At 31.5% G+C, this 72,089-nt stretch overlaps 1 protein-coding gene across 1 annotated transcript; it reads left to right on the top strand.

The window, feature by feature from the left end:
• Window positions 1-21,154: 21,154 nt before the first annotated feature.
• LOC124543711 (toll-like receptor 6) lies at window positions 21,155-26,105 on the top strand. The gene has a single exon (XM_047121984.1). The coding sequence runs from the start codon at window positions 21,346-21,348 to the stop codon at window positions 25,375-25,377; it is 4,032 nt and encodes a 1,343-aa protein (XP_046977940.1). The 5' UTR covers window positions 21,155-21,345; the 3' UTR covers window positions 25,378-26,105.
• Window positions 26,106-72,089: the final 45,984 nt, after the last annotated feature.

Raw genomic sequence — 72,089 nt, 5'->3', positions numbered from 1 at the left:
GTCGTTCGAAATTATTGGTTATGGTTTACATTTCTGCTCATTATTTTTATTATTGAGAACTATGATGTTTACTTGTTGGTAGGGTATTGTGCAAGCTCGTTTAGCTGAGTGCCCGGATTGCTACTAGTTATTCTACTGAAGTGATTATGAAGTAAAAAAAATGGCGTATTCACACCAGAATTATTTCTGACAAATGGAACATATCGTCTAAGATCCTGTATTTGGTAGCAAATAAACTGGTTCTCACAATGCCTCAGATGTTCTCTTGCCATCAACTTTATTATGATAGAGGTAGGCTACTGGTAAGTGGTTACAACCACCTATTGACTGTAAAAATATTAAATATTGTTTAAATTGGAAATCTCTCTTCTGCCTCATACTCTGGCCATTCAGCCTTCAAACTGGAACTTTTGTTTAGAGGAATCCAAAATCTGATGAGTGGGTGGTACTTACGTGATCGATGTCAATAGTTAAATTTATTTGTTCAGCAATTGATATGAAGAAATTTCGAGCAGTGACAATCATATCCATTTTAAACCAATACACTTGCGTAAACCACATGAACACACGAATGAAATTCATTCAGCCAATTAGGCGTAGCCAGTGTTGCAACCAATCATCGTTTGACACAAGTCAAATTGGAGTTTGAGCGATTCGATTTGATTGGTATAAATCGAGGTCATCGATTGATTTATAAGTCTATTCCTTAACTATGATTATCGATTACAATCAGAGTACAGTGATTGTCTCTTTGCGTTGTCGAATAACTGTTGATTGCGTCACATCTACGTCAACTACTGCGTAAACGTGACTCTTTGCTATAGAATAGAATTCTTGTATTTTTGTTTATTGACATGAACCCTGAATATTAGAATATTAGATTCATCTTATCATTAGGAATAATATAACAAAAAAAAGTAAAATAACAGGCTGCTAATATTCCTATGGACTTAACAATTGATATATATATTTAGGGCTCATTCTAAAATTCTGTTCAAATCACCTTTGGTCTATTATGGCATAATTTTAGCACGAAATGAATTCATTTATAATTTCATGACTGTATAATTATACGGTCATGAAATTACGGCCTTCAGCCACGTGACAATAATTACAAGTATACAACAATCATGCTCTTAATTTTTTATCAAACAATATGGATAAATTGAATTAAAAAAAGAAAAAAACTTTTTGCTGTTTCATAAATTTATGGATTTTGAAATTCGGTATTTTTTTAATAAATAAATATATAGAAAATAATTTTATCATGTCTTATCCGATGTTTCTAGCATTGAATTATTATACTAAAGTCAGAAAACACAACGATCAATCATGGTGCCATCTTTTATTATTGTGTACTGCGAAAGCTGGGAGATTATTTACGTAAAATTGATAGTCAGGGGGTAACTTCTGACCTTACTTGGTTGTAATGGTAACTGCCTTTATGAAGCTAATAGGCGAAAAATTGATCAGCTGCATGTAATCTGTTTATTCCATTGTAGAATTTTACGACGCAAAGGAGTCTGCATAACTCACAGTCAGAATGAAGAATTTATTTATAGTGGTTTTTTGGAGCTCAATAACACTTGTATAAGCGAATATTTGTAATAGATTATTTATATAAGGAGTAGGTCATCGTAATTTTGAAGTGACTTTGTGATTTCAATTTTGATACTTTTTAAACGATTTCTTACTTCAACCATATTTATTGTTTACGAATGAATTTTAAGATAAAGTATAGTATACTGTTATAAATTCAGCTTTTGCTGATTTTTTTAACGTTGTTATTTTATAAGCAAACTTTGTACATAAAACAATATCAGAATGAATCACTTTGGAAAAATTCAATGTCCAAATCTAAAGATAGATTATTTTGGCATTTATTTCTGGAAAAGGTTTTGGGCTATTAGAAAGTAATTTTACAACGGAATATTATGGAAATTTTCTATATGAGAAATAATTCCATGAAAAACATTAATGTTTTCGTTCTCACAACTTCATATTACGAAAATATAATAATTAGGTAATATGAGTATTATGATAAACATTCACGGTAAGTCCGTAAAGATATATATCTCTTTCAGATATTACTAATTTCACATACGAAAGAAACAAGCAGCATACTTTTTATCTAATGATCTCTTAAACTGCATTTCACTCATTAAATGTCATCGTCAGCCGTGATTGCTATCGAAAAAGCTTAATAGTTTTTAGGCAAATTAATAAAAAATTTATAACAACATTAATAGTACATTAAAGGAACTATCACACTCTATATTACTTTAAAATACTTAGCATTAGGGAAACAGTTACTTAAGATATCAAGAGAGAATATTAAATGGTAAATATTTAAATAACTGGCCCCGTGAGATACTTCAATATTTTCTTTACGATGCGATTTCACAAGGGAGCGATGTAAAGACAGTAAATGAATTAAGCTCCTGAAATTCAAAGTCACAAATAAGATTACAAAATGCTCTCAAATTTAGAATTTTTATAAGCCCTTTCGTCTTTTTACAATATATATCTTTAAGAAGATGTGACGACATTTTTAAGAATATTTTTATAACAAGCTGTTGTTTTAATTCTTTTATATATAAACTTGGATACTCCAAGTGTTATAAAAAGCACAAGAAAAATTTAGTTACCATGATTGGTGCGATATTTTCGATTTAAGCCTCCTCTTCCATTAAGGAGAGGGTTCTCCGGAGTTCCAAATTTGGAACATATTCCACCACGCTGTTCCAATGCGGGTTGGTGGAATGCACATGTGGCAGAATTTCGACGAAAATAGACACATGCAGGTTTCCTCAGGATGTTTTCCGTCAACATCGAGCACGAAATAAATTATAAACACAAATTAAGCACATATATATGGTGGTGCTTGCCTGGGTTTGAACCCGTAATCATCGGTTAAGATGCAAGAGTTCTATCCACTGAGCCATCAGCTCCTAGATATTAAGAAGTCAATAATAATTTTATAACTTGGGTAAATACCAATAAATTGACATAAATGACATATGAAGACTTTTTTAAATTAACTAATAATAATAATCATTAAATTTTATAACTCATCGATATAAATGACATTCATTTTTAAAATCTATCCGAATAATATCTCGACGAGTTACGTAATCGATTCCATGTACTCGTTCCGATAACAATTAACAAACAACTCGCTCACGATACTTCATGTACGATTATCGACTATTAAATTTAATACAACAAACTGTTTTATGTGGGGCTGAATCTAAAGTCATAAATCAAGAGACAAAACGATTGAGATTACAAACTCGTGGTCGGTACTCGTAATGAATGAAGATAAGGTATTTGCGTCTATTAATATGCCTCGTATTAATGTATGTGTGTCGCGATGAGTCGTAATCAATTTATATCAATATTGCCAATGGACCGCTCTGTACTTGTTAGCAAGCATTAACGTGAATTTTAACAGCAGGGCTGATGATATTTTGTATAAATTAAAATTAATTCATTATTATTAATTTATTATTAATTATTATTTTTATTTTAATAACAAGCGACTATGCCGCCTCGGCTTTGCACTGGTACAATACTGATGCTAAATATACTACAGAATTTTGTTTATTTACAACATCACATTAGAAACTTCTTAAATAATTTTTGTTTCTTTACTATATTGTCCATGTATTATATACAAAAATCTTCCTTTTGAATCACTCTATCTATTAAAAAAAATGGCATCTAAATCTGTTGCGTAATTTTAAAGATCTAGGCATACATAGGGACAGACAGCGGTATGTGAATTTGTTTTATACTATGTAATCATTTACATATGTAATGTCATCTTTTAAGTAAGACGATGTATTTTATTATAGCTGTATATTTCACGGTATTACAAATTAATAAACAAAAGATACTCGTATTGTATTTGTCGTTACACCTCTACATTAACAAGACACACTCACACATATAAAAATCTAGCTTGCTTTTTTAATTTCTGTTAATCAACGAGTTGGTTATATCTTGAGTTTTTAATCAAAATTATATTAGAAAGTCAATGCTACTGTAATTTTTTGTTTCGATTGCATTTAATCTGATAAGAATTGTATCGCTGCATTCATTATCAACTATGAGTCACACTTACGAAACCGTTGTTTTAATCTATGACGCAAGTAACTATATAAAAAGCTTAATTTATAAAGTAATATTTAACTACTAGCTGTGACCGCGACCTTGTACGCGTTTGAATTTAAGAAAAAATTGTAGCCTGAGATAATCCTTATTATATTAGTTATCTGCCAGTGAAAGTCCCTTCAAAATCGGTCCAGCCTTTCTAGAGATTAGCCGGAACAAACAGACAGGCAGATAAAAATTGTAAAAGATGTTATTTTTGTATATGTACCGTGTATACTTACATATGCATTCAGTAAAAAAGGGCTATTTCAATATTACAAACAGACACTCCAATTTTATTACATGTATAGATAAAGTAATTCGGTGAGAACTGAATTCGTATCTCACTAATGAAATGTTGAAAGACGATTTAAGTGATATGCTATTTTGGTGAGTGCATCGTTAAAATATAATGAATACAGAAGTCAATATCGCATATCACTTTCTGGAACTTTACGATCGTTTCCTTCGTTTCGAGTTTGATCTTACAGAATAGCTCTAGTGTCTGCAAATTGAGAATGCAAAGAACAAGCCCCTTTTGTGTCATTTATTTATATCTCTTTGACGGTTACACCAGCTCATACACTTCCTTAGAGAGATAGAGGGCAAGAAAACAGCTGAAAAATAAAACAATGACGTAATAGTTCGCATAAAACACACATTAAAAACTTATTTGCATCGTATTATAGAATTCCGAATTATTTTTTAATTTTTCAAATTAAGAACACTGTCGTAATCTAAAAGAGGATTTTTTTTTAATATCTAAGGTCGTAACATTTATACAGGCTGTACTTATTTAATGAAATATGTTCTGTGTCACGGAATGAAGTTTTTATTATTTATAATGGAATACCAATATTTCTAGGGACAACCCTATATATCATCTATTCGAATTAAGGCTGAACATGTGTGGCATCTGCCTATATGCAGCGGGCGGGCCATCGTAAATACTGGTATCAACTTTAACAGGACATGTGAATATACTAACCCGTTGACAATGTTTAGACAGATTTTTTATTTATTGTATCAGTAAAATACACAATTTTGCAAATATAAAAAAATGATAAACTAAGTCAGAATTATGGTAGCTTGATATTTAGGTCAGTTAGGCGGTCGGACAATTGAGCCACCTAATGGTAAGTGATCACTGTGGACAAGCTGTAGGAAATCTAAACATTGCCAATGCTTCACCAATCTGCTAATTTTTTGTATGACTGTTTAACCTGGTGATGTGTGTCATACAATTAAATCAGTAATATTCTTATAAAATAGTACTTTAAAAATAATCAGGAATTTAAGCTCAATTGACGTTGTATACTTGAAAATTAAGCTTTAGTTTTGATTTACATAGTTTTAGTATTATTATTTATCAAAGGATGCGTACGACGAAATCGAACACATAATTGTACTTGAGGGAACATTAATACAGTAAACGGTAATTTTGATTTGATTATTATAAACTAGAATCTTTATTCATAAATTATCCAAAAACTTCTATAGACAAGTAGACCGAAATATTTAAATAAAATTTTATTTTATTAGATTATCGACTAACTTCGGTTTGAATTAGCAATGTGAGCAATCACGATAAATTAATGGAAAAGTGACCAGACGCATTATCTAATTCTGACCTGGTCCTCTAAGAGTCATTTGTCTGCTGCGTACATTTGAGTTGAGGAAAAACCATTAATTACTATCGAGACAATGGATTCAATAGAACTAAAAATAGGGAGGGTTTCTTCGGTATATTTCAAATTAAAAATGCCGAAGAATTAAAGGTTTCTGTCGTAAATCAAGCCGAGATATCGCCATGGATAAAATAGTTCGATCTTAATCAAAAGTCTCCTCTTTGAATCCGGATGCTGAGTTTTTTATACCAACCCGCAGGGTAACCTCGTGGCATAAACAGCCGAAGAATACTTGACATAACTTAGTAACGATCTGTTAATTTATTGATCGTAAATATTGGATCGATGAGTTATAAATTAAACGATATGATTTATTAAATTTGTCAGGTGGAAACCACGATGAACTCAATACACGTGTACACAAAGTTTGCATAGAAATCATTTTATATTTTGATAGTGCATAAAATTTAACAGAATCGCATACTTAAGGGAAATATTATTAATATAAAAACAAAAGGCAGATAGATCAAATAAATCATTAAATGAGAAGCAACAGAAGCTGATACAAATTCGTTTTTTTTTTTTATACGTAAAATGTGTTATTTTTTAATTATTAATAATTGACATCATACCAAAATGTAAATTACATAGATACAGATAGGCGGACGAGCTTATTAGCCATCGGATGGTAAGTGGTCACTGACGTTTTAAGACAATCCCTAAAGCAATGCGCTACCAACCTTGGGAACTAAGATGTTATGTCCTTCGTGCAGGTAATCCAACTGGCTCACTCACCCTTCAAGCAACAGAACAATACTGAGTACGGCTGCTTGGCGGTAGAATATGTGGTTAGTGGATGGTACCTACCCAGGCTTTCACAAAGTCCTACCCAAGTAAACGTCACATTTGATGCTTTAGTTTTTTTCGCTGTTTCTTTGATATATGTTGTGTGAATTTTTACAAACGATAAATTAGTGTGATCCTCGTTTATGGAAATAAAGATTTTAACTTTTTACCTAATTCAAAATACATTAATACTTTCTCGTTCTCAAATCGTAAACTCAATAAATGATGCATTCGCAAATATTATTGACCGTTAATTATACGAAACGTAATGACTTATAATTGTTTAAACTAACAAGTGCTCTCACGCATCCCGTTTATAAAAAAGAAAGTTAACGAGCGAACATCTGAAATTCTTTGAACTTTCTATAAAATTCATGATTGCTATCAAGTAATAAAGATAAATTGTTCGTTTTAGGCAATAACGACTTCTCTCGAGATTATAAACGAATGTTCTGTTAGTTTGGCAGATTTCGTTTTACTTTCAAGAGACATCGTTTTGCGTTGTTGTTAAATAATGAGAACATATTAAATTGTGTTTCGAAATTAATTACTTCAACACATAATTTATTTTTGAAACGTCAATTTATACTTTATGACATGGTATAGTTAATCAAATCAAAATATACTTTATTCAAGTAGGCTTTTACAAACACTTTTGAAACGTCATTTAACAACTATATTTAAGTAAAGCTACCACCGATTCGGAACATAGATTCAACCGAGAAGAACCGGCAAGAAACTCAATAGCTACTAATTATAGATAATAAATAGTAGCTATTGAGTTAATATATACAGATAAGAATTTTTTTACTTCAATTTCTACTGTCACCGCCCCTAACATGCAGACAAAGACGCGGAATAAACTAGTTATAAATAAAACAAAATGTAAACGGTAACAACTCACTAATGAGTTTATACTTGCCAGGCTTAGAGATGATTGCACCACGCAACTCCGATGCAGATATGTCCTTTATAGTCAAAGAGAACGAGATGAATAATAAACACAAATAACATGAACTTATCTTGAGATCTACCCGGTTTTGAACCTGTAATATTCCGACAAGATTCTTGTTTTAACCAATGAACCATAACGGTTATAATAAAAAACAAATAACCAATTTTATTGCTAAAATTATCTAGTCTTCCATTCCAACCCATTGATTAACATTGATTTATTCAATCATATTAATATCTCAATGTTAGTAAGCAAAAGTAACCTTTATTGCCTAAGTAATAAGGAATAAGCACATTTGTCTAGAGGCATTGAAAGCTATTTTGATTGATCGTAGACGGTATCTGTATAAGGTATGATGAATATTAAACAACGATGACTAAACGGTAATAAACAAGTACCGAAGTAAAAAAACGACTAACGAATCAGTAGAAAAGTCGACCGGTATAATGTAATGGATTGCTGAAGTAATATAGTACTTATGACGATGATAATACGAGTCATGTATACTCAATACCCGTGGTCATCATTGTTAGACAGCGATTTGTAAGATAAATCTACACAATGTCGACATAACATATGCCTGTGTTCTTGTAATTTTGGTTACGCCTCTTTATAATAGTTTGTTTTGCTAATTCATTTTTATTTAAATTGATTTTTTGTTATCATACTAGCCAATGCATAACCTTCCCATGTTGATATTCATAATCTTACTTATATTTAAACTTGACCTACCTAGATGGGCTTGTACAAAGCCCTACGTCATCTATGTTGGTACCACCCACTTATCAGATATACTGGCGCCAAACAGCATTACTTAGTATATAAATATTTTGTTTTGAAGAGGGAAACAATATGTTCATTTTTTTATGCTCGTCCCATATGCTCGTCCGCCAACCTATACCGTTGGCGGACGAGCTTATGGGCCGTAAGAGGTCATCATCACCCATAGATAATGACGCTGTAAGAAATATTAACTATTCCTTACATCGTCAATGTGCTACCAACCTTGGAATTAAAATGTTATGTCCCTAGTGCCTGTAGTTACACTGGCTCATCCTTCAAACTGGAACACAACAATACGGAGTACTGTTATTTGGCGGTAGAATAACTGATGAGTGGAAGGTACCTACCAAGACGGGCTTGCACAAGGCCCTGCCATCCAGCGATTTCATATATGCTCCTAATACAAATCAGTTTATTTTTTATAAATTAGTTTCCATAGAAAAAAATTAATTAATTAGACTATCTTTCAATTCCGTAACAGGCCAATACAGACATTTGAAATTAAGTACTAAGTAAGATGAATCTAAAGAATAACACAGGTATCGTTTTTATTATACTAATTACTAAATCAAAAATAACAAATATTTACAACTACTAATACATTATTTAAAAAAAAAACTCAAGGGAGCGATGTCATTGGTTTCGCTAGTATTAAATATTGTTTATACAAAAACGACCCGACATATTACGATTTAATACAATATTGGGACTGTTTCTGAAAGGACTTCCTACGTGATGTATTCTATCGCTTCTCCATACACTTTATCTTGTGTCAAGCCAGAACTGAGGTATAGATTGACCCCCTAAGAGTACAATATCCTATACTTCACAGGTGTCAAATAAAATTGCCTGAATTTATCATCGTTTTGCACGCAAACGAAAACAAATACCCGATTATCAAAATGTAATCAACGAAATGACTATGAGAATTAAAGGGATGGTAAATAGAGTAATTTAATAAATTACCGTTTTTAGATAATGATGTGCTCGATGGTCAAGGAAAATATTGTGAGGAAACCGGCATGATTTCATAAACTTCTATGACATGTAACTATCATACACACACAGTATACCAGTATGTTATATGTTAATATGGAAATAAAAAATGATAGCTGTAGATTTTTGTCATGAAAGATTAGAGTTCTGTCATGAAATTTTAGTAAGTAACTGTTAGTGCCTCAAAAATCAGATCATTTTTTGTAAGGAAGAAAAGCTTAAGCGCCACAATAGTACCATTGGAATATGATGTTTAAAATAAGGTAAGTAAAGCTAATTTCCCAACGGTACAATTTTGTTTTATATCGTTTCTTCCTTTTTACTGACGACATAAATACGTTTCTTTTGCACCTGATCTCTGTTCGGCTGAATCCCATTGCCGTATATATTTTCCCTTGCTATGCGTGCTAATTTTTATATGCAATTTTTCAGACGTGAGAAAACTGTAAAAAATGACATTCCTTTAGTTCGTTTTATTTTTTTATAAAGTTGTTTCCAGTAAGACTAGAGAAATTCTCATTAATTCTGATGGTATTTAATGGAACTTTTTTGAATGTAATTTTATGTATTATTGGTTTAGTTTAGATTCAGAGAGCCGAGGCAAGCATTGGGCACATGTCAGGAGTTCTTACCATTGACTTGTCATGTGCTTAATTTGTTTGTAATGCATCTCTTGGTGAATTTCGACGATATTCTGCCACATGTGAATCCACATACACGTTATGGAGCAGCGTGGCGGATTATGTTCCTAACCTTTTCCTCAAAGAAAGAGGAGGCCTTAGAAATGAGAAATTAACAGGCTGTACCTGTATGTATTGAATAAATTTTCATTTTTTATAGTTTAATTATAAAAAGTTAATTTAAAACATGATATACTAATTACAAAAACATCAAATATACTAACCAAGTATTTTGATCGTTCCCAATCATTTGTCACTTGTAATCTCATAATATATCTGTTGAACATTCATTCTCAATGTGGTTATTTCAAAAACTAAGGCACTCTCTTTTATATTCCAAATAGAAATCATATAGGTTTCCAAGTCGCTTCTGACTCGAGCAAACGTCTCGTTGTCGTTAGCACAAATCAGTGAGCGCATCTGATCACTAATTTGTCCCAGTGCTCAAGTTGGTCACATCCTTTTTATTCTTTTTTTTTTCAACCCGAGCACCCACGCTTCCAAGATATCAGCTCATCTCTTCGTGTTTGTATAACAAGCGACGTGTCCGAATATTTTGTACGTTTTTATCTCTGGAATATCATGCGTTGTCATATTAAGGATACGCCTTTATATTGTTCTTGCTGATACCAATTAGATGAATTTTTCTTGAGTTTTTAGTCAAATAATCACTTTGATATAACATTTAGAATATAGTAATATTTGATTTATATGTTTTATTTTTCTTTGTTTAATCAAACAATTATGTGGAACCAAAATAAACTATTAAAGCGTGAATTTTCAGAAACACATTTATTACAAAACGTTCAAACTAGATTCGAATAGTATTATCAATGAAATAAGAATAATAACAGTTATTTGAAATCTAAACTATAGTTTTAGTTTAAAATAGCAATTATTTAATCACCTATTAATTGCATTGCAAATTAACTATTTTAGTCGTTATTTAATTTCCAAATTCTAATTGCTGCATTGAAACATTACCTGTTCACTGTACACTTTGATGAGTTTAAATTAAATGACAAATAAATAAATGATTGCGTCAATTTTAGTATCAACAGGGTATTAAATGCAAATTACTGTAATTAATTTATGGGGCATAGATAAATAGATTTAGATGGAATGTCCACACTAAGCTAACAACAATGGAAGGATGATTTTAATAAGATTAAAATAATTGTACGCGTCCCTGAGGATTGACTAGGGCTGGTCAAGTGACGGGAACAAAACATATTATTAGTTTGTTTCTCATAGTTATCCTGTTCATCAGAAGTATAATAGTGTTCTAATTTTAAAAATTTATATATAGTATTACTTAAACAGTTTTTTGAACTCTTGTAACGGTTGCTTACATTACTTGTATATAGTAAAGTAAAGTAACAGCCTATCAATTTCCTACTGCTGGGCTAAGGCCTGCCCTTCAATTAAGGAAAGGGTTTGGAACATATTCCACCACGCTGTTCCAATGCGGGTTGGTGGAATACACATGTGGCAGAATTTCTATTAAATTTGACACATGCAGGTTTCCTCACGATATTTTCCTTCACCGCCGAGAATGAGATAAATTATAAACACAAATTAAGCACATGACTATTCAGTGGCTCTTGCCTTGGTTTGAACACATAATCATCGGTTAAGATGCACGCATTCTAACCGCTGGGCCATCTCGCTTCTTTACTTGTATATATGGAGTGCGACTAAGTAGTCTGATAATCTTATTTCTTAATTTATCGAGTATGTTGCTTATTTGGTTTGTTAATGTGTAATGTAAAAAAATAATGATTTGTAATTAGTTAATTAATTAAATTATTTACTTATTGTTTCTTATTAGTCACAAACTACATGTCGTCCTACGACTACCGTCAGTTTTACATTTAATCAATATTATGATAATAAATGTGATAGCAACTTTGCCTGAATCGAATTTGATGAAATGTGAAGCTTTAAGTTCAAGGAAGGACAAATATTTTTTTATGATTGTAACCTGATGATCAACCACTGAAATAAGATTTCAAATTAACATGGTTATTTTTATTATTAAAGTTATTCATTTCGGGATATTTACCATGTTTTTTTATTTTTGTTCGGTGGAACTTGATATTTCGACATTATCTACGAATGTCTTGTTCAGTCTCGTGACTAACCACTGAAATATTAGCAAAGTGGGTTACAACATTTATGTATGATTAACTAGTTGTGTACCGCGGCTGCGCTCGTATTTTTTAAGTTTATTATCATATATGTACTTCCTTAGAATTCAAGGTTGCTTTATAGCAAATTTCGTGAAAGAATAGAATAGAATAATTCTTTATTTAAAACAACACACTATACATAATTTCTATACTTAGACAATACAGCTGAAGAAGTACATATTATTTAGAGACCCATACAGTCAGACAAACAGAGTTATTTGCAAGTTTATAGTAGGTATAAGTATGAATATTTCAAAATCCGATTTGAATACACTAATAAGAAAACTAGTATGATACATAACTAAAATAAACGACTGTTCATAAAAATGAATGAATTTGTTAAGTGATTTTTATTTCAGCATCATTATAACTGAGAATGTATCCTAATACATGTTGATACGATGTAACAAAAGAACGTATCACGATTCTTGCTATGGAGTAATTTGACCATGTACGCGTCAGTCATTGTCTTGTATTGATTATATCACAAGGCGTACAAATAACAGAACACATTTATACTTGCTTATAATGAAATATTAAAATACTAAGATAATCAGCTAAGTCACAGTAAGAACTTGGTGATAGCGCTGTGAAGGCCCATCTGGGTAGGCACAGTCAACTAGAAGTATTGTTCTGTTTCTATTTGAAAGTACAATGAGCCTGCCTACCTATGAGACATAAAAATGTATTTCTTCCAATGCTCGATAAATATGATTAATTATGCTAACACACTTCTCGTTTCAATTGTATTTCAATATAGATTTGAAACACTGGAGTATGTGTTTGGAAGAAAAACAGCCGCATCGTGTCGATTTTATTTACTTTATAGCAATACATAAGTCACCTTGTACATGGAGAAGGTACTGGAATAATCTATCCATGTTTAAGAAAATATCAAATGGTTTGCTATGAATTTTGGTTGACAGAAGATAATGCAATACTAGCAAGTCACTCCGGCTTCGCACTATACTATAAGGGTCTAATGTTTTACGGCTGGGCAAATTCTTGGCTTTTAAATCATTTTCTTGAATCACTCTGCTTAAAGATAGAAACCGTAGTAGTATTAAAAGATTACAGCGTACATACCGACAACTGCCACATGTATAAAATTATGCCACAAGTGTATTCCACCAACCCGCATTGGAACAGCGTGGTGGAATATGTTTCAAACCTTCTCCTCAAAGGGAGAGGAGGCCTATCGCCCAGCAGTGGGAATTTACAGGCTGTTGTTGTTACCGACGGTGGGAAGTGACTTTGTATATTACTACCTAGACATGATAAATGTATGTTATAGGTTGCTCTTTAAAAAAAACTTAGCAATTAATTAAAGTACTTACTTTTCTTTTTAATGTTACTACTGAACCAACTTTAATGAACGTAACTTATATTTTAATTCCACGAAGTAGTTTATATCTGGAAAAGGGTTTCCAAGTAATATCAAAAACAAAAAGCAATATAAAAACTTTCTGCGCCTGATAAAGGGGATGCTGTTTAACGCTTTAAAAAGCAACTAGTTTATATTGTAATAGTGAGATCATATTTATGAAATTACTAGCTGTCGCCCGCGACTTCGCTTGCCAAAACGCGAGTTGGTTGTCAGGTGTTGGGCAAAAAAATAGCCTATTTCTTTTTTTGGATTTAAAGATTGTTGCTTACCAAATTTCATCAAATTCGGTTGATTTAGAAATGAAAGAGCGACAGTCAGACAGACAGAGTTTGATTTGTAATATTAGTATAGATGAAAAAAATTATGACAGAGCAAAAATGTCATTTTGATACAATACAACTTCGATATCATCATCATCATGATCACCTTGTATTAGTCCACTGCTGGCCTCACCCAAGGCAGTCCACTGAGCCCCATCTTCGACCCTTCTCATCCACATTCTACCTTACCTTCCGTACATCAACACGCCATCGTGCCACAGGGCGTCCTACACTATACTTGCCGATTCACGGCCTACAATTTAGAACCTTCTTGCTCCAATGGCAACCAGTTCTTCAAAAGATTTGACAGGCGTCGATCCTCTGATCCTCTGAACTATGTCGATCACCTTCGTTCTCTATCGCATCACCTCGATCGAGTAATGACATTAATGTCATTTATTAATTAATGTATTGTTAATAATAAGATATTTATATGGAAATGTTAGCGTGATTAGAATTAAAATTAACTAAACATTGTTAATTATGTAAGTGAATGTAAGCAGGATGTTCAGATAACAGAGGACAGATTCGACGTCATGCATAATGCAGAACTAATGCACTTGTTAATTACGTCCTCGGGCGCCAATTGATTACCAATCTGCGCTATTTCATCTCTATTTAATTACCTTAACTTACTACAACGATTTCAAAGTAATTGAATCAATGGTATAACATTAGTATCACCTAATTGAATGCTTACTAATTAGTGGAAATGACTCACCTATATAATAATGTCATAATAGGTATTTTTAATAGTAGGTAGTACATGATGTTAAAAGGGGTCAAATGAACCAAAACAGGCATTGTTGAGTAGGTAGTCCTCTAGGTCAACGGCCGTAGCCACTCTATTGTCTGATAGAGATCGTAGTGGAGGAGTGGCATAAATTGAGACGAAAATACAATGCGTCATACGGGGATACAATTTAGCAGATTTTTAGTCCAGTTAAACTGACCACACAGAGAGAATGTAATAATGTTCAACATATAAGGCATGAAGACTACGAAATAAGGTCCCATTATATAGAAACGCGACACATATCAATGAATCATACAACACACAGTAGTGACATTTACAAAACGTACAATGGCAAGTATTTTAATGCACTACAAACATTTGTATCGTAAAACGACTAAAATGTACACGAGACATTTTCACGAGATACATTTTGTGTAAGGTAAGGATAAAGTTTTTATTGTTAACAAGCGGAGTCTCGTCCAGCAACGATGATATCTCAGCGTATGAATGATGACTTCGTGCGAAGCCTCAAGAAGTTGGATGCAGCGATAGACATGAATCCGAGAGACACGGCACGAATATGGAAATGCGTTTCGGTTGATAGATATCCTATTTGAAGGGAATATTTAAAAGCAATATCATTCCAGAAAGCATTTCCAGCACCGACAAAACTATCGAAATACCTTCGAAACGTTTTGACTTAACAGAAAATATTAAATTGTCTTTATAACTCTGCTTATAATATTTAAATCGTTAAATATTAACATAATAATAAAATGTTGTTCTATATGTAAATATTTCACGAATCTGTTGACGCTTTTATACGTAACATTAAATTTAATGATAATATCATAAACACGGAATATTTTTTCACATTCACAGACATTAATTTTCATTATTTAACAGACAGCGTAGGTGTGTATAATGTGTTCTTATCATGCTAATCATAATCTTATAAAGTCAACTTAATAGTTTTTTTATTAAAAATAGTTTGAAGTAAACGAGACTGGTACTTGTATATTTATCTTTGATCAGAAATACTAATTAATGCAGAATTATATCCCTCAGCTCTTCAAGCAATTTATATGGATATATAAAAACTTTTTAATAGTTTAATATAAATTATAGAAGATAACGATATGCAAGATTATGTGATTGGATTTTTGGCCAAAAAATATAAATGGCGTCGTATAGAATTAGATCATAATACCTGTTTAGTTTATCTATAAAAAATCATATTTAAATTTTTATTTAAGCTGTTTATAGTAGAAATCTGTTTATAAAATTGTATAATATAATGTATAAAGTATAAATACATAATTTTTTTTTTGCAACTCCATGTAAATGAAGTAAAACATTTCAATGATAAGGTTTACAGTAATTTATATACAGTACTCTCTTTGCGAAATATTATCTTGCCCCGAATAACATAACATATATTGATTTTATGTATTCAATTCAATTACCTAGCCAAACCGAATACGATAACGTTATACAATAAAATTAAAATTAGCCGTAATAAAATATACATACGATTATAAATAATAAAAGTAAGTTATTCTTCCCGTAGTTGACTCTATGGGCGAAGGACCATTTACGAAGATAAGGGGTCGACGTTTTTAGCACAAAGCGTTTTCTGTTTAGGTCCCTCACTCGTTGGTTATTTGACTCAGAACGTGCCATGGGAGTACCTGTTCGCCGGGACCTTTATCGGGAAGCAAGCAATATTTCGTCCCGATTATCTCTTAAAACGCCTTTAAGTTCAACGTTGCCACTCTCAAAAGATACGATGTCTTATTTTACAAATAATAATCACGCTTTTATACTTTGACAAGCCGAATATGTGTCTGAGATAATGTTGCGAACAAGAAAAAAGAAACAAGCGAAGTGTGTTCTCGTACTAAATGTTCCGTTCAGTTGTGTGAGAATAATAAAAAATGGGTTGGGTTTTATAACGTAATTCCATTTGAGCTTAAAACTTTTAATGATAGTGTTTGATGATCTGTAAATAATTTTGATGCATTGATTAAGCGCTCTCAATTTATCATCATACTAGCGAGCCGCCACGGCTTCGCACGTGTGCGATGCTGATACTAAATACACTACAGAATTTTTACTACTTTCTTTTACTATATTTTCTATGTATCATCGAATTCCTCTATCGATTAAAAACCGCATCAAAATCCGTTGCGTAGTTTTAAAGATATAAGCGTACATATGTAGAGACAACAGTAAACGATGTAACGATGATGATGTATGTAATAACATAAAGCCAAGTATGAAAAATTTATCATTTTAATAATCACTATTATCGGTTTCGATTTTACGAAACACAACAGTGACAAAAAATATATCAAGTTTATATAGAAATTGTGTCATTGAAATGATGAACAAAATTGGAAGAATTCAATAGTAAACATAATTTTTCTTGGTTGTAGGTCTTTGTGCAAGCCCGTCTGGGTAGGTACCACCCACTCATCAGTTATTCTACCGCCAAATAACAGTACTCAGTATTGTTGTGTTCCGGTTTGAAGGGTGAGTGAGCCAGTGTAACTACAGGCACAAGGGACGTAACATCTTAGTGCTCAAGGTTGGTGGAACATCGACGATGTAAGGAATAGTTCATATTTCTTACAGCGTCATTGTCTATGGGTGATAGTGAACATCAGGTGGCCCATATGCTCGTCCACCATAAAAATAATAATATGGCAAAATATGTTTCAAACTTAATGATTTATCACAGAGAAATATCTTAATAAAAATAACTTCATTAGCTTTTACTTCAAAGTAAACCTGACTGCTTCAGATATCGCATAATGAATTAGGTTTGTGGCCAACTTTACAACTTTGTCGTAAAGCAATAAAGCAATTCGGGAAGACAAGTCCATGATGAAAGTATTTCGACGTACAGTCCATTAGTTGTGGTGTTGACAACCATAAAGTAACCAATATAAAGAAGAAAAAAATCTATTGTTTGACTAAATTTATGGTGGCTGGAACGTAATTTTGGGTACGAAACTTTTGTCTAAAGATGAAAATTTTTATTACAAACCATATATTTCTTAAGAATATACGGTCGATTTGTTTATTGTTTTAAACGCAATGCGTTTTTCATTGTCTGACAAACTCTTAGACAGTATTTTGCACTTCTCAAATTAGGAATCCCTTGTATCAAAATGAAATCTGTTCGAAAATATTCCATTTAATAACGTATATATATTTTGTTGGAATATAAAAGCGCAACCTTATTTATTTAGTAGTTGACATCTTTGATATGTTTTCTTAGTTTAAATATAATTTACATGTAAGCTTGTAACCTTTTGTTCTAACAATATACATTTTTATAAGTAATCGTTTATTTATTTCCACCAAAATATCAATACATTTTATTTTATTTATAATATACAAAATTTAAAATAAAATTTAAAAAAAGAAAATAGTTTTGCTTACTTTATAACGATAATCTGATCATCACATTACCACCGGCAAATCATTAAAACAAAAATCAAAATCGATCGTTATTAAAATAATATTTGTCGTAAAATAACTTGAGTTTTTTTATTTATATATTATATTATGTAGCAATTAAGTATACAGTGCGTCACGCATCACGCGTTCCTATGCTATGTGTAATCATGACTGACAGAACACGTCTTGGTCGTAGAGTTGTACATCAAAAATAGCTTGAAAAATGTACAGAACCAAATTCAAACACAATAATAACCATGGAACCTTTCCTTTTTTTTTGAGGGCAAAGTAAAAGAATTTGACCAGTTCTGAATGGGTCGTAAAAAGCCTTGGTTATGGTCAATACAATTGTTTCAATACATTTTGGTTACAATTCGGGTGCCAGATTCGAATCGCATTGTTTGTTTCTTAGTTTCACTGTTGAGCTGTTTCAATTATTGAGCTTCCGGAAATCTTGATTCGTTTCAGTTCGTCAACACAAAGTTTTAGAGAGACGCTACAATTTACCATTGTCGAATTTATTTGACGAAATTCTTGCTTTTACACTATATTGCAAACATACATCTTGTTTTGTTTATTACCCTGATTTTTTTAATCTGTGTTAATATTTATTAGATATAATAATATTTATGAGTACCGAATTCTGTCAGTGTGGAGGAAGAAACTCTAAAACTTCTCCTCAAAAGGAAGAGAAGACATTTTAAATTTTGAAGATTAGAAAAAAGATTAAAAATAGTCTCGTGTATTACATTGAAAAGAAATATCAACATATTTGAATATGACGTTCTTTTGGGAAGATCTTTATGATTTTTCGAAGTCAGGAGATAAGTTGTAATATTGTGTATATTACAAGTAAATATTGTTCGTCACGGGCCCGTGAGATGTTTACATTCAATATTGACTCGGAATATCAATAGACTGGTCTCCGATATGACCTTGTTCTAGTTTTCTTAGAATCCTAAGCCGTATCTTTTTCTTGACTTTCTTTGGCTTTGAATATCTGAAAGTTAAGGTCATTTATAAGTTAGATTATTTTACTTTTTTTCTATTTATACTTGAATTTTATTTTCATTAGTCTTAAATTAATCTCAAATTTTATGTTTTAATAAAGGTTGGTAAGGAATTCTAATATTATGGATTTTATTTCCACATTTTCATAGGTGTTCTTCTTTTTTTTCTAATATTTATATTGCCATCCGAAAGCAAATATTCTATTTCGTGCATCTAAAAACCTATGTAAAATATCCTTCACCAAAATATTTAATAAAGATTCCATATATCAATAATAAATAACAATACTATGTCGGTCAAAATTTTCTTGAACTTGCAACGATTTCTAATGAAACGCTTTTGCCTCTTGAGTTTCATTCCTCAGAGAACTGACCATGAAGTATTTTATTTTACTTTTTTATTGCTATAAAAGTTGTAAGATCTTGTGTAGTTTACCTTAAATATTCAACCGTCTCCCACGGTAGATGCAATTCGACACGCACGTGTCATGGCATCCGATGACTTTTGGTGACTCACGATAGCCCAGCCTCGTCTCAATGGACGTGTTTTTTCAGCTAACTAGCTTTAGTAAACTTTTTATATTGAATGCATAATTCAATTACTTCACACAAAAATAAAATCAATCGAAGTCATTTTTAAATGTACATTTCCTTTTTATATTTCACCAAAAAAAATCAATTTTTGTTTTCTTTCAATGTACTCATTTTATATCAAAAAGTTCGTGCATAGTTTCATTTGAATCTATTTCGTGTCTAAGTTATTATTCACTCGCTTCTCAATCGGGTAGATAAGCGTGTACATAATACGTACATCTCTAATGTTCAGTATATTTTTCCAACACTTCAAAATCGTCATCAATTTTTTTTTAAGTAATTTGGTTCTTAATTACATTTTTAAATAAAACACTTCATTTAAAATAAAATAATCTCAACGTCTTATTTTATTTAAAACAAGAATACTTCTGTAGACATTATTATGACATCATATATGTAAGTTTACGTTCAAGATTATTTAGTTCAATTTAAATAAAATTAAATTGAGCTCTTTTGGTTTTCTCAATCACATAAGCACTCAATAGCGAGACACTACGATAATAATGTAATTTTATTATTCACCATCTGTTACTCCACTAAGTAGTCCTTACAATGGGATTGTAGACCGCAATTCCTTTATTATTACATTTTTATTTATCTCGGATCTGTCAATCAAAGCATTCAAACGGTGTCCGCCCTCTCGTCGAAGTTTATCGAATACGTATTTCCTTTTCCTGTCGTATCCTAAGAAATGTTATTTTATCTTTTATTTCAATTTTGCTACATGTCTTTATTACGATAAACCAGTTCATTTATTTAGTCTTAAAATGAATATGGAGCCGTTTCTATTTAATATTTTATTAATAGTAATATATTTTATTTTAAATTTTCTATATACTCATTTATTGAGTTTAATTCGTTAATGTCGCTTATCACTTGTAACACAATGTTTTGTAAATATAACAGTGAGAACGTGTTATATATTTTTTTAATGGTAAGAGAATTTTGTAAAAATATTTACTAACGCAAACGTATCAATCACTAAAATATTTTATAAAAGTTAAGTTTCTTCCAAATTGGTTTGTATTTTAAGCATCATTTTAAATAGTGTCATTATTTGTTATTTCAATTGTGTAAGTAATAGTGGAATAAATATTTTGTTTTTCAATGGAGGTCAACTTATAACAATTGAAAAACTTTTAGCAGACTGTAAGTGTTTAAGGTGGCTGCCCGACCTCCTATGAGCTGTAACTTGAGTAGTGTTCATTGAATCACGCAGGCATAAGTCTTCTACTCTGCATAACCAATATTTTTAAACGTTTAAAAACAGGCGTGCCATCTGTTATAAGCCGATGCAGTGCGGGTCCCACCGATGGATACAAAGACCTCTCACGTCCCGCGCTCTCTCCCCTCTTAGACACCCATGCGGCTTTCGTTCGTTCAAACTTACGTAGGTCAGTTACCGCCCGACCGCAGGGGAGCATGGCTGCGTCAAAACTTTTGCCGCGATCGCGCAGTTTCTGTTTACATGCGCTGTAATACGTAGTTTGATAATCAAAACAAAGAAGTATATATTGACTTTTAAGTGATAAAAACTTTTTAAACAATTATAAAAGTGATTTTAAGTGACAAATGAACGGTGTTAATGTGAAAATATGACCAAGAACTTATTTGGAATGATTTCGTTTAAAGTTTGGATGTGTTTGGTTGCGGTGGCCGGTGCGCGCGCACGCTCCGCGCCGCCCGCCCCTGTCGGCTGTCAGTGGGACTATTCGGACGCAAAGTTGAGTGAATCTAACTTTCTCACGTGTAACATCAAAACCATCGGTTCAGCGGACTTCTTATTTAAAAACATAACCACGGCGCAGGCGTATAACATCAACAAGTTGAAACTGACTTGTACTGATTTACTTTTCTTTGAAAGTTCTCTACACATGAATACAGGCAGTTTTTTGGGACAGTTACGAAAATTGGAAGACCTGCGCATTGAATACTGCAAAATACGTTATGTCCCGGCGACCGTTTTGTCACCGCTTCGTGATTTAACGAGTTTAACTCTACGGTCATACAATACAGATTGGCCTGCCATGACTATGGAATTTCATGCTGAGAGTTTTCGTGGCTTAATGGAGCTTCGATCATTGGACTTAGGTGATAACAATATTTATATGCTACCATCTGAAGTATTTTGCCCGCTTTTTAGTTTGGAGTCATTAAATCTGACAAACAACAGAATACAAGATATATCAGATATTGGCTTCTCGGACTGGGGCAAAGGGCCTATTGCACCTGGTAAATCATGTAACACGGGATTAAAAATGCTTGATTTATCGCATAACAATATCTTACGTTTACCTGATAATGGCCTTTCGAGCCTGAGATCTTTAGAGGTTTTGAAAATTCATAATAATTTAATTAATGAAATAGGAGACCGGGCATTTGTTGGATTAAATTCATTGAAGATTTTGAACTTATCTGGCAACAAATTAGTCGCAGTCCCTCCTGAACTTTTTCAATCTTCTCGTGTTATCAAGGAAATATCATTAGCGAATAATTCATTAGCTGTATTAGCACCTGGCTTATTAGAAGGACTCGATCAACTTGAAAAATTAGATTTATCGAGAAATCGCCTCACAAATGATTGGGTCAATAGAGATACGTTCTCCGGATTGATTCGTTTAATTATTTTGAATTTATCATACAACGCTCTGGCTCGCTTAGACCCTAAATCATTTCAAGATTTGAATAATCTACAGGTATTGAATTTAGATAACAACGCTATTGAAGTTATCAGTAATGGAGCATTTGCCGAGTTAAAAAATCTACATCAACTTTCGATATCGGATAATAAAATAAAAGTCTTGAATGAAAATGTATTCTCAAATTTGTTTGTGCTCAGTCAATTGTATTTAGATAACAATGAAATATCTACAATACATGAACGTTCCTTTGAAAATATTACATATCTGCAAGATTTGGGACTAAATGGAAACAGCCTTAATATGATTCCAAATGGCATTAAGAGGTTACGATTTTTAAAATCTCTTGACATTGGAAAAAACAATATCACGAAAGTTACTAATACGTCTTTCGAGGGCCTAGAAGAATTATACGGACTACGACTTGTCGATAATCACATAAAAAGCATACCAAAAGATACATTTAGTACTTTACCATCTCTACAAGTTCTAAATATAGCTTCTAATAAAATAGAAATAATAGAACAAGATGCATTTAACTCGAACCCAACACTAAAAGCTATCCGTCTTGATGGAAATAGACTGACTGACATTCGAGGTGTTTTTAACAAATTAAACACCCTAGGCTGGTTGAATATATCTGACAATAAACTCATATACTTTGATTACAGTTATATGCCAGAGAGCCTTGAATGGTTAGATATTCACATGAATAACATAACAAAACTAGATAACGAGCAAAACGTGCAACAAAACATCCGAATGCTCGACGTTAGCTACAATGCCTTAGAAAACGTCGATGAAAGGTCGATACCGGATTCTATAGAGATCTTTTTCTTGAATAACAACAAAATTCACACCATTCATCCAGGTACGTTTATACAAAAAAGAAATTTAGAAAAAGTGGTTATTACGGACAATAAACTGAGAACCGTTGAACTATCAGCGTTTACGTTGCCTCACATCCCGAAACACCGATCGTTACCAAAATTTTTTATTGGAAATAATCCATTCGTATGTAACTGTCATATGATTTGGCTTCAGAAAATAAATCTTTGGAATCACATGAGACAATATCCGCGATTTGTAGATTTGGACTCGATTACTTGCGAAGTCGTTAGCAACAAGTACGGCGGGAAAGCGAATTTAATGGATGTTCCTGAAACACAGTTCCTTTGTTCCTATGAAACACATTGTTCTTCAAGTTGTTTCTGTTGTGACTTCGAGGCTTGCGATTGTAAGATGACGTGCCCTGAGGGTTGTTCCTGTTTTCATGATAGTAATTGGAATTCTAATGTTATCGATTGTTCGAACGTCGGTTACACTGAAGTTCCAGAAAAAATTCCAATGGATGCTACTGAACTATATCTTGATGGTAATGATTTTGGAGCATTAGGAAGTCACTTATTTATTGGAAAGAAGAAATTACACAAACTTTACCTAAACAATAGCAACATTGCGTCAATGGATAATGATACCTTAAATGGATTACATGCACTTAATGTTCTACATCTTGAAAATAACCATTTGACAGAACTGTCTGGTGGAGAGTTTTCTCAAACAAAACATTTGCGAGAGTTATATATAAATGATAACCTCTTGACAAGTGTTGCTAATAAAACATTTGAAAACCTATCTTCTCTACGTGTAGCACATTTACAAGGAAACAAAATATTGGACCTCGATAAGAAACTGGCTCATATCGTTCACCTAGAAAATGTGAATGTACGGGGCAACACTTTCACTTGTTCCTGTGATAACCTAATGTCCCTGCAAAATTGGTTTAAGAAGCACTATGAAGATCCGTCAGACATGTTGTGTTCAGCTGAAAATAGTTTAACTTTAAATCTAACAGTGTTTGATGTGATGGATAAGTGTCGTGACTCTGGTGATATGGACAATACTATACCTACTGAAAATCAACCTTATCAATATGATGAAATTAGTACTATTAAGTTAAATTTTGTACCTCTCCTAGCTGTAGTATTAATAAGTGTAATTCTTATTTTGTTATTCGCTGCTCTGGCATATTCGTTTAGACAAAACGTGAGGCTATGGGCGCATTCTAAATATGGAGTCAGGTTATTTAAAAGTGCTTCAATACAAGAAAGTGAACTTGATAGGGATAGATTGTACGATGGATATGCTGTATATAGTTTACTGGATGACGATTTCGTTTCAAAAGTAGTAGCGCCTGAAATGGAACACTTTGGTTACACAATGTGTTTCCACTACAGGGATTTACAACATGCACCCGAAAATTATTTATCAGAGCAAATAACTAATGCTGCTGAATCTTCAAAGAGGCTTTTAGTTTTTGTTTCTTTTAATTTCTTACAAAACGAATGGTCTAAAATTTCATTCAAAGAGGCGATAAAACATGTCATCACATCGATTCACCCTTCTTTAAGACGGCATAGAGTAGTTTTCATATTAACAACAGATGTAAGCGCTTTAAATTTAGATTTAGACTTTCAAAACTATTTAAAAAATTGTAATGTATTGCTATGGGGGGAGAGAAAGTTTTGGGAGAAAATGAGATTCCTTATGCCCGATATTTCAAATTTACATTGGAATAAGGACACTATTAATTATACTCATGGTGTATGTCCTAATGGTAGACGACATCCCTCTCGATACACTGCTTCGCCGACGGCGCCGGAGCTTTGGTATAAGTACGATGCGATTCCTCCCCAAACACCAACCACTGCCAATGTTGGTATTAACATAGAAGACGACACCTCAATGCTAACAAACACTACATTGACGAGTCAAATACAAGAAGGTGACAATCCACATCATAGTTACATTTCAATTGATACACAAAACTATGAGCAACCTTACTCAGGTCGACCTAGGCCACCTAATACATTACGAAAACATCCCGCCCATAACTCCCCTTCGATACTCGATGAGCAAGGTTATTTACAACCCCGATCTTCAGTACATGATTGCTTACCTCAAACCCATTCGGCTGTACACAGATAACATGTTACAAAACTCAAATGTCGTTATCTCTCAAAGATATTTCTTAATGGAACGGCACATTCCAAGCTCATGTGTAGAATAGGCTACGTTTTAGTTGCCCATGCCTTATAGATACGTGATAATTTTACAATATTTCGGTTGATACATTCGGCCAAATAACTAATTCGTTCCTCGTAGATTTCATAGAGCGTAGATGTTTTAAATATATAAAGAGACTGTATTGTTAAAATATCGCATACGTATCGGAATTAAAATAGCCTTATTGTTCAGAATTGATTAAATTTGAGTAATGTAACATATTTATTAGTGCTAAGTTCAGAGGAGTTGTCCTTTAAGACTGATAAAATTTAATTGTTGTTTTACAAATTGCCAGTATATAAAGTGGATGGACTTTAAGTATTTTGGTATAGTATATTATCTCATTGTTACCAAATATATTGTAAATATGTGTAAGGTAAGCATTATGTAACATAAATTGATATCTGTATAGTTTCCTAGTCATTAATTAAGTTTGAATAATGTTGATATTTCTCTATAGATAAAATTCTTCATAGTCAATAACATCATTAACTTAGTCATAGTTTGTATAATTATTCCTTGTAGTGAGATAATGGATTGTCAAAATGCCTAAACTGTATTTGATAAGACGAAATTGTTTATATGTAATGCTGTTATTGACTACGGAGCAAAATATACCTAATATAATCAAATCTCGACTGTTAAACGTGCTGATAAATTAAAAAATAAATAAAACTTATCTAAATCTTAAATATACTTTTTATTTAAATCCTTGTAGAATTATAAATTAACAGGCACTTAGCTATTCATAAAGCGATCTACTTAAACTGCTATTTCCTTGTTTTTGGTAATTTATTTAATATTCTGATACTGATATTTCTTAAACATTAAAATAATAATTCATATTTAATTAAGGATTGATTAACTTTAAAAATACATTAAAAACTCTTTATAGATATTTGTTTTTTAACTAATTTTACCGACAAAGAAAGAGCTATTATAATAAAAACCAAACAGCGTGATAATATATAAGGTCCGTTGTCTTCTGGCCTTGGATGTTGAGAAATGGATAATATGAAAAAGGTTCAAAAAACGATTCGCCGACAATAATGCTGAACTATAATGATGGACCCCAGCCAGGTAGTCGCCCCTAAGTCATATTTCAACCGTCACGGATACACCATAGCAGCCATAAAAGAAATTTACAATGGCTTTAGTGTATTCGAAACTAGTTATGGTATTTGACCTTCTGTCATATAGTGTCCGAACTTCGAAGTTATTGATTTTTTGTAATAGATTTCGAAGTGTCAGCTTCGACGCGAGCGACATGTGGTGTGACATACTTTGAATGACCGCCGACCGGCCAGTTTACTTTTTTCCAAACAAAATACCGAAAGGCTTTTCTGGAACAACTGTCATTCTATGTTTAAACATCTGATATAAATTAAAAAAAAAGGTTATATAACATTTCACTTTAAAGTGCAGAGCATATGTCCTACTTCTTATCATTAATCATAATCTTAATGTCTTATAAACCGTTTGCTTATATTTGTATATTATATATAAACTTTTAATTTTGACTCAATTATCATTAAAGCTTTTTGTATGTTTGTTATTCATTTACACAAAACGGCTATTCGGATTTACCCAACTTAACCAAACCTGGCTCTACCACACGCGGGCAAAGAAACCGTCGCAAGTTAGTACAAATTAATAAGTCAAGATTAAAAATATAGTTTTTCTCACGGGGTAGTCATTTGCATCAGTCATCCTTTCTCATATTTTAAAACTCTAAGATCACCACCGATTATTGTGGTTTTAAATCAATGTGTTTAATTTTTGTTAATTATTAATCTCATGCTCTTTAAAACAACGCATATAATAAACCTGTACAAATCGTTTGAAATTCTGCTGTTGGGAGCCTTATTGGAGCATCGACGCGGAATAAACTACAATCGTATTCTTGGACGTATAGCCGCTACCTAGCTTTATTACATTACTATTAGACGTAATCTTTGGCTCAAGCGATTGTAAATCAAATTTTATAATCACAACAAAATTTCTATATCTTATATACAAAAAGTCAGCCGAATTATAGTTTTGTATTACTTTTTTATAACGATTAATACATTTATTTCCGATATAAAAATACATCGATGAAATATCTGTCAATTCTATTAGATAATGTCTAATACATTACCAAAACTATATCTCGTTTGAGGATACCTGCTATCAATATCCGGGAATATCCGACCTATCTCGGGATTTCACGGTTAAACGCACCATTGGCTCTCTCGATCATCCCAAATGTCCCAACTATAGATAAGAAATTGACCACAGATAACAGAATGAAAACGTTTCGTATTACCTTTGTTGGGTATTTGCAGACTTATATAAGTTATAAAACCAGTTACTGATAAGCTTCAATAGTCTATAGTGTAACGGAAACCGAAATCAAGGCAATTTATTGACCAAGTTTAATCCAAATACAGATAGCTGATTCTTGTATTGATTAAATCGTTTCTTTTTATATTCCTAATTAATTGTATACGACACTTGATAACGTGAGATGTTGTCATTTTTATAAACTAAATATAAATCTATATCGCATTGCGTTTTGTAAATGATGAAGACGGTTTTTATTATGTATTCTTGTTATTTTAAAACTCATATTTTGATAGCAACTTTGTAAATCAGTTCTAAGCTTAGCAAAGAAAAAGTCTGTTCTCTCGACTGCTGGCAAATAATTCAGATTTGTTGAAACGTATTTCACGCAATTTAAGTATATCTAACTTAAAGGTGAAATCTTGTTTTAATATTTTCGTTTTCAAATCTTAAGCCATCTCGATGATTTTAAATTTAAATCAATCTGATACTTTCAGTACAGATCGTCTATTATGTATGTTTAATCAAAATAGCTTCAATGAGGGTACAACTGATATATCAGAAGTTTATTAAAAAAGTTATATTATATTTTTTTTAGTATTTCTGTCAGAATAAATACTTTCCGTCTATAATTTTATAATCACAATCTTACTTATCAAACAATATTATGTGATAAACAAACAGACAATTGTATCTTCTTCTTTCGTCAAATCAATAATATCAGAAAAGGTAGAGACGGTTGAGGAAATACCACAAATTATTTCTTTTACATGTCATATTATTATGTCATATGGGTAGGTGTACTGGCAAATGGTAAGTTATCATCACTGGTTACATATAGTATTAGTACTAAATACTAATATGAATCAACCTTTCCATCACCAATGTGCATACATTGGCAGTAAAGATGTTTAGTCTCTCGTGCCTGTAGTTACACTGGCTCATTTAGCTTTCGATCCGGAGCAGAACATTACTTAATATTTGTGTGTGGTATATGATGAGTTAAATGGATGATAAACTCAGCTTGTACAAATCTGCAATAGACACAACATCATACCCAAACTAATAATCTGCACTATTATGTTTAATTCGTGTAGATAATAAAGAACTTGAGTTGATTATTATTTAACTTTTGAATTTATTTTAAAATTGTATCATATAATATTAAGTATTTTTAGACTAGTAACTTTTAGATTTGCACGTATTTAAACATTTAAAATACAATCATTCAGAACGGACTAATCGTGCGTATTAAATTTTAATAGATATTTCAATAACATGCTAAATTGATTTTCAAAGATTTTATTATACATAAAAATATATAAATAATTTATTAAATTAGTAAGAACGCGTAGAACACTCGTAAAGATTTTTTTAAATCACATTTTTTTCTTATTTTACTGAGTTAATAAAAGATAGAGTCCTGTAGTCCTTACCGGATGTATCTTTAACTTATAGTCTTCAATTTCGTATTTATTGCGTTGAATTTCAAGTCACGATTAGTGTAGGTAATACATTCGCTAAGCTACACATCTATAATCATTGTAATAATATCGACACTATATAATTTATAAGCACGTAACTTTTGTATGTAAACTTAGAAGTATTATTGTATGTATACAATTATTTGCATAATAGTCGAACCAGAAATGTTGAGTCATTCGATCTGTATGTTTAAAATTAAGTTCGATTTTTTTTTATTTATTTATTTATCCAAACATCGCACACAACAAAGGAATGACTGATCGCAGTTCAAGCTCGTATCAAATCAGATAGCATATTTGTGTGGCATTTGATCGACGTCTGATATCCAAGGCCACAATTTCTGTTTTCGATAATAACGAAATTTATTTGGTCGGTCAATTCATGCCACCCGCTGGTTAGGCATGGCGTTTCACACTTGGAGTTGTTCGAGCAGGCACAAAGGTCACGTCCTCTCACTCAAAACTCGACCGGGAGCGTTTTGGTCGGAATTGGTTCGTGACAACTGAGAGATACTTATCGTGATTTTCTTGGCAATTCCGATGCACTGTTCAGTTGTTAGTAGGGGTAATGGGAGCATGAGAACGCGGGCGGACTTGCAACTAACCAAATTATTATTAGACAAATATAGAAGTGTGTTTTCGGAGCAATCATTGTGTTGAAACTGTTCAATTATATTTTCGATTCGAATCGAACAATTGACGCTTTAGATTACAATGGAAAATGTATTCATTATAAATTAATAGTACTACTTTCTTTTCAACTAAATTATTCAAGGATCGTGATATTTTGTTTATTATTTGTTTTTCTAAAAGTAAGCTCGATCACGACGATATTAATGAAAAAACGACCGTAATAAATAATGAAAAAAATTATCTTATTTAGTTTAAAAAATGAACAGCGTGCCATTATTACTCGTTATCTTAATTACTTGTAATTACAGAAAAGTATATAATTTTATTTTACGAATAACGACTGATTCACTTGAAATAAAGAACTGCTCTTTTATTCAAACAAAACTAAGATTATATATAAAGAGCACGATATTTGTATGATAGTTATTGTGTTGTATTAATTTTATTTTAATACAATGAGTGTCACAATTTTAAATTTGAAGATTTTCTTCTAAACAGATATGTATTTAATTAAAAAATCGATTAACGGGTTTACAACTATATCAACGTTTTCAATCCGCGATCCATAAAATTAACGTCAAAATATCGTTTACAAAAAGCCAGTGTTCCAATCACCTTGTAAAATATCAGAAATACCTACAATAAAAAAATATATAAATCGAGTTATGGGAATTCGGTACCGGATAAATCACATCGAGAATACTGTCACGAAAACCCAGAAAAAAAAGTATCATTGTGCTGAGAAACTACGAATCGATTTCATTACTGATGTCCCGGCCAGTGGGCATGACTGACTTTTATATTTGAATGAAACTTTTTATACAGACAACCACTTGCATTCCAATGAACTACCAGTTTGTTTGCTTTGCGAGAAAACCTCATATTTCTAGACATCTATGATCTCTGCTTTCATCGTTGTATCCGATGATCGTGTATACAATTTTAGCATCAAAGTATTTAGTCAGATATTCTTGATCGATTTGTTTATTTCCGAATAAATGGAGCGAGATTATTATAAATATAGTCCAGTTTAGCAGAAAATACATCATATGAAATAATTCACAAATATTTGATCGGTGTAAATATTTCGGAATATTTAAATAAGTTTATACAATTTCGCTATTTCAAATAGCGTACGAATTTGTTTTAGAGTGACAACATTAAAATTGATCGACGGACGTTTTATAATCTATCTATGTTATAAGCGAAATTGGGGATATTTTATTATTCATGAATGATATAATTCGGAAACACTTCTATTTATAATTTACAATAAATTTTGTTACTAGAGAGATGGTTTTTAATATTTACCATTGTCTCCAACCATAACGTATAAGATTGTCAAATTTGCCTTCTTTCTAATTATATTCCAACATTGTAAGTGACTTAATTAAGTACAGAAAACTCACAAACACTTAAATTTTGTGAGTTACGTTAGTAAAGTATTGATCGATTTCTCTGCACGCTTAATATACCTATATGCTAAATTATTTTAAGCTAACTAGTGAGTTACTTTAAGTGAGTGTAACATTCTTTTGGAATAAAAAAAATTTTCAAGTATTTCAAATGGTGTGTACCTAGTTTAAAAATAAGGAAATTTTAAAAAAAGGAAAGCGACTCACGCGAACCAATGCATAAAAGTCTAAAGCTATGAAAATCAAGTTTTAACAAGTCGTGAGTTTCATAAATCGCACGCCCTATTATGTGCAGCGGAATATTTTTAAAGAGTTTCTCTTACACTTGACATATTTCCCATGATATAATCGTTAAACAAATTTTAGTTCGTTTATTTACAATAAAATATATTTGCAATATGTTGAAATTTATTGATGGGAATTTAAATACTTTTTAATTTTGTCAGTTAATATATTATTGAAGTCTTATGATGAACAAATTAATACTCCGAATCTATTTAGGTAAGGAATTTATTCGACGGTTTTTCTCAATAGCAATTAAATTTAATTTGAATCGTATTATACGATAATGCTTGAAAATTACAAAGTACATAGTTTTCTTATTGATATTTTGTAGGACATTATATAGTAGTTATAATTATGTAGGTCATGCCATTATTACCAGTACGAAAATATTATTTGTTATGATTTTTTTGTTTTATAATGTATTATAACTCTACCGAGGTTTGAGATGATGGGAGCCAATATCAGATAGAAGTTAATCAGTAAGTGTTGTTACTTAGTCAACATCGTATACAGATTTCGATTTTGAAATAAAAACTTACATATGTACACAAGCTCGTAAGGAAAAGGTAGATTGATTTAGGCCTACAAAGTACCTAATTTTTTTTATTTATTTCTTTGCAACAAATCAACTTTGTAAATTTTGAACACAAATTGTGGTTAGATCTTAACCGATGACTGGGAGTTCAAACCCAGGTAAGCACCACTGAATTTTCATTTGCTTAATTTGTGTTTACAATTCATCTCGTGCTCAGTGGTGAAGGAAAACATTGTGAGGAAACTTGCATGTGTCTAATTTCATAGAAATTCTGTCGCATGTGTATTTCACCAACCCGCATTGGAACAGCGTGTAACAGTGGAGTATGTGCCAAAACTTTTCTTCAAAAGGGAGAGGAGGCCTTAGCCCAGCAGTAGGGGTAATTTACAGGCTGGTGTTGTTCTTGTTGTATGCTGTATATCAAAATAGCATCACAAGGAATCGAATCAACTACGAAATCTATAATCTCCTACACGATCATTAGTATGTTTTACTTATCAATTAAAGTGTGAATCATAAAACCATGTTATCATGAGATAAAATCTTGAAACGGAAATATTCTTTCGATATGCAAAAATGCATCGTCTTTTCACCGGCGTTTCTTCCCAAGGTTATTTTTGCCACATAATTATAGAGCGCCAGACGCCGATACAAAGTGCGGTGGGAATAAATAAACCAAGAGTACCTCGTTGCTATTAAAATTTTTAGCATTCGTCATCTTTCCGAAGAAAATAAAGATCCATTAGCAAGTTTCGTTGAATCAATGGTACTCAAAAAAAAAACAATACTATAATTTCGCTGACTCATGATGTTCCTTGATTTGTAAGCTGCCAGCCATCACTGTCTTCGGTTTAAAATAAATGTTATTCGTGAGTAGCTGTTCTTGGTTTTATTACCGAAAAATATTATGTTTGAATAGAGATTTATTTGTTTTCAAAAATTTAGGGCAAACATCAATCATTAAACATAGTTATACTTATCTAAAAGCATGTATAATAGAACTGATACCTTGAAATTGTTATTGTGTTCCTAAGTTTCCTCTATAAATATAAATTATCCATAACACGAAAATAAAATTGTGTATTTTGAGAAAAAAATCGCACAAAACAAAAACAAACATCACGGTTAATGTAGAGGCAACCCTCATCAAAGCCAATTAAAAAAAAAAACTAAAATAAGGCATAACTTTTTAAGGAACTATTAAATTACGCCATTTTTTTATAATAAAATATTAACAACAATTTAGGATATGATTATCATTATACATTTAAATACAGAGTAGGTCTTAAATATACTTATTACATACAATATATACATACAAATTTCCATACTTTGTCGAGAATACTTACTCTATTCGAAATTATTCCTATTCTTTATTGACGCATTTTATTTGCCTTGACTGGCACCGATGGCTAAAGTAGCAGATTAAAGTAAGCAAAGCGTGGTGTAAGATTAAATATTGTAGAAGGATTATTGTCATGTGACTTTACAGTGTGTGATTTAAGCAAATGGAAAGGATAATTACCTGATTTTATCTTTCAATCAGTAAATGAACTTTGATCGTATACTAGAGACCCATTCCTGCTTCGCACCGGTATTTATAAGTTTTTTTTATATTTTTTTAACATTTTTTTTTTGTTCCATTTTTCTGACATGCTTAACAACTGTCGTTCTATTTCAACTTATATACACAAAAACCTTAATACATTTTTACCTAAACCTTCTTTGTAAATCCTTCTGTCTATTGGTGAAAACCGCATGAAAATCCGTTCAGTAGTTTTGGAGTTTATTGCGAACATACAGACAGACGGTCGGGGGATATTTTATAATAACAAAAACATCGTTTCCGTGTAAAACTGTCTGTACTGCCTAGCGTGCGCTCTTAAACCGTCTGTAACCACAATTTTGGTAACACGTTGACAAAACAAAATAATCTGAAAAAACCCTTACTTTATGATAAAGATGTCTATGATAAAACTAAATCAAATCTTTGTGTAACCCTTAATAGAGACAAACAAAACTTCTCCATAATTTTAATGTAATAACATATGTACCGAATTTTAATTTCAAACATTTGACTAGTTCTCTTTTAAAGACATTACAATTTTATTATTGGCTCTAGAACATATAAAAGAGTTTCTTTTCAAATACTAGTATGATAACAAGCTAGTTTCAAATAATAGTTAATCATACGTTGGTCTATTTTTATTTATTGCAATTTCGAATTGAACGTATATAATAACGTGAAAATTATTAGCTATCAGCTCGAACCGATGAGAGGAATGTTTATCGTTCGATCGATAATAGTAGCACATAAAAAACCAACAAATTGAGATCAGTTCGAAATAGCTCCAGCATTAAATTATGATTTATGATTCATTTCTCGATGTAAGGTCAAGTTAACTTAAATTGAAACACGAAGGAGTGTTGCTGATCTGTTTCATTTAAGAATAAGATTAATCACCTAGATAATTCAAAACGAATCAAATATTTAAAATCGAAATTCTTTTTTCAAATTGAATTCGAATTCTAACAATTTGACAAGCTGTCAAAAAAATAATCAATAATAATTCATTTCAGTAATAAAATATTTTTTATGCGAACGGTACGCGTCTAAGTTTATATCATGCCGATTACGACTTCCTTCATACAACGCCATCTTTCGTAACAGTTAAGAACTTCTATCACTTCAAGAACCTCGCGGCACGTGCTCCTATAAGTAAATAAAACTGATTTCTTGATTAAATTCTTATTCGGTTCGTTTTAATGAATAGTGATTAGAAATAAAGATATGTAAGTAAAAAAACTGGCTACGCAACATTTACCACTTAGATATACTCAATACGATCTAATTTAAATATATTTAAACGAACATTTTCATACAATTTACGATCGCTTACCCAAATACGTAAGAGTGCTTTGTTATCTATGTCGTCATACATAGTATATCAGTGGACAGGCAATTAAAAACTGTAGTTTGTTTTGCTGCTAATGCAAACGTCGGCGGCATAAAAGGGACTGTAACAACGCAGGTGCGCCCACCTTCTTTGTTAACATTCAATAATTAACAGTAATGCGAGGTGCTAAAAGAAACCGACAACCATTATTGCCCATTGCCAATTTATAAGTCGAGTGTGAACGCATTTTTGATTTTAATAATGGAAGTAAGTAAATTGTTGGTATGCCTAGCGGCTATTAGAATCGGCAGTACTGCGCGTTCATTAATATCGTGTTTTCGTGTTTAATTATTTAATAAGAGCTTGATACCCGTGACTTTATTCACGTGGACTAAAAAAACGAATATATTTTCGTACGTTTTGACGTATCACATTATAATTACGCTCACTTAACTACATTCCGATGTTTTCTAAAGGTGATTTCTTTATATTTGGAACCGTAGTACAAATTATATTTAAAAAATATAATCTACTAGCCGTTACTCGCCCTTTGACTCGCATAGAATATGAATAGTTTCAGAAATTAACTGAAAATATTACATTAATGATTGACAAAAAAAGGTCTCATCTCTTTGTTTCCAAAAAAGTAGCCTATGTCCCTTTTTAGGCTCTAGACTATTTGTGTTCCAAATATAATTTAAATCGGTCTAGTACTTTTGGCGTGAAGGCGAGACAGACATACAGAGTTACTTTAGCATTTATAATATTAGTATGGATTTTTGAGTTTAACTTTATAACATTTGATAACTTACTAGAATAACATTCCAAGTATTAATCACAAAAAACAGTATTAACAATTTTTGTTCGCTTATTATGTATGTGTAATACTCTAGAAATTCAAAGTCAACCCAAATAAGTACGTCATTCATCGGAAATTTTATTCCTTTTGAATGTGACAAATATAAACTAACTATTCCTCAACAATGAGATACATAACGATATCGTTTCGTTATCCATATAAAATCGTTAAAGAGATCCTTTACAATATAAAGCTTCACTAACATCAAAACCTACATAATAAAATACCCTTTTAAGAACGGTCTATAAATTGTCCTTAATAGGAGAAATATTATTCAAAATAACCTTAAAAAGTGTTCCCTTTTAAACATTTATGACATAAGTATTTCGTTTAAAAAATGCGCCCTTTGGACAAGATCCGATCTATAGTTTGTGTTGGAAAAGAAATAAAACTGCCATCGGCCTAGTGGGTGCTCGGTTTTTTAATAAGGACTGAGCGTTTTTTACTTTTATTAATTCCAGAATGACAGATGAAGATGACCAAGCTGCGTCATAGTGTCTAAGCTGTGATCAACAAAATGAATCACAAAAATCGAAATGGGAAGCAGTTTGTTATATCTTTTTATATAAAACATTGTCTACTTTATCAAAATCATATTTTGGAATGTAACTTAGTACCGTTTAATTTTGATATATTTTCATCCTTAAACTGTCTGTTTAAAAAGGATTATTATGTCCTTAATAACTGATCTTGAATATGATTATTCTGATAAAACACACAATTTATCATTTTTATGTGATATATTTCAAAATGATTCGAAATAGTTGGGTTTAATAATGACATAGTTCCGCAGCATGTCGGATTCTTATGTAATGGTTTTATTCCTACTATTAATGTATATTGTAAACACTAAGGTTTAGACTATAAGGTTGTGCCTACAGTGACAGTCGGAAGACTATAGTAGAATAACTCTTAAGCTGAACTTATTAATATAATCTATAAAAAACTTGATACAGATTAACCATTTTAAGAGTGATCAATAAATATATCACAATTCCACAATACAAGCTTTCAACCAATCAATAAGCTTTAGTAATTATTGTCCCAGAATGTAAAACAATACAGATATGTTTAAACAAAATTTCAAATGCTGGACTTGATAACTAAGTACAAAGTTAAAAAAGTTTAGCTTCAATACTTTTAAAATACTATTCCATCTACTCGACAGTTCCAAAGTTAAAAAGGCCTTTTGCAAGTATTTATTCAACATATATAATAAAATTCAGATGTGATCTTTTACACGGAACAAATATTGATTTTATTAAATACTTACATACAGTCTTTTGTGTGTGTATTTTGTTCTTATTTTATCGCCCTGTCTGACCCTGTGTTTTGTATGGAGGTCAGCGGGCTATCAGATCTCGAAGCTTGATCTCGTCTAGTGATAGTTGAAAGAATAGAAATCAAATACAACGTTAATATTTGCTTAGAAACAGTGAAACATTAAAAAATATATATATTACGTTTTGTTTAGAAATTTTGTCTTAATTTACCACGTAATAAGCATTTTTTTTTTAATAAAGGTAGTTTTATGTTTATGTTCGTAACTAGAGTCGTAGAGTCGTATTATAAAGTTCAATATTTATTTTTTTAAGTAAGGTAAAGTAAGGTGTACTAATATTCCACTGCTGGGTAAAGACCAATTAATCTCTTAAGAAGAACATATCAATTCCACCGGGTTAAAATTCAACACATACAAGTTATCTTACGGTACTTTCCCTCGGCGATAAAATTTAATATATAAAACGTCATTGGGTTTGAACCCGTAATATGTTAATATGCGCGTGTCCTACCAACCGCTGGGCCAGCTCTGCTCTATCCTTTAATATCATACCTAAATACAATACAATATAACGACTCAGCTAACATACGAAAAAAATTAATCAACTGAATTTTGATTCTTTAATAATTTTTAAAAATCGAATAAAAAACATATTCATTCAATATCGAATTCACAATACGTTAAGAAAATCGATTAATCACTGCCATAATATCGAATTCAGATTCGGTAGGGCAGATGCTGCCGAGATCAAAAGACATTCATTAATAAAAATCCCATCCTTTATAATAAACAAACAAGGTGTTAATATTGAAGATAGATATCAAAAAATAACTCGCCCCCTTATAAAATATTGATATTTTATAGTCACATCACAGGCTGTGTAATGCAGGCAGCTCCGATGGTATGGCTTTGGCATACCAGATTACCACATCAAGTATTCTCTTTCTAAATATAACGCAGCGGAAAATAATCTCTTTGCTAAACGAAATAGGGTAGGAAATCATTTGTATTGGTTACGTTAAATGAGTGCAGGTGCCATCGCTCGCCATCGCATCGGTATTATCTTAACTATCCCATCTTCAAATATTAAACTTTTACTTTTATAGCACTTCAAAAAGCGAGTTGTGTCAACGGACACCCAATAAAGTCATGGATGGTTCGTTAAAGCTTTTTCAAAGTTAATATCTCTAAGGAAAAAAATAATTAGTGTTATTTATTTATGATAATAAACACTAATAAATATTAACTGATGTCACATTATGACACACGCACACACTCAAACGCACACAATGATTATGAACATATTTGTAATATTACTTTAAGTATTTTCTACTTCTCTTATAAAATCTCAAATGCTACCAAACGCCCACTAAATAAATCGTATTTTAATACAAAAATATCTAATGATGCCTAAGTTTAATGTAATGTCAATGTTATTCCTTTATTAAGTTATAATATTTTAAGATTACTACGACACGATTAAACATTAAATATTGTATGAAAATATGTGGTCGTAATTGGCTTAAAAATTGCTTGTTTATCGGTTGATATTGTACGACGCCTCGGGCTAAATGTGTCCATCGGCGTAATGAACTCATTGCATGACCCATTCAAATATTAGCTTTCATTATAACGTTAGTATTGTGAAACAATGGCAAATTCGTGTTTTAATAGAGGTTACTTGTTACTTATAAGTCGTGACCGTAGCAATTGTGTTCACTGCCACGAATAAATTAAAAGTAATAATTAAAAAAAAAAATTCAAATTAAGAACTAAATGTTTCATGTGTGAAGCTGGTATGGCTACATATGTATGCTACCTTGAATCGTCGAGATGTCTGTACGGCTTCATATGTAATTTTTGAAGCACGTTGTTGGTCTAATATAATCCCACACTTAAAAAAAAAGAAGATACATAAGCATATTTCAATACAGGATTATATTAATGATAAAAGTAGTTTTTGATATCTTGGTAGGATACATTTTATAAATTAAATTGTATTTTATTGATATATTTGACGACCTCCGTGTCGAGTGGTGTGTACACCGGTTTTCATGGGTACGCCACTACAAAGTCCTGAGCTCGATTCCCGGCTGAGTCGATGTAAATTATCATTAGTTTTCTATGTTGTCTTGGATCTGGGTGTCTGTGGTACCGTCGTTGCTTCTGATTTTCCATAACACAAGTGCTGTAGCTACTAACATTGGGATCAGAGTAATGTATGTGATGCTGTCTCATGTTTATTTATTTATTTATTTATATACTCTTTAATTACAATGGTGAAAAAGAGCAACTACTGAATACTTCTCTATAGAATCTACTTTCCAAACCGATGTTAGTCATACATTAAATTCAATACTATAACAAAACAAAGGTGCATTTATGAGCTTATTAAATTAAGAATATATTAATGTACCTACGTTATATTTTTAATTCGGCTATGTAGAGTGAAAAGGATATGACAGTCAGCCAGAGTTAGACACGTATCAGATGTTCGTATCTTTCTAGGACGAATTATAACCCATATTCTATGCAAAATGCATGATAATGTTCTGTGTAATTAATTATGTATTTTGTTGTGTTTAAAATTATAATGGTAACAGCAGTAAGCAAGTATGGATTCTTTAAGGATTGTTTATATCACTTAGATTCCAGCAGAGTTATTCTGTAAAAATAAACTTGAAACTCACCACAGACTACGACAGCATTTCAGAATAAGATATACGACGTTGACTATAAAAATTATGAAATGTATAGGATACACGAATCAAAATGGCGTTCAGTAAAAGGGTTGTAAACATTTACCATGTTCGCTAAGAAGCGAATTCTTACAGAATCGCTGAGCAGGCATGAATCTTTTTTAAAGGGTAACCTCGTTACCTAGAGGAAAATGGCTGTGAATATTCTTTACACTATAGGTTTCAGCCTACGCGTTTTTATTAATTGTCCTAGCACAGATGATTGCCTATTTTTATTAATTAATTGAATTCCGAGTTAATTGTCTGTATAATATTGTTTAATTTCAATTTTCATAAATTCTCTACGTCATATATCATTCGATTCCTAATAAAAAAAACCTTTGCTATATTTTAAAATATATATAGCCGTCTTAAATTAAAATATTCCACGAAACAGTTCTATTAAAAATTTAATAAATACAAAGTTTCAAATCGTTTTAGTTATACGCTATATCAATTAGTGACTTTTATTCCTTTTCGTTGAACAACTTAAGGGTATCTACATTAATAATAAAGTTGAACAGTCTGTTTGTCTGTTTTTAAAACGTGCTAACTCTGGGATCTAGTATACCAATTTGAAAATAATTTTTAAGTTGAGTAGCATTTACTAGAAACAAATACTAGTGTGATAGCAGACAATACATGAATAACATTTTCAGTTTCGTAATTAAGAAAGCGTAAGAAATAAAAAACATATGAAGATCACAGATAATATAATATCATCATACAATTTACGTTTCAACAGCGGTAATATTTAACGTGGGCGAAACCGCGCGGCGCAGCTAGTACATAAACAAAAACACAAGAAACAAATGTATGAAATGTTCTTCGACCACCAACGGTTGTGGGAGGATTGTTCTTGTCAATCACGGTCCCAGTTTTAATAATAGAGGAAAATGAAACTAAATATGCCAAGATGGTGCATCGGTTAAAACATGTGAATCATAAACGAAAATTATGGGTTCGAATTCCTCAGATTTTTTTATTTCATTTGTTACATAATTATATTGCACTAAAGGTTTTTATAAAGATTTATTATAATTGTAGAATGGAGTGAGATGTAACCAAATTTATTAAATAGTTATTTATATTTAAACAAAAGACATTTAATTGATACCAAAAAATAAATGTCAAATGTATGTTGATACTTGAAAATTATCATTGACGAGACAAACCTTTTTATTTACGTATTCCATGTTATATGCTAATAACTTAGCTATACTTTATTGATAATATAACAGTATTGCTGTTAACGGTCTATATCCACTATATTTTTACTCCCTAACTTTCTATAGTAGCGTTGTTAACGCTTAAATCGCCATCTTTTGGAAATCCATGTTTAATATCATATCTAATTCAAGCACTCGACTAGTAATATCGCATCAATTTAATGTCAAATGATTCAATGCTTGTTGATTATTTGGCTTTTGTCCTATGCAATAGGCTATATCTATAATTATATCTAGAATATACAATGAAATCAAACAGAACTCATATTGAAGATAAACAACCAACTTAAGTAGATACCCAATGCGTTTCAGTTTACCTTAGCCGAGGACATAAATTCAAACTCATCCATGTCAAGGAGTTCAGTTTTATGGTATAAATAGGGTCGTGGCCCGAAACTCAGATAGTTAAAAGGTTTAGCCGGAGCCTCGTGAGAACAAGACCACTTCAAGCTAATGCACCTACCCCGGTTCGAACAAATAGTAAGAGCAATAGTCTTGTCACGAATCGATATCGTTGTTTAGGTTAGTGGTGCGGTTAATTTCATTTTGAAGTTTAGTTCGTGTATTCTGAATGTTATTTGACGAAATTATGAGTCGATATTTTATTATTCGAAATTCAAATTCTGATGACATTTTAAATTGGTATCTTATTCAGTTACATAATCCATTGACATGTCTTTGTACACACACATATGCAAATCGGTTGGAAGACCTTGAACATTTGCATAATGCATGCACATTGTAATGTAGAGTTGACCCACACATGCTCAATGCATGACACAGGCAATCGGACATGTCGACTAGTTCATAAATATATTGTAGAAATTAAGTGCCTATTCTTGTATAAAAATTCGCAACGGTTGGCATTTTAATTTTTGACCTTTCACATTTCAGACAAACGTAAAGTAAAATAGACAAAGAACTTTGCTTTCCATTGGACAGCTATTACTTGGCAAGCAGCGTGTGTAGTCGAGCTGCTCTCAAGGATTCTCGGGGAAACACAATGTCGTGTGCCTTTTGACATCTGTTCGCTTACAACGGAAACTTTGTTTCTTTATCTGTTCGTTTTTACTTATCTCATACTGATACTGTCCTATAAACGATTCAAAGTGAATAAAATTTAAAATTAGAACCCAAAAATTTGTTGGATTTCAATATTGCTTTAAATTCAATTTCTATGTTTAAATTCTCTGAGATTAGTTTAAATGCTTCCATACATTTTGACTTCAATAAATATGTATAGCCTCGATATCAATTCAATGATAAATAATAAACAATACCTATATCTATTAAACTGTCTGATACAAATGAGTGTCATTCGTTCCAGTACGCTTGCGAGCTTCTAAAGAAAAATTGTTTTGTTGCCTTGTCTAACCAAAGTCAACTAAAAGAGACACACTGTCTACTAGGAATTTAGTAAGCTTTGGTGATGTACAGTCTGAAGTTTGACTGCGAGAGATTTTTATTTCAATTAAAAAATAATAATAAAAAAATTGTTTTAGCCATGCTTCCAAATAGTTCCTCAACTTTGATACAGATTATTATAGACTACATAATATATTTCATTTTCTAAATTGATACACAGCCTACACGTACACACAACTCGTTTAAAAACAAAATTCCACGGATTAAAAAATTTTTTAAACATGGAACACTATTCCTGATTACTTTTTTGAAACATTTCCCTATCATTTTAAAATAATATGTTTGTTATGTTCTGAATATAAACATCGATTTCGCTTAGCTCCTACTCGAACAGTTACCTTAGTGTGAGGTCGTGGTTGCCACGATATCGTTTGAACTTGAATGTCAGCGCGATTTGATACGTCACGTCACATGTGACGCGCCGCTTCCTTTCTGTTAACTGTTATTAACTTATGTAATAACAGAGGATTTGTTCCGTCGATATTATTTTCATATCATTCGTGAAAGTTTAATTAAATACAAAGTTAAAGCTTGTCACTGAGACTTTAATACGTTTAAACAGATAATAAATCGCAATCGCTTTTGATATTATCAAAATCATAATATACTCTTTGTAACATGACACGTTTTGAAAATGATGACTAATTTTGCGCAATACTTTAATGCGGAGATATGATTAAAGATAAATTCGGAAACCGATCAATGCAGACGTTAAAACCGACCGCAATTCAACTGTCCGAAAAAAAAATATTGATGGACGACAAAAAAGAGATCCATCTGCAAGGTACAATGCAATGGACCTGTAATAAAAATTAATACCCATTCAGACTCGCCTCTGGCAGAGAATGCAGCGGTCCAACGAAAGTGCGCTTAGTACGTTTGGTAATAAACGCTAAAATGCATCAATTTGCCAGTTTAAATAAAGACTTCGAATAAGCGGAATTTAATATTCGTATTTGAACCGAGTCCGCGGGCCGAGTGGGCGTTGTTTGTGCCTCACCGGAAAGATTTATATTACATCCACTTTCGTATGCGAGTGATCTGAAATTGTCCGACTCTGAGAGACCCGATGTATTGTGGCCCACGCCCATGCAGTCGTAACGACTATTCAATAATACTGAATGAACGATTGCTTTTTGATATTATAATTCGGGCGGACGATCACCAACGTTTTGCATGAGATTAAAAAAACGTTTGTAAAGCGATACCTGCCGGTGTTCAAAGCGGTAAAGCAAGGTAGGCTTAATGTGAGACGATATTGCCTCGAATGCTATGGGAATACCTGTTAATTAAAAGGAAATTTATAATTTCAGGTCATTCGAGTATTGGTGTTTATGTCTTATTTTTATAATGAATTAATATATGATTCCTTTTGTCATCTCTAGCCGATGGCTCAGAGGACAGAACACCAGAATTTTAACCAAAGATCAAAGGATCAATTTTTTATGACGTTTTCCGAGATTCATTTTAAGGAAGCCTTTTCTTGGCAATTTTACATATAGTCTAGTAATTTTTCGAAATATGTATTTATATATCTAAAACTTGTACATGATAAAAAATAGAAGGGAGTAAAATATAATCCAAAAGGTATAGAAATTAAATGTTCATTAAACATGAATGGTACAAATTATGAGCAAAATAAATTGAAAAAGGCAAGTGAAGCTATAGTTGATATTATTCGTATACTTATCACTAACACGGTCAAGGTTTCCTGACTAGGCTGTAGATTTATATATTTTTTCCTTGAAGTATTTGTTAAGCCAAGTTACACTTATCGTTGTTTTCCTATAGAAATATTGTATAGAATAGATCCCTGTTTAATTTTTGCCTTATGTTTACCTCGAAAGCCGTGAATATTGTGAAGAATAAATAATCTCTAACCAAAAACATTTGAATGCTGATATTTATCAATTAAAATGTCAGTACAAGGAAATATATAAAGAATATTACAACCATTGTGTATTTGAAAATTATAAAACGTCCTTTAAAGTGACTAAACAAACATTGAATATTAAAGATGAAATGATAGTTTTAAAAAGACATAGACCCTTAAAAAACTAAGCCAACCCTTTCCTTGTCGGACGTTTAATCTTCATACACTTGACGGGAACAAAAAATAGACATGTGGATCGGTGCCATTGTGTAATTTAAAATAAGACCAGACCTGGGAGTTTCTGGTTGAACAATAACGCATTTTAATAAATTTCATTAAGATTGACAGACCTGATTAAGACTTACTGAACCCTTCCTGTTACTTACACATTACATCCAAGTATACGAAATTGCTTCGTTAGTATTGGGAACCCAAATTTGGTTCAAAACCCAAAGAGAGACAAACTGAATAAGGTAACTACAGACTTAAAGAACATAACCTTTGTTCCCAAGGTTGGTGAGTTGGTGCTGTAAGGAATAATTAGTTAGGGCGCCAATGTCTAAAGATGATGGGACCTACTTACCATCAGGTAGCCCAATTACCAATCCGCTTTCCTATTAAAAAAAGATAGTAACAACTACACTGTTAGCTACAATTGTTAAAAACGACCGCTCTGACCGAAATCAGTCAATAAGAACATTTATAAAGAAAAAACCACAAATAATACAAGTAGCCTTATTACCGGAGAGAATGTAAGATAAAAAAATAAACGGAACAAATGAAGATTATCTTTTAAATAAGCTGTTCCCTCGCTGTTACTTGCAAATTATGTCTCTAATAGAACTCCTACATCGAAATGGATAGCTTTGCGGTAATTGTTTGTTAAAGTCCGCGCGAAGATTATTTCTACTCCGCTGAATAACAAAAGAGCGTTGCGGTGTTTTAAAAGCGGATTAAATAAGGAGGTAGCCGTATCATCGCCGTTAAGAGCGTACTTAAGTTTACTGAAAGTGTGTCGACTTAAGACGCTTAAACTATGACTTCGTTTTAAAAGGGTTGCGCTTTTTGTTAAATCACGTTTAAAATTCCTTGATCGCAAGCCGATGTGATATTGCTTCAGTAAGTTTTTTTTTTTTTACACAACATCGATTTACAACGTGGGAGTTCTTATAGGCGGCTTTTGGCTGTGTTCTACCAACGGTTTAATTAGTGACTCGCTGCCATATTAGCTGGGCAGTGTTTTACTCATCCACAAACTAACATTTATTGTACTGTTAAAAAAGCAATGAAACATTTATGTAGTTTAACGAGGCAGCAAAAAATTCGAACCGTGAATTAACTATGGGATACCTCTCTTCGTGGGGGCATTTATCATTTTTGCTATTAAAATGGAACAACAATACCTTGAACCCCGAAGGAGCCGGCGGGCCTATCACAATAGCAAATGATACCTCGGGGTCCGAACGACCTCAATGTGCCTTAATTAACTGGCGGCTACTTATGTTAGAATAATGATCTCCAGACTGAATTATTTACGTCTACATATAATGAAAAACATGTTCTTGAAATACTGACGCATAAAATTTAATGAAATACCCAAATGTGTTTTAATTTTTCCATACGTACGTATTTTATTGTTATATAATTTTGTCGATTAAAAAATATTAATGTTCATTTCATTTTGAGATAACAAACCGTTACCAAAATCAGAACGGTATATCTAATCTACATTTATGTAGACATATAATACTATTGTAAGAAGAATTAAAAATGTAGAAGGATTACAAAAACTTTTAACCATATTTTTACCTGCACCTTATAACAAATGACCACTTATGCCGTAAAAAGTCTATTGTTAACGGTAGAAAAGGTAAAGTATTTATGTATTTTACGTAAACCAACTTTTCTGGGTCACTATGACAGGTGCTGCAAACAGGTGTAAAGAGTATCTTTTAATGATACACTATTCTCAAAGATGAATTTTCATAGTAACAAAGTTTGTTTAAGTTCGGTCACGGTGTTTCGTATAAACAAATGCATCGCTCGAGGCGGTTTGTCCAACAAAAGTTTAGCTGACGTCATTAAATTGTCCGATTTTAGATTAGTTTTTTAGGGATGAGTTTGGGGTCTTGTGAAATTCTTTAATATCATGTTTGCCTTCGGGACTTGGGAATGGGCGCTCACAAAGGTTCGGCGAAGATAAAAGCGATAATTATTTTATCGCGGGAGTTCCTTGTTTGTTTCTCTAATAGCTACTTTAATGGACGTCAGAGAGCCTGTGCCGGAATAACAATGCGGGTAAAACGCATATATTATAAGTGTTCTATCTTTTATAGAAGTGCTAAAGGTCTAGTGGAAAGAATATTTGAACTTTAACCATAGAAAAGGTTTTTGAAAACAGACCACTTGAATTTTGATGTACTTTGTATATATATCATTCATATCGCATTTGGTATGGATTTATCAAACGGAAATTTTCTGAAAATCTGCTACCTGCTACTCACCAGTCGGTGATTTCTTGTGTTTATAATTCATCTCGTGATATGCGTTTAAGAAAAATATTTTAAGGTAACTTTCATGAGTTAGATGCTCCTGTTATACGTGTATAATTGACATTATAACAATGCGATACTATAGGCTTCAAATCTTCAGAGCTTGTTGTCAATGTATAGGATGATTTTGCTTAGGAAAAAGGCGTATAAAAACTGTTTTCTTTATCTTTTATTTTGTATAAGATACCTACCTCTTTGAATATTTTCTTAATACCTATTGATGTTGGATAGTCAGAAATTTCATCTTAATTATATTTTCAGTAGTCTACACGCACTTCGTTAAGGACACAAATTTGCATACGGTACTTCCTATAAAGTTTCCATGTTAAAGCATCATGACATGTAAACTGTTTTGCATTCAAGTACATGTCAGCGTTATTGTCCAGTATTGTACGCATAAACAAATTTAAGTCGATAGACATAAAACCCTGTCTTCCGAATTACATGATCCTTAAATCTTTTCGTATAAAAGCTATAATCGTGTAGCAATATTTTCTAGCGACGGCTTTTAAATTTGCAGTTATAGGCCGCTATTCGCATTGTATCGCATCGATATTTTGTATGCACATTTAAATGCGACCATCTATGTCGGTGACCGTCGGGGACCTCGACATGGTATAGAAATTTTGCAAATTGGGTTTTTTATGCGAATTGTTCAACATGTGTTACATTTTATGGGCGTAATAAAATCGAAATCTGCAATACATATTTTATGTATATATTTTTTCTATTAGAATATTTTATTTGAAAAAGGTAAACGAACTTTGTGGAATAACGTAATTTATCTATGAATTTTATATTCATGGAATTGCCATTGCTTTGGAATGGATGTCAATGTGCCAATAATTGTTGCGGATGAATTGGGGTCAAGCATTTTCTATACTTACACATATAATTTAATATTCTGATTGGATTTTGGTTACAAAGGTCAACTATAAAAACAAAATATTTCACAGCTTTTCGATGGGAGAATATTTTTTATGGACGGAAAAAGTTCAGGTACTGAACTGGAACACTCCAAAGCAAGCAAATATAAACTTTCTAATTGCGAGCCCTCATTGAGAAATTCTTGTCAAGGAAAAGCCGATAAAAAATAATTTATTTGTAAAATTCTAGATTCAACCCATTGTGTCGAGGTCAGCAGTCGTCATGAATTAGCCATTTAACAGTAGTAAATAGAGATAGAATTAATTCAAATTAGATTTTTTGTCAAATGTCAAAATGATTTTAAATACCAAGATCTCACGACATTAAGAAAAGTTTTAATTACAAACTTGTTACATTTTAAACATAAAAAGCGATAATAAAATACTGGCCACTTATGTCATTAAATAAAATTAAAAAAAAAGTCTTACAAAACAAACACCAACACAATTTGAGCAAAAGATAGTAATTTATATTGATCATAGCGTGCTTAGTTTATTAGCTATTGTATATTAGCTCAGTCGCATGCGGTTATTACGATCGATAAATGAACTGTGGGCAATTTGTTGTTACCCGTTGCAAGAACAGAGTGATTGGCCTGATAATTTGCCGGTTCGCGTGTGATGTTACCGAGAAAGGGCCGAGCAGGTTGCGCAAAGCGGAATTGTAAAAAAATTTACCGTTGAAAGTTTACCATTTTCATTTATTTCTGATCATTTCGAATTACTGTTGGCTAAACTGGCTATTGTTTAGACTTTGGGATAGTGTTTGAAATATGATAACTTTGTATATTTAATTTAATTAGTAATGATTCGTAGAAACAACGTGTTTTTATGTTGATCTGATTATATATTGTTATATTTAGTCACAATTTGTCAAAAATATTTGTATCAGAGTGTTGAAAATTTGAAGATTTTTTTAAAGGCTTATGGTAGAATCCGAACCAGTATATGTCCATACATAAACGATTGTAGGAGTTTTGTTAAATTACTTCGATTTAATAGTTATGATTTTATTTTTATGGTATAGTCGCATAAGCATATGGGTCACCTGATACATACATAAAATAAGTGGTGCCCAAGAGGGCGCTAAGATGCTACCCTTGTTCTTCGCGTTACACTGGCTCACTCACCGTTAAAACCAGAAAAGAGCAAAGAATATCTGATAAATGAGTGGTACCTTGACGGGCTTGCACTATGCCCTACCACCAAGTAAATAAATAAATTTAATACATATACAGATAGTATATAATATTTGTAATTAAATCATTGTTTGTTGATATTAGTTCTAAGTTTCGAGAAATTAGTCAAGTGTAAATAGAAATACCCTTGTAAGTGAGTTTATCTTATAGCCCATGGTCCACATTACACTTGTAATGTTTGATATGTTAATCAAATATTCTGATAAGCTGTTATTAAATGTATAATAATGACCTTTATAATACAAACATTCAGAATACTAATACAAGTGAATTAAGTAAATATACATAACTTCCAGTAACATGTACTTCATTTAAATTCTTTTCCCCCTTACTAATAACTGTTGTATAATTAATTCAACATGGTGTCTTCTTCTTTCAGATGAGAAATATGTATTAACAAAAAGAGACAGCACAGTATATGAGTTACGTCTTTAAAAGATTATCTTTACTTTGTTGTCTAATGCTAATATTATAAAGTGGTACTGTTTTTTATGTAAAGATGGCACTAGTGGTAATTATGTAATTGCTAACCAAAATTATACATAAAATCAGGCAAAATTTTATCTATTCACTAGCAGGATACATATGTGGTTATTTTAATACGTTTTTAAAACCAGTAATTTAATGTCGGATAATCAAAAAGTTGTTTTTTTTTTAAAGTAATGATTCATTTGAAAATTCGAAAAAATGTTATCCTTATTTAACATTAGCATGAAGTTTTTTTCAAATCATTCATTTTTTTATTACAGATTGAACAATTATTGAAGAAGATAAGTCTTAAATATAATCATACGTTATGGACTTTAATTTTCGAACATACAGCATGTTTTTTATTCTATAATATTGTAGACAGTTCAGAAATTGTCAAATAACAATATCAAAATTGTAGTATGTTGCGGAAACGCAACTTATACCATACAGTCGGAGAGAATATAATAGAAGTATGCTAATTATCCTGAATCTAGTTTATGTAAATATAGAATGTAAACGATTATAAGCTTCACTCTTTCTAAACAGCCAAATCACATCTAAAAAACTAGACAATAGTAGTCATAACTTACTTCAAACTATATACAAACTTCTTTTTGTAACCTCTTCAATTAAAGTCAACCATTTATAGTGATGTTTTTTTTTTAAATATTTAAAAAATATATGTTTTTAAATATTTAAGGTCTTGTACCCGCTTTATCCTTCTCTTTAGTACAACCTTATAACGCAAGTCAAGTGAATTAATTTACGAACTACGAGTACGTTGAAGATTTACCCACCTACACGGTGACCTCCCACTTACATAGTAAAATACCATAGGCAATTTATATTTTATTAGTTGCGAGTTGATTTTGTACTACATTGCTTAGTTAACGTTTTATAGCGCAATTCGTTTTAAAACTCATCAGTATTATAATAAAAGGAATGTTGTTACAAACCGCAAACAATCAGGCGTTGGTCTATATAAACTTCACAAATATTATTTTATTAAAAAAAAAAAATCGAATTCGAATTTTAAATAACAATAGTTTTATTTACAGAAAACGCTTTCAATCGCTGTGTTATTTTGACAAGGACTAATTGATTTGCTTAAGCCAATAAAAGCCGTGGTGTTGTACACACAAACTTATTTATTTTAACAGATTAAAAATCTATGAAACGTTTAATTACAAACTTCTTGTTATTAAAGGTCATTGACTTGGAATCAAAATACATAGTTGTAATGTGTAAATTAATTCAAATGAAAATAGACCTTATTTAAATAGGCATTTTAGTAACATTTTGTAATGTAAAATATCAGATCGGAATATAAATTATTTAAAAAAAAACCCGGCAGGAATCGGTAGTTATTACTTAGCAACAATTAGCAAGAAGCATTTATGTCAAATACACTCAGATTTATACATCCTGCATTGGAAATAACAAAATACTTGACGCTTTTTTACTACATATTTATAATCTCGTATTGATTGCTACCTTTTCTCATTAATGTAATATTTAAATTTATGATTTGATAATTTATAATATTTAAATTATTTATAAATTTAAATTTAGCAAATTACTTTTTTGTTCCATTTGCTGTCGAAACACTTGGCCCTTGGAGTAGTGGTGCAAAAAGCTTCATCAAAAGTATAACACCTCGCCTCATCTCCTCCACTGGTGACAGGAGGGCTGGTTCGTTTTTGTCCAGAGGATCGGAATTGCAATTCAACGGGGAAATGCTGCTAGCATTCTTGCCACCATTGCACGCGGTCAAAATTTATATAGTAACTAGTTTTAGTTCATATTTGTATATATTTAAGCATTTAATGTTATTAATTCTTATGTTAATAAATATTTATTTGACTTGGCGATGTAAGAATTGATTTCAAATTATTGTCGCTTTAAATCATAAAGTATTTAATTAACTTTACTTTTTAAATCGCTGATAAAATGTAAAATTTTTAAAATAAAATGTTAGCTTGGTCGGTAAAATATTAGGTCATACAGAAACTACTTGACTTGTCGTAATTTGCAACCGCATTGTATCGATTCTTAAGGAGAATACATTTTTAAAATGTCCTAGTTTTGCAACTGTTGCTAATAAGCCCATCGATATCGTATGAATACTAACATATTAATTCATATACGAGTAAATGAAAAATAATTATATAAATGTAACATTCATATGAGCTGAGATGGCTCGGTGATTAGAACGCGTGCATCCTAACCGATGATTTCGGATTCAAACCCAGGCAAGCACTGAATTTTGATGTGCTTTATTTGTATTTGTAATTTATTTCGTGCTCGGCGATAAAGGGAAACACCGTGCGTAAACATGCATGTGACTAATTTCAACGTAATTCTGCCACGTGTATCCACCAAACCGTATTGTAACTGAGTGGTGTTGATATGGTGGTAACATGCTCCAAACCTTCTCCTCAAAGCCAAGCAGTGGGAAATTTACAGGATAGTGATGATGATGCTGAGCATTCATATATATTGCATTGAAATTTAAATATTGATTGATTCTATAATGGCGTTCCATTTAATAAGTAATAATTATTGTATTCCATATAAGATTGCTTTCGGAGAAAATTTTAACAAAAACGTTTAGCATTTCGTAGAAATTGGAAGACCTTGTTCGAATCACATACATCCAGCGATTGGAATCCACTCGCGCGAACGTGACGACACATTTTAAAAGCTAAATTAGCTCCACAAGCGCAAAAGATATTTAATGTGTGTACGGAATTTAAATATAGAACCGGTGACGCCATATTCCGATGTTGCCTGTTGGTAAACCAATTAGTTGTCACCGCGATCCTAAGCGAGAAAGTCTCTTTGATCGCAACTAAAACCAAAGCGGTATTAACAAGGAGTATGACAGATATATTGCCTAACAAAGAATGCCTTTGTATTTTTATATTTTTTGAGAAGATAAAGATGTTCATTTCTGGAAGGCCTTATTAATGTCTCGCTCGGTTCGGCGGATGTATAATAATGTTCTCAGAAGATTAAGTTAATGACGATGATGAATATATTTTCACTCGTAATTATATCTGTCTAAATATCGTACGTAACATTCTTTAAATATCTGACTGCTGGACTAAGAGCTACTCTCCGTTTGATGAGACGGTTAAGAGATTATTCCACCACGCTGCTCCAATGCGTGTTGGTGGAAACACGTGTGGCAGAATATGAATTACACTCGTACATGTTTCCTCACGTTGTTTAAATACAAATTAAAAAAACATTATAAAATTCAACGTTTGTCTAGGTTCAAACCCACAATCATCGGTTAAAACGCACGCGTTCTAACCACTGATAACATAGGGATTACTTAAAAGGTACATGATCATGTTCCCCATCATTTAGCAAGTGCGGTCATCGTACTCGATGCTCAACGAATTTTGATTGAAACAATGCAATCTTTTCACGGTAAATTTTGAAAGCCACGATTCCAATACAGTAGTACTGTCAACCGGAACACAGCCTACGCCTATTTAATTCAAACAATGAGATGCTTTAAATAGTCTTCCATTTAAATTTGAACTAAGTTTCTTTTTATATAATTCCATCGAGTTGATTACAAACGAAATAAATAAACTCGAAAACAACTATATTCTGTATACAAATTGTATCTTATTATATATTGTATATATTATATACTGTTAATTGTATATATTATATACATAAATAAATGTATTTGTGTATATGAATAATCGTACATTAATTTGTTTTAAAGATATTATTTTGAATTTTAATATGTTTATTTATGGTTAAGATTGCTGCTTTATCTATAAGGCATCTTGTGAATTTTGCTTATTATGATTTATGTATGTGTTTGTTAGTGTACAGTAAAGAATATTTGGAATTCTATTTTTTAAGCAACAATAATGACAGATATTGCCACGCTCCACTGCGAAAAAAGTTTGAATGTAAGAATAATGACAAATGAAAAAGTGTCAAGATCATATGGACATCGATAGACCCAACAATGATACCACATGAATGCTTTTTAATGCGCCAAAGATACGACCAGAGTTTATTGTGTAAAATTTTACAATAGATTTTTTTTCGTGAGACACAGTATCTCGAGAGCTCATCTCCTTTGAAGATTTCACATAAACTGCGTTTATATGAAGTCGTATCCGTGTAACAAAGAAATGTTGTCCGAGTTATGATGACAGCTGCCGAGTTGTCGATCCAGTGAATCTAACCTAGCGTGAAGCTTGCACGCGAACTAACAAAGAGCCCGTTAGAGACAACTATTCGAATTTCATTTAAATCGCCTTTTCGTATTTATCATGACGAGCTGACGCCACACCTACCGTTACAGCGGATGAGATTTTGATATTTGCAGTCCATTGTCAATAGATTATTGGTCTCTGGTTTCAAGAGGCACCGCAAGCCATGCACTTTATGTCGTTCCGCTTCATCAATCACACCCACGGTTTCAATAACTTCAGAAATACCATAACATTCTAAATTATTGCAATGTTCGTTTCAAATTATAATACACTTTAATACATCAATGCTTTTATGCTTTTTATGTTCATTGTAGTCGAATTTGAAAACTATCAAGATCTATAAGTTATAGTTGTAAGTCTATGAATAATGCTAAATATCTGTATAAAATCATATTTTAATTAAATATGTTCAAAATTTTACATTGGCCATAAAGTAAAGTAAAGTAACAGCCCGTAAATTTCCCACTGCTGGGCTAAGGCCTCCTCTCCTATTAAGGAGAGAGTTTGGAACATATTCCACTACGCTGTTCCAATGCGAGTTGGTGGAATGCACATAAAATTAGACACATGCAGGTTTCCTCACGATGTTTTCCTTCACCACCGAGCATGAGACAAACACAATTAAGCACATATATATAGTGGTGCTTGCCTGGGCTTAAACCCGAAATCATCGGTTAAGATGCACGCGTTCTAACCGCTGAGCCAACTCAGCTCTATTTATTTCGGCCAAAGAGAGAAAATGTGTTATTTATAGATAAATGCATGTATTCTAAATGATTTTGATATATGGGGTTGATTTTAAAATTAGAAATGAAATAATTTTCTTGTATCACTATATCACTATAATTATTATCAAGCGCTTTATTCTTAATTCAAAAAATGTTCTTTAAAGTTAACTCCTTAAAAAAATAGTTCAAGAATATATTTTTTTTGTAACAGTCCCTTTAGTTCACCATCTGTCCTTCATCAATCATTCGTTTGTAGAACGAACCTCATTTTTTATTTCTTAATAATTTTATACACAAGTTATATAATAGACACGTTAACTATAATTAAGCATAAATACATTTTATTCAAGTAGCCTTCCTACTTTTTAATCACCGAATAATAAATTTAAATATAGAACGAGCACAGTTACGAAATCGGAATCAACCGAATAATATTAAAATTAAATAATATTAAATATACAACCTTTTTATAATAAATAACTTGTATATTAAAGAGTTTCAATATGGGATATAAGTTAATTACGATGTAAAACTGATTGTTGGATTTTATTATAGAATCAAATTACTGCTTTATGAAGGAACTAAACAATTAATATAAGTTAGTAATTTAGACTCTTTCTTTAAAGTTAATTGCTAATCAGAGCTTGAATTTAATTTAAATTAAGAAATATATCAGGACTTAATTTTGTAACATTATATTTTATTCATCCCGGTATTAAAGTTTCTTCAGTACCCATTGGCTAAATTATAAAAAAAATACAATTTAAATCAATTGACGTATATATTTTTTTAAATAATTTAAATAAAATCCGTTCTGTTTACATAATTATTTTCGTTCCGTTTGATTAGAGATAAGTATAATTAATTATGTATGTCCAGTAATATTTATGTACATTCCAAAAAAAGTAATTATTCCAATTTCAAAAGTTGCTCCTCAGCTGATGTATTCGTTAGCATATTATTTCGGTGTATATGAGAATATGTATCAGATGTTATCATGTTACATAAAATGTTGCAGGTGTTGCCTAAGAATTGAAGAGTTTATCGGAATGGAATTATCTAGAAATTACTATTTAAATGCTGATCCGACATTGTTCAGTGGTTACAACATATGAATCGTAATAAATGATTGTAGCCAACATAGGTTGGCTACAAGCCCCATTTTTATAGTTTTCTATGTGCTCAAGTTTTTATTGCAATGTAACTACAGGCACAAGTGTCATATTATCTTAGCTCCCAAAGTTGGTGGTGCATTGGGGGAAGAAAGGAATGGTCAACGTTTCTTACAGCGTCTTTATCTATGGGGGGTGGTGACCAGTTACAATCAGTTGGCCCATATGCTCGTCCGCCAATAAAAATAAATCAATTATCGTGTAACATGTTGGACATCTAAAATTTTTATTGGAAATTCTGTCTGAAGCATTTGTATGAAATGAACTCTTTGAACTGTTACACAAAAAAAAATCAGACCAATTTCATATGGGTTACAAAAAACTACCTGAATCAACGAAAAAGTATGCATTCAAATTATTATTTTTCTTTAACGTTTTGTGAGGACATCTTACTGATTATAGTGGATCTGGAACTTAATATCCTAGATCTCAAGACCGCTTACAGAGCAAATATCAATGGGCGGTAGTGACTGCTTATTATCAGGTCTGCGATTCTGCATAAGTGTTATACAATCCAGCTGCGAAGCACGCCTCCTGTATCGAGTAAAGATTACTAACTCTTCCAATCAATTGCTTGGATGTAATTGAGAAGAAAATACACGTAGTTAACCAAACGGACGGTCTCTGTGTGACAAAAGATAAGCGCATTCGAAAGTCCGATAATGATCTGTATTCAAGTTACACGGCCAATTGTTCGTTTATTTTTTTTGTTTGACAAAGTTCTATACAATAAAATATTTCGATTCCGTTTTACTTGTAATATCGTCGATGTTTTTCTGTCACAGTAACAGATACGGAGTACAAAAGATAAATTGCGCATTGATATCCGATATACCTGATGTTTTTCATACGTCGCTATTATTTCGCTGAATGTTATGCGAATACAAAAGTTTTAGATTTCTGATTACAAGACAGACTTGGAAATAGAACGTTACTTTCTTTTTGTTTGAAAAGCAATTATTCTAGTGAATATATTCAATTGATATGAAGTAATAACTGTATGACTTTAAAGATGCAGCAGCAGTACTGTAAATTTATATTAGCGGTATTTTTATGGTTAAACTACGCACAGAAAAATTAACTTGACAACGCAGTTTAAAAATTTTAATTTAATTGTAGTCGAAATCATAATATGAATACTTCAAAAAATGTAGATGATATTTTTTTTATTTCAATAGCAAAAATGTTATTTATATTAACTACCAGTACCAGTAAATTTACAAAGTAATGAATTTATTATTATTAATACCTATATAAATTTGATTTTAGTACATAATTTTTCGAACTCATGCCGCAGAGCAATTTTAACAATAAAAAAAGTTTAAATATCGAATACAAATGTCCAAACTAGCAACATTTTTATTCAAATATATTTGTTAAAATAGACGAACAAGATCTCATTGTTCGCTAATACTCTTCGAAATGCGATCTTTACGAACCATCGATATTGTTTAAGAGCCCATGGGGCAATGACAATGCACTCCAGTAGTACCTTCATTATATTCCACGGAAGCTAGGCAAGTAGCAAACGGTTACCTCATTGTAGGAACCACTATTTACTTCAAACATTTGTTTTCTTTCAAACATAATAGGGTTACTAAACCTACCATCCCTTTGTAAAGTTGAGAAACAGTAGCAAAATATTGTTTATTTTGTTAAAAGAACTTTAAATTGTGACATATAGTCTTCAATGCGTCGTGATTTATGATTCTAGACCACCAATTTGGGTTATTGTTTAAGATTAGAAAGCTGATTCTTGTTAAATGAATTTAAAAATCGAACTCGTGAAGCCACACACCGTTCTTAATTTATTTCTTAAGAAAAGTTTTTTTTTTGTTTTACGTATCTTAGTTGTGATGCAAATTTAAGTAGTAACCCAAGGTGAAACCTTTGTGGATTTAATTATTTTTTTTAATAGTAATTTATGGGGTAATTGCCCAATCTTTATATTGTCTGATTCTCGTTACTTTTCCTAAACATATTTATTTTTATATTAAAGATTTATGAAATATATTCAAAACACTGCCTATTAAGAAATAATCAAACACATATGCGCGTATAATGCCCGTGCCACTTAAACACAAAGATCTGTGAAAAAATCAAATGTTTATTTTCGCTACGTGCGATTATTTTTATACTTATTAGTTTGTATGGATCCCACGCCAACGAGGTTTATGTGAGATCTAATATTTAAATAATCCTATTGCATTATTTTCACAAACGTTAAGTACACCGTTAAATTATACGGATGTTTCGTAATGAGCATTGTCTAAAATCAATTTTCCTCCAGCTCGCAGAAGCGTATGCCATGTGTAGTAATTATGCCCAATGAAGCTCATTTGCATACCGTAGTACTAAATACAAGCTACAAATTATCAATTTCCATATAAATCGTGCTAATGAAGCCCAGATGTGTCCCAGACTTAACAAGAATTACCTTTATATGAAACATTTCATACTTAACGAAATCTACAAACAACAACAAAAGCCTGTAAATTTCCCACTGCTGGACTAAGGTCACCTTTCCCTTTGAGGATAAGGCATACACATGTGGCAGGATTTCTACGAAATTAGACATATGCAGGTTTCCTAACGATTTTTCCTTCACCGCCGATCACGAGATGAATTATAAACACAAAAGAAGCACATGAATATTCCACCACTAAATGACCACTACACCATCTCAGCTCAACGAAATCTAAGCATCAAACAAAGATTCAAAAATGCGATAACTCTTTTGCCTTTAAAATACTATAAAATATATATGCATCTCTTTTTATCATCATTGCTTTATACATTAAGAAACATCTATCTCTCTTGTGTAAAAAATCTTCCTGAACGATGGTTAAGTCATTTTTAAGAGAAGCAAAGGCAAATATTGCACAAATGTGGTCGAAAATAATTCAGTAGCGCACAATGCTAATTTTCAGGCTCTGAACTCCTAAGTTTTCTTTACAGAGAAAATCCAATAACTCTTTATTGGTCTGATCCAGGATTTGAACCCAAAAAGACGAGTCTTCGTAAATACGAAACTAAATAGTTAACCGCTACATTAAAAAGCAAATTTCAGAGTCATTTTGTGAATATAAATTTACTAAATGTATTTCAAACAGCGTACTGAAATCAATTGAGACAATTTAATTAAAAACAAATACTATAATAATAATTCAAAGGCAGATTGCATTTCCTAAGTACTCTTAGTTAAGATACCTTTACAGATAGAAGTTATACTGCTATAAAAAATCGATTATATGTTTTAACAACCCAAAGTCAAACAGACTAATTGACAATCTTTTTAAGATAATTGTTTACGTTTGAACGATTCGAAGATTATGTCCCGCCTACCCACTTACATAAAACTTTAGCTAATTAAACTTCAAACTGCAGTTAATTAATATTAAAACCAGATACAATGCTTGTACATTATAATCTTTAGTGGTCACATTAGAATCGACAGGCTTTCAACGAGAAAGTCGGCTTCCAATGAAGCAATTATATAAATGTCAGCAATTAAAATCAATGGATAGCAGCGTGAAATGTGAGCATCACTGCATTTTATTGCTGTGAGAAACAATAAATGTGATTATAAACTATCGATTAATTAAGTTGTTGATTACGTAACGTTTAATAAGTACCGTTGATTTATCCTTTCATGTAATTAAATACGAACGTAGAGTCATATAAAAAAGGATCTTAATTATTAACTAAATTAAAAACAGTATGTTTAAGTGAGACAGAGATAGCAATAATTCATATGTTATTTTTCATTCATACATTCATCAAGAATGCAACTGACAGTTCATAGTTCGTTACCACGGTGACAACCAAGATGGTTGCCCCTTTCTTTTTCTACATCTGAAGGGTGACGTCATATGCTTGAGCATGTCATTCAAATATCGTTCTACAGAAATATTTTTTATCAAATAAGTTTAGTTCAGAAATTGTGAACGATCGAAGGAGGTCCAATATAATTTTAATACGAAATATAACATTTAATTTGTTCATATCAAACACACAATATTTAACTTGTAATCAGAATAATGATATGATTCTTTATTTAAAAGTAATATAATTTAAAGATTAACTACCAACCGAAAGTTTAAACCCACGCATTAAGGAAAAAGTCACACTTTTCATCACACATGATATATTAATATACGAAACAATAATTAAAAAAATAATGAGAACGATTTGTTTGAGTGATTGTTACTGTTTGTGTTCTAGCCTTGAGTCATGTTGGAATTAAATAACACAATTGTATTAATTGAGTATCGCAATAAAAAACATAAAGAATAAAAAAAGTTTTACATATGGATTTTCACGGGTTCAAACCCAGGCAAGCACCACTATATATATATGCTTAATTTGTATTTATAATTCATCTCGTGCTCGGCAGTGAAGTAAAACATCATGAGGAAACCTGCATGTGTCTAATTTCAATGAAATTCTGCCACATGTGCATTCCACCAACATGCATTGGAACAGCGTTATGTTCCAAACCCTCTCCTTAATGGAAGAGGAGGCCTTTACTTTACTTTACTTTATATATAGGATCAGAACATGATTGCGAGTAGTAAGTCCTATAAATTGTTATGAAGGTGTTTATTTAAAAATGCTCTATCTTCTTCTTTTCTATGACGATTAAAGAGACAACATGACAGTGTAAGTAGACAAAGTTTATAAATAAGACCATCCGTACCGATCAATCTCCATCGTGTCTTCATTAACGCACGTGACATTGGCGAAATAATCTGTGCCTTTTTGGTACAAATAAAAAAAAAAAAAAGAATGAGGCCATGCATATATTCGAATTTCAAAAATTACATTTTTATTTCTTTTATTTTTGGGCAACGGTGTTATCTATATAGCATAAATGTAGTACGTTATACTTCCTAGAAGCATAATCTCTTGGCGGATGTGACTAAATTTGGGAATAATCATATTCGTTTATAATATTAAGCATACGTTTATCAATATACAAGGAATTAAGTTTGACGTAATTTTTGATAAGAAAGAATAAATTGACTCATACATACGCTTTAAATATAATTTCTTCGAATTTATATTATTGTTATCAGTGTTAAAATAAAATGAAATACACGTTTATAATACGAATATAGTAGACACTATAAGCTTTTTATAAATAACGAGAAATTCAAAACATCGACTTGAAAATATTTTTTATACAAGTTGTTTCTTAATAGCATTTTTGAATCGTCATTTTGCACTGTTCAATTAAATGTAAACGTACCACCGGTTCGGAAAGTAGATTCTACTGAGAAGACAAAAAACTCCGTAGTAACTCTTTTTAGTTATTTTAATTACAAAGAATGTCAGTAAAGAACAATGACATTGATATATATAACAACAACAGCCTGTAAATTCCCACTGCTGGGCTTAAGGCCTCCTCTCCTTTTGAGGAGAAGGTTTAGAACATATTCCACCACACTGTTCTAATACGGGTTGGTGAAATACACATGTGGCAGAATTTCTATGAAATTTGTCACATGCAGATTTCCTTACGATGTTTTTCTTCACCGCTGAGCACGAGATGAATTATAAAGACAAATTAAGCACATGAATCAGTGGTGCTTGCCTGGGTTTGAACCCGCAATCATCGGTTAAGATGCACGCGTTCTAACCACTGGGCCACCTCGACTCGACTCGACTCGACATTGATATATGTATATGTTTTTCTAGGAAGAATATACATATATGTCAATAAATACTAAGTACTACTCCTACTTTTGCGTAGGAGACCATATAACCATATAATCAAAGACTAAATATATAGAAAATATTGGACTTATAAAACATTTGAAAAAATAAATTTAGAAACATTTAGGCTTAGTAAACAGTCTGAATTCTTCGTTTTCATAGTAAAATAATTAAAGTTGTTTTAATTAAATTAGGTAAAGTAAAGCAATTTTAAAACTCGAGGACCTATTTTAGTTTTAAAATCAACCCATTAAAAAATAAAATTGAATAATCAACAACTTATATTATATAGAAATTTAATATTGAACTTTTCTATGTAAACATTTTCTATATGTATGTATATTGCATCGTTCAGTTCGACAGATTAAAAATGACATATTACATTTCTTTAAGTGCAAGTAATGATTGTCTTATCGTCACTGCACCGACAACCATGGAATCCGATGACAGTCGTTACCTCCCTTGTGCCTGTAATTATCACACTAACTCACTCACCAGTGAAATCGGAATTTAGAAATACGAAGTATTGCGGTTTTCTAGTAAAATAATTGTGTTCGGGTAGTAAGCAAATATATTACAACAGCTATTTTAATGGTAAATAATAAATAATTATTATATTATTTTCAAAACATATTTTATTGCATTGTAAAATAAAATTAAATTCATTTTAATATTTATAAAATTTGTAAGACTTAGTAATTTATAAGTAAACATGTATAAAATAATGTCTTCAAACGCCACGCAACACGTAAAAACAGTACAAGTTGTATTAATTTAGTTTTAATTAATATAATTCTTATTCGGATGACATATTTTTTTTATTACAATCCAATGATTGTAATAAAAAAAATAAGCTACAATCATTGGATTGTAATAAAAAAATAAGCTATCAATATAGCTTACCTAATTCTGTATTTAAATTAAATCAAAACAACTAAAATGTTATATCAGAATCTTCAGCTATGCATATAACAACATTGGATAAAATACATAAAATCGATTACAACATTGAGCTCATCAAAATGTTTACAGAAGTTAGTGTAAGTATTACGTTTATATAATAGTTTAAATAAATATTAAATACGCATCAACGAAACTATTTGAAAAGTCCCAGTAGTAGATTACTAAATACTCAAGAAAGGCCTACTTTAAAGCAATTGGCTGTGCTCCTGACATTGCTCAAGCTCATGGGCAACAGTGATCTCTTAGCATCGTGTGGTCCGTTGTTCGTCTGCCTTGATAACAATAAAAAAATATATTTTGATTCGATTTTTAAAGCAAAGATTCTAACAACAATGTTCACATGATTTTATTTGGACAAATTATACCTTCGAACATCAACTGTGTTCCAAGATTGTACTGGCCATTTTGCAAAGTAACGTTTACAGCTTATAATGGAGCTATTCGTTCGGTAAATATACAAATTACACACGATTAAACTTTATTGTCTATGAGAGTTAAAATGTTATTTTATAAGTGCACGAACAAACGAACTGATGGTATCTGTATGGACTCGCGTTTAATGACCGGCCGTTTCGTATTATGTCAGTTTTTTTTAATATCAGTGATTTTATTTTTGATGACCAAGATGTTTTGTTTTAGGGAACAAATATTTACTAGGATTTTTATATTGTTATTATATGTAACATTGATTGTTGAGCGAAAATAACTCCTATATTATTCAAATGGTTATTTTATTTAAATTTGGACATGTACTTATGAACTTCCAGAAATGTTAATAGGAGAGCAACATTTGTTAGTGTAACATTAATAAATCATATTTTACTATAATGCAGACGAGACAGGTCATTTGTAAATATTTCACGACTCAGCAATGCTTACTTTCCTTTTATGACATGGTTTACCGCTTTTTCCACCACGCTGTTTCAATAAGAGCTTGCGTATTCACACGCAGCAGAAGTTTACTCGACACATGGGAGTTTCTTTTTAAATCACAATTCTTACCTTCACAATCGAACATAACAACAACGAATTAACCAAATAAATAGAAAAGTGCTCCTGAATATTCCTGAATATGCTTACAAGTATATATTTGAATGTACAGCATAACTATTTCGTCGTCGATCGTACTTCGATTTAAAGAGCGATTAATTCTTATACATTTAAAAGGAATCAGGTTGGCTCATTGATTTCTCGAACGCCATCGAGGGGTGCCCGAGGAAATCATATAACGTACCGTTTACCCCCAGATTTGAACAAATCGAATTCCAATTAGCGTAATTTTTCGATGGTATTTCATAATAAACTTGGCTTCCCCCAGCGGCACGTGACATATTATAAGAATCAATTTTATTGAAGTTGATTCGTGAATAATATATATTTTTTTATTTAATTTCGAGAAAGAGAAAGTCGTATTTAATTTGATGACATAATTGTATCAAATCCCAATTTAAATAGCTAAAGTTCTTATTTTAATAATAAAAGGAAAACTTTTGATTCATTTTTTGTAAGGAACAGATAAGTAGAAAAGAAATAAATTCAAATAAATACTCTTTAGTAAAGAATATGTCATGTCAATTTTTTTATGAATTTACTCAGCGTCTATAAAATAAGGCTAGAGAATTCTATTATGGGGGGGTTGACGGAAGATAATAGTGCTGTAGGCAGACGTTGGATATAGAAATGTAATCCGATGATCCGTCTTATCCAGTTGCCTCGCTAAAGCCCTATACGCCTAGAATTCAGAATGTTTTATCTTAAATACTTTATTATTTGGAAGCACTGATACTTTTATATCCCTTACGTAGTGTCTTTTTTTTATAGCGACCTAATTATTTTCTCCTGTCTAATTAATATGTTATATTTTGAAAATGAAATATTTCCACACAACAATTCCAAAATTAGTACAATTTGAAAGAATAATAATATCTTAAGATAACACACTAATAGAAAAGCCTGATAAACATATTCTCCCGTTTATACGGGATTATAACATAGGATATAACATAGGATTTATATTCATCAATAATTATATATTAACATCACGATACCTCGTACCTACAGAGTAACTTTAGCAATAGAAAGAGTGAAAATCAATATCATAACATTACGGCTATGCCATGTTATTCGCATTAAATATTTCCAAAATTAATATTTAAGTATTACTTTCAATAACAGCTAATTGTGTTGAACGATAGTTACCAAACAAAGTTGAATGGCCAAAAGGCCGTATTATATAAGGTAATCATGACGATAGACACAATTATAATGGAACAGTCTCTATCAAAGGCTTACGTAACGTAAGCTATCAATTTCACTTAAGTCAGCTAGTTCCCAAACTCTTCTCAGCAAACATTGCACAAGTTTAAATAGTAATGTCTTAATAACTGTAGTTTATCTCAATATTCGGTATGCGTTGTGGGAGTTTTAATTAAGTAAATTGCTTTATCTATAGCCAGAGACAATAGGAGAATGATGGGGAGAATTTTATTAACACGTAGTGTGATCGCTATCAACATACGGGCGGGCGCTCATTTACTTAACAAATAGAATTGATTTGTTTGATTTTAATCTTCTGGTCTATTTGTGGTTATTGAATTATCTGGAGCTGAACAAAGGTCAGCCACGAAAATATCTTTTTATTCACGAACATTTATAGCAAAGTTAAGTTAAAAATATACTTTACTAGTGGTTGCCTGTGGCTTCGCTCGTATTTCTGGGTTTGTTTGTTAAGTATAAGGCATAAATAGTGTCTCATATTCTTACCTGGGAATCAATCTCACTTTATACCAATTTCATCAAGTTTGAGTTAGTTACACTGTGAAGGAGCATTTATAATATTAATATAGATTAATTATATGCTATATTGAAATAAGTATTTAAATTTTTGATAATGAGCATCGTAAGTTTTTTTATTTTTTATATATAATAATGTTGTCTGGCTTAAATTATGTTATGCTTACTTTTATATAAGATTTTATATTATAAATACTAAAGTTAAGATGGATCGATGTTTGGTTCTCAATCATGTAAGAATGGGTGAATGGATCTGAATGAAAATTGGCACAGATATAGATTACAGTCTGAATAGCACATAGCTTACTTTTCATCTCTATAGCCCTACAACCGTCACTAATAGAACACCCCACCTCCTCTCACATGTGAACTAAGTCATACGGGAACACTAGTGACAAATAAATTGAAATGGAAGCTGAGATAACCCACATACGTGTCTACTGTGAGCCGAAAATATACATCATAATCAAATAACCGGATTGACATGCTTGTCTTTATGGTTTGTGATTGAGAAAATTATTAGTTTTCGATGTCAATGTCACCAAACAATCTAACTAATACTTACTACAATATAGATAATATTCAATCTACTTTTAAACCCAAAACCAGATTATATAGAGTTTTGACTAATTGCATTTTAATGTATTAAAACATTTCATGATTTCGATATTTCGTCAATAAATTAATTAACAAACGAGATGAAGATCTAGTTCGTATTTAAATTAAAGTTGAACAACTGCTACTAAATACTTAACAGCCACGGTTACAACTATAAATAGAAACGATTTAAAAAGCTTGCCTAATTTCGGTCGAACAGACTCGTCAACTATTATTATATAAAAATATTTTAAAAACTTTTATATTTATAGAAGTATTCTAGGTGAATGGTCAAATGATAGAATCTGACCTCTATATGATCATATGGGGTCATACCATTGCAACACAAAAACACAGCAATATTTAGTATTGCTGTGTTGGTAGGACATTTATAGTGGTAGAAATTTAATATTGGTACGTATCAACCACTCAACGCATACTAAATAAAGCCTAACACGAGCTCATCTGATGGTCTACCCAGGCTACGTCATGGTATGGCGGAAAGACCGTCAGGGCGTCACGGTAGCATGCGTAAGCGATCTCGTGGCGCCCGCCGAAAGACGGAGAGGGTACCGCTTTTTTAGTGGGTAAACCCGGCATACCTGGGTGCACTCGGCGTCCAGGGCTCCTGGGAGTACCGCCCCCCCACTTTCCATCACGTGGGGGAAGCGCGTAATGCGTTTTTCTGCGAGAACATGTATAATTATGTGACTCATATAAGGTAAAAAGTAGCAACAAAAGCAAAAAAAACTTCAATACAGTCGGTGGCCATATGACCGAATATCATCCAACGAAATAAAGGTGCCATATGTTATTTTCCTATACTGATGATATGAATTATTAAGAACATGAAAATTTAGTGCTGCTTGTCTGTGTTGAAGTCCAAAATACCAGCTTATCATGACCGATATGAAAAGGGCTATTTACAAAAGATGAACGCAATAATATATTCATATTGATAGCAATCCTTATCGTATCAAAGCTTTGTTTACGATATAGTAATCGTTACTTTTATTTCGGGATTGACGTAAGCGTGATAATAGAGTGTAATATTTTTAAGATTAACGAAACATCCAATTTTGTCGATTAATATTTGAAATCAAACAAAAAATGTATTTACATTTATGAAAACATTTTTTTCGACACAACAGCATAAAATATGCTTTTTTGGAATATAATTTTTACGTTGATTATTTGTTATTATACGTCCTGTTCGTTCATAAATGTTGGAAAGTAAGTATTATTACTGTAGTTCATAGATTTTTTGAGGTAATTATAAAATATATAATCCAACAAAGACGATAACGCTTAAATGAGATTTTCTTCTATGAGTTAATAGACACATAGAAATAAAACTGTTTTCATATTCATCAACAGCAGTCCATGTTTGTTCACTGCTGGACATAGGCCTCTCCAAATGCACGCCGCTGTGGTCTTTCTTCGGCTACTCGCATCCAGTTCCTGCCTGCGCTCTTGCGTAAATCATCACTCCACCGCGCCTGAGGACGTCCTACACTACGTTTGCCAAGACGCGGCATATTCATTGATTTCATTTTACATAGAAGACTATATCTGTTGTTGGATCTTCTCGGTACAATATATATTCAAAGTTGGTGACGAATTTACATTCAATTTATTCCTGACGACTCAAAAGATAAAAGATAAATAAAGAGATTCAATAATGATCACTATGTTTATTTATATTATCATTTATTCCGTTTTTATGAACTCGTGTGATATTCATTATTTACGATGTTTTTCATATAATGTGTAATCATGGTTTAAAGCTTCTCAATTTATCTCTTTTATATTCTGCTTAAAAGCTTGCTGTGTTTTGTTTTCTTATTTAGTGTATCAATTTATTTATGTCAGAAAGAGACAGAACTAGTTGTCCGACCACCCGATTAAAAAAATATATAATACTAAGACGGTAATAGTTGAAGGACTTTTTTTTTTGATTAACGCTTAATTATTGAATCAGTATATGTAAATTAATTTATAAGTATTTACAGTATAAATTGGGACTGTATGAAATGGCAAGAATGCTAGCAGTATTTCCCAGATGAATCAAGGATAAACAAACGCCTAGTTACCTTATTATTAAGTTTAATATATTTTATATTCATAATGCTCTAGATAACTCTGTATGCCAACGATTCCCTCCTCAAAATGTCTCGTGTAATCTTATGAAGCGCTGAAGCGCTGGTAAGGAGAGTTCTTTCGTCAGGGTCAAGTTCGCTCAAGATTCTCGACCCTGCTGGTTCTAATACTTCGTAGTTTTATTAATAGATGCTCATAATACTTCACGTTCCTATATTTTTACCTTAAAGGTGTGTTACATTATGGCAATTTTAAAACAAATCGTTAGTAATATATTAAAATATAGATCTTTCGATAATTACAAAGGTGCTCTCTTCAAAGTTAATTAATTATTTTTAATAAAGTAAATTTATCATTTAAAATATTACTTGTAATTTTTTTTCTGTCCTTACTCTTAGTTGCCATACACACACACTACCTACTGATATAAGGGACCATATTACTCCTTGTAACATTAAGAAAAAATTGAAATTATACTTTCTAAGTCAGTTATAATTGATTTAAATAGTATTAATTATTAATGTTTTATTTATTAAACAGTATTAATTTTTTTTTAATTAATGTTAATCTTCTGTAGATAGATTTTGTTAGCGTTTATTACAAACCTACATTTTAGTTTTCTAACGAGCAAAAATATAATTATTTTATAGTTAATTTCATTTATTCTGTAATTAGAAATAAAATAAATAAAATAAAAATGAGGGTTACTCACTGATGCACACAAATAATAATTTAACGCGAGTTTATAGATCTGTGTACATTAGTTTTGTATAAATACTGTTGGGGTATTATTACCAAATTTACATATACACATCTATCTATGTGTACTACTTTTGACAGCAATTAATAGAGACAGCTAATTCTTTAAATGAAATGATCACAATATCACATATCATTTAATTTGACTATATATTCTCATTTTATATATAACAAGTTTTATTAACACTATCGTATCGTAATTTTACTAGAATTAATTACACGTAAAAATAACAACGATTCGGAATGTAGATCGAATCAAGAAGAATCTACAAGAAACTTATAAGTTAACTATTGCACTAAACAAGTTACATACCTATATTAGTAGGTTAATAAATCATAAATATATTTACAACTTAAATTGTTTTCTAAATTTATGTGTACATATTATTTATGATAAATGTAAATGTGTGTGTTAATTGATCTATCTCCGAAATAAATATTGGTTCAATTAAAATCAATATTAATATTTATAATTACTTCGTTCGTATCTTATTTATATTGCTTTGATTAAATGTTTATGACTCAATTCGAATTTCGAACACTTGTTCCTTAATATTGTTTTAAGTTGTAAACTAGTTATTTATTTTTAAAAATACATACTATTGTTTTTGTTTTATATTTATCGCTTCATATAGTCTAGTCGGGAAAACATTGTTATGATATGACAGTGTTTATTTATTTATGAAGAATTGAGTGTATACTCAAAGGCATGAAATCGTTTCTTAAATTGCCTCTACGTTGTAAACTGAAGTTACCCTAAGTCAGATTTACGTTTATGAGTAAATGGAGATTGCTCATTGGTCGCTTAATGCGTCGTCACATGTAAGCAACCAATAACCATTGAGATAAAATTTTAAATAGTTAATCTGAATTTGATTATCGTTTCAGAAACTGCAGCTATGAATGTATGCCTTATAATTATAACCCCGTTACATTGGCAGTTAGTCTGTTTGTCAAAATGATGTCATTGATGGGATTTGGTCTCCTAAATCACATGTAATGAAAACTTCTTTCAGTTTAATCACATCAAATGAAAGTAGTGTGAAAAAGTTTTTCTTTGTTGATCACTCTTTACATCAATTTTGGGAATTAAGATGTGTTTGTGCCTGTGCTTCCATTATTGGTTGGCTCACTCACCCTTACAAACGGCACACCAAAGTACTAAGTACTTGGCGATAGAACATCTAATGAGAGGTATGTATCCAAACGAGTTTTCAAAAAGCCAACTAAATTAATTTCGACACATTCAAAGCGAAAGAAACGTTACAAAAATACGACTTGTAACATCCATACTAGAAAGAAGTCAATGCCAAAAAGCAGATTAAAGTAAATAGCAATAAGCAATTGCGGTCAGATGTCTCTGTGTAATAGCGTCGTTACAAAGAAAGATCCCGTAATAACTACATAATGGCAAAACGCCAAGAAAACGTTTAAAAGAAGAACAAGAAAAATATATTAAGATTAAATCAATCAAAAATATTATTACTGACAATAATATTTAACGTCATATTTGAACATAAAACTATCCAATAAATTTGGGAGTTAAAATTAAAACACCGAGCATTATTCCAGGGGATAGAATGTACTCTATCAGGAATGTAGTTACAAGCAGTGTTATCTAGACATATGCGGATGGAAGGGTTGCGTATAAATGGAAGCCACTTCAAAGTACGAGTGGTATGATGTTTCCGACAAAGTAAACACTTATTTTTACATCGGCGTTTTTACGAGAACATTTCTTTGTGATCTCGGTTTTAGTTTACATTGGTTAACAGTTTCTACGCAAATCCTTCCGGTGTGAATGCGCTTTTGATATCAAATCGTTTTTAGATATTTCGTAAAAATATCAAGCGTATTGCTTCATTCAGAACAATATTATATATCATGTAGATATTTCATGCCAACTCATCAGATGCAGGCTTTTAAGTAATTATATAATAATACTGATTATTTATTTAATTGGAATGTTTCTATGAATTTATACAATGACTTCTCAGAAAACAATATAGCATATCAAATGTCTCTGTTGAACCAAATAAGCAGAAATGTAATAAAAAGAAGAATATACACAAATGTCTTGGAGAAATATGTCACTAAAGATAAAGCATTTTTTAAGTATTTTATTAGAGATTTCATATTTATTAGTATTTTAATAAGTACTTACTTTTATTCAACTAAATAAGCAGTAAGAACAAATAAAACAAAAAACACGTAACAAAAAAGTAGAATACAAATGACACAGAGAAGATTCATAGATTAATATTTATACGCGATACAGGTATAAATACAAATATAAATATTTCATTTCAATGAACAACTCTATTCGAAGTCATTAAATGTAAATAAATTATACAGGTACGAAAAGTCGAAACTCAATTTTAATAAAATAAATGCGACCGTAAAATGTCGAATAATATTCAAGTCCAGGCTTTTTGCCCCAATCGAAATACCAACCCCTATTAAAACCCTCTTAATGTTCCGATTCATTGTACATCTCTTACGTGAATGATATTTTAACTTTTTATATACACCGAACAATACTTATTTTCGTTCTTCATAAGAAACGCTGGTTTATTTAACCATTGTTGAAGTTCCATTTATCTCTTTAATTTATGGACCAGCGTCGCGAATAGTGGACATATTTGTGCATAACTGGGACGTTTACACGTACCTCGTTGTATTGTACGATTTTTTTTGGTCCATATACTGTTGACTACCTCTTCGATTCGCTACAGAGGCTTATATTCGACCATTGTTTGTGGATTCGTTATGCAGAAATTATGTACGGTCTTGCGGTGAAATAAAGCGTTCGCCGATGTCGAATAATTCGTTCCTAACTGGGTGCTAACTCGTTAAGAAAGACCACCGAAATCGTTGAAAGAAATACAGAGTTCTTAATTAGCATTTATTATTATAAAAGAAATCAAATGACAATGAAACATAGAACTTGTAATTAATAACGAAGACGCTGATTTTTTTTTTAAGAATGACTTCGCTCTTGTTTAAGAGGCATGGTTTTCATGTCTTAGGCAAAAAAAGTAGCTTATGTCCTGCCTTGCAGTTCAAGTTAGCTTAAAAAAATGATAAAATTCGGTTTGGTAGTGAAATAGCGACAGACACAGTTACCTTCCCGTTTACAATATTAGTAAAGTTAAAATACATTATTTAAAAAAAATGATCTAAGACATATACCAGTTTTATGTAGGTTATATAAATTATTTATTAATAACCATGTTCTTTTCATATTCATTGGCTAAATACATTTAACATCCAATAAACTTACTACCTAAAAAAGTAATACATACTCACAACTACTACTATATTTACTCTTTACTACTAAATTTAATACTGAATTTTAGTTATGTGCGTGTGTGCTAAAACTCCTTAAGCGAAAAATGTTTAAAAAAGAAACAAATTCTAGAGAAG

The sequence above is a fragment of the Vanessa cardui genome, chromosome 3 (assembly GCF_905220365.1).
Source record: "Vanessa cardui chromosome 3, ilVanCard2.1, whole genome shotgun sequence".
NCBI classification, from domain to species: Eukaryota; Metazoa; Arthropoda; class Insecta; order Lepidoptera; family Nymphalidae; genus Vanessa; species Vanessa cardui.
Note: the sequence above shows the minus strand (reverse complement) of the source record. Positions and strands in the feature narration are given on the sequence as shown.

Bases quoted from the DNA above. Each gene is read 5' to 3' on its own strand.
- LOC124543711 (XM_047121984.1), top strand. From the start codon at position 21,346: ATGACCAAGAACTTATTTGGAATGATTTCGTTTAAAGTTTGGATGTGT.